Here is a 71101-nt window from a genome sequence, read left to right on the forward strand (position 1 = left end):
AAACTCTGTCACTAACCGAAAACACAGATCAAAGAAAACCCACCAGCCAGATCCGAGAGTCAGAAGACCGAGGAAAGAAATCCTTAAAGAGACTGTTAAATGACTTTCCAGTTTTCTGAAAGCCTTTTGGTCAAATTCTTGCACGCTGCAATCAGGGTCAGGAGAACTAAGCTCTTGCCATAACGTTATTACAGCTACTCACAGGTGAAGCTTTCTAAGAGCACAGCTAAACACAGAATAGCACATCTTTAAAGCATATTAGTTCTTTGAGGGGATGAAGTGTCACAACAACAAAAGTACACATGAAATAAAAAGGAAATCAGTTAATGATTTTTATTAAATTTCAGTGTTTCATAAAATAAATATGGTATATAATATCAAACAGTGAGAAATAAAGCACAAGCATGAAAAGCATGGTAACAAAAGTTACACTCATGACGGTGTTTAATACTTAGCACTTTAGAAACCATAAAGCCTTTAATTATTTACAAGCAGCAAACTATCTAACATAATTTACAAAGCTGCAGCAGCCTAGTCAAGGAGTACTGGAAGGGGGAAAAATGGAGGGACCGCAATGGAAGACCTTCACTTTGCTCTATCTAGTTAGCACTTTATTACGTACCCTATTTTCCCCTTATGTACATAACTCTGTAACTTCCATTATTCTCAAAGTTTAATAATTACACTGTACTGTACTTTAGAGCTCAGTTCATCTCTAGGATGGTGTAGTGCCTTTTGCACTTAACAGATACATATTCAAGTAACACTTCAAATAAAAGTAAACATGTGCAAACCAAAGTCATAAGCCTACACGACCCTCAGGCAGTAGTGTCAAACCAGATGTAGCAGGCGCACGTTAATAGATTAAATTAGGCAATAGCTACAGAAACCTACTCAGAAGTCTGGCCGGGGCCAAAACTGAGAAATGGGAATATTAAAAAAAAGGAACTGAACTGCAAATATACCCTGTTACCACAGACAAAAATTTAATCTGCTGAAACACAAAGACATTTAAGGTCGTAACTCAAGATTTAATATTTCAACATGAAAAGAAATCCAAGCCATTCGACTTATTTGGGCTTCTGAAACAAATGCAAATGTCTCGGTTTAAAAATTGCTTTTAAATGAGAAAAACAAATCAATATATATTAATATATCACCCAAAATAAAAAACCATAACACACTCTTCATTTTAGAGCATGCTGCTCATTCAGAATAAAGACAGGACAAAGAAAGTAGAATTACATTTCATGATGTAATAAAAACATTAAAATTTGTGATCATTAAGTGCACCATCGTACAGGAGTAGCGTGCTCAGAGTGGAAATGTTCTATACCTACCAGAATCCACCTTTATTAAAGCAAACGAATCTTTAGGACACTACCTGAAACTGAAATCAGTAATAACTGTGATCCATTCAGCTCGCCTTAAGTTTCAGTCAGGCATATTCCAGCTAGTAGCACCTGTATGCCTCTTCATGATTGTATTCCAGAAATCTTTAAATTTGCGAACAATTTTTTTAAAAAAAAGACTGGCTTTTGCAATCCTTGCAATGCTTATCCTAAACAGATACTGCAAGTAAACTCTGTTCTGAGCAGCACAAGTCGGGGCTTTTGTCAGAAATCTGAGAGCTGGACTTACGTTGGCAGTAGATACAGTACAACAATTTGATGTATTAAACAGTTCCTCAAAAAAGTCTGAAAGGAAGATTTCCCTAAAGACTGTTTAAAAAACCAAACCAAACCAAACCCAAAACACTTCACCCAAGATCTGTTCAATCCTTCTATTGAAGTTCGGAGCTTGCCAACTTTAAGAATGACAGGAAAAAGGAGGGAATGAGGCGGAGAGGAAACGGAACTGAATTATTCCCAATTTGTACCGATGAAAAGCTTCAAGTAAAAGGAAATCCACTTGTTAAAGATCTTGCTACATGCACAGTCCCTCATCAGTTGAAAGCCACAGTAGTTCGCATTGGGTGTAACAGCAGATTTATCATTCATAAAAAACACTGGCAATGTTCCTTCATTCTTAATAACTTGCATCCACGGTTTCTGTTTAGAAGCTTCTTAAAAAATGTTTATGGTTCTGCACATCTCATACCAAACTGGAGGAAAATGGTAAACATGTCTTCTTTCGACACAATCCCGTTCAGCAACCTTCTCCCCAAAAACTCAGTGTCATTTATGAGTCTGAGTCTTCTTTGGCACTGCGGGTCGCTTGGCTTGCCACAAGTGGTTATGAATAGTAAGAGCATCCACACTGACAGACATGGTTTTGGCTGGAATCACGTTAAACTGTTTTCTGTCCGAACTGTACTTATAAAGTTTGTCAATCATTTTCTTGGTGATGCTCTTTGGCCCTGTTCCAGTCAGCTTGTAGATCTCTTCAGTGTCAGGATAGTAGCAATAAAGTGCTCTAAACTGGCAGCCAGCGTCGCGGAACAAAATGATGTAGTGGTTGGCATCACATTTTTCTAGTTCCTGCATTAAAAAAACCAAACATATACATAGATTGTTCACAGTGAAAATTCCCATATTACGCCAAGCTTTAAGCTTTCACATATAGCTGAATAAGTGTTTAAAGTTTTTTGAAACACTAGATTGGTAACTATGATTTTTCAGTCCTTCTATACACTTAGGAGTTGAACTCCAATGCGGGATCGTTATCCGTAAGTCCACGCAGTCATGGGAAGTAACGGATTCTCAGTACAGGTGCATTTTAGGAAATGGCGTTCACTACAATGCATCAGTGGGATTATGAAGTGAGCATTACAGATACATTTTACTGTGAGTGCATTATTAATTTTGTATTTTAATGTTTACCTCTAATATTGAATTCTTATGTGGTTCGTTCACTTTTCCAGCAAGACAGCAATGAGATATAGCATTGTGAATAATAGGTTTGTTGGATTTGCTGCTGGGTTCCTTAAATAATTTTGGACCTAAGGAAAATAAATAAGTAACAATTATTTGCCCTACATTCATGAACATTAAGATTTTCATTCATCAAAGTGAACCCCTCCCCTTAAATATTTTTCTACATTAACTTACTTTTAGAGATACTAAAGAGAACCAAATACACCTGACAACTTCTTAAAAACAGCAATGTGCGACATCAAATATACCACAGCTTTTCATGACCTGCTATTCCTAACAAATGCTCAAACTGAAACAAAACAGTCACCTGTGTATTCCGCCACTGAAGCAATAGAAGATGCTGTTGAAGCGTTCTCCCAGTCTCTTTCTGTGTTTCTGCTCGGATTTCTGCTCAGTATTGGTAAGGACTCCATAGATTCAACTCTGTTGGGGGCGGGAAATAAAAAAAAAAAAAAAAGCCAAGAGTTTGTTTTTTTCCCCCTCCAATCTTAAATAAGTTCCCCAGTCACCGACCCTGAACAGAACAGGCTCTTGCACATTTTCCTCCCCCAAACCAGATTCTCCCTGCTAGATTATCAAAGCAAAATTCTGTTATTCCTTTGAGAGAAAACAAAACAAAATTGCAAGTTTGTACAGAACATCAGAGTTGGCAGCCACATAAAAATGAATTCACCAATTACTACTGTGCCTCTATGCCAGTGAACTGAAGCAAACAACACTGAATCCCAATGCTATTTCATAACACAGTAAAAAAATAAAAAAATAAAAAAATTAAGCCTATCTCTTTACCTCTGAGACGGCGTGCCACCAGAGTGAACACTTTCAGGTTCAGTTGTTGCTGCTGAGGCCAAAGAAAGACTGGAACCAGACTGAGCACTGCTCAAATTATCAGCTACAAAATAAAAGAGAAAACGTGAAGCACATTTTGTTGAAGCAGATTTGCAGACTCAGTGAGAGCAAACGAATCAAAGTTCTTACGTGTGGAAGAACACTTTGTCCCTGAATCACTGTAAGATTCTTCACGATGGACCGACTTTGGCCTGGGTTTCTTGGGCTTTGATTTGGGCTTTCCAAGCCCTTGCTCCTCCAAAATTTGCTGCTGTTTCTTCCTTAGATATTCTTGCTTGATAAGTTCTCTTCGAGCCTTCTCCTCTTCTTTCCGTATTCGGTCCTCCTCAGCTTTGCGACTGAAAAGCAAACCCAACATTATATTCAACACAATCATTTTCCTCATCTTAAAAAGAAGTAGTAACTCTTTTCCACACATTATTACCGAGCTTCATCTCTCTTTTGTTCAACTTCAGCCTCCAACTGCTGTTTCCGAATCCGAGCCTCCTCAGCTTTGCGCTGCTGTTTTAAAAGGAACGCTGCACGTTTTTTCGCGAGCTCATCTTCTGCTTTCTGTTCATCCTGCAAAATTCACGTGGATAGAGAGTTTTAAAGAATAGAAGAAAATATATTAAGCTGGACATCCCAAAGTTGCTGAGGATTCCAGGAAGATTTTAGGAAAACATAAGCTATTACTTTTGGAAATCTTTACATTTTTAGAATTGATGAGTGTAACTCAGAACTGTATTGAACTTTTTGTTGCTCAAGACTAATATAAGAGACAGTTTTAGTGTTCCCTTAAGTCTGTGAGGAGAGAAAAAAAAAAGGGGGGGGTCTCATCTTGGTCTAACTTGTTTTTAAGCATGCCTAATCAGCACAAAACCTTCTAGAACTGCAAAGTACAATGCAACTACTGTGCGGGCTAGGATGGACAGCACAAATAACCCCAGCATAATGATAAGCTTTGAGTCAATATTAATCATACTACACAAAAGCAGAAGTCAAATTCACTGAGACTGAGACAGCCTAGCTCGACTTTCTCAAAACAGAAATTTTAAAAAAGTATTGTCATGTCAGCACATTTGAGGTATTTACAATAATCACTGCGAAGCCCAAATGAAGATACTACATGTTCCGACAGCAGTTCTGAACTTCACTAGAAGGAGTAGACACGTATTTTTTACTTGCATCTACAGCCATTCCACTAAACTCTCCATTACAGCCCTTGACTTTTAGGCTGTCAGGCTGCTCAAAATCAGAGAAATTTGGGTGCAAATGCCAAAAAAAAACAGTTCAGACTCTCAGCTCCCTGACAAGTTTTAAAACCCGTTCAGCAGACTTTTACTAGACACCCGTGTTCCGTGGGAAATTTTTCTTTCAGTTGAAAAAGGTTCACAGAAAGCTGGGATTTCAAAACAGTAAATTCTTCCCATTGCATTCTGTGATTCTTTCGTGCTAAGTTATTTACATGTTTCTCTGTTTCTCAGATAGAAAAAAAAAAAACAAAGGGAAAGAGAAGAAAAGCAAGGTTAATCCTGGTTCCTAGTAAAGTTAACAAGAGCCAGGATTTCATACGTTAAGTCCAAAACTTTTTTCTCCACAAGCAATTCTTTTCTAATACAGTTTTTTACAATCCTAATATTGCAACCAGAATGTACTTCTTTCCACCAGAAGACTTGAAGCGGAGAAAAAGTTCTAATGCTGGGCAAATGTGTAACAATAACCAAATATACAAAGGTAACAGATTTACCTTGAAGAAAAAACCCACACCAGACTTCTGATCACCTTCGCTAATTATATCCGTAGAGCTATCCTGGTTTTCAAGCTCTCCTTCGTCTGGAGCTTTTAAGTCAGACAAGTCCACTTCAATGAGATTAGCCTTGCTTCTCAGTGGCTCATCCACCGGGACATTTTCTTTTCCCGAGCCATCAGAAGAATTCAACTCTGTTTCCTTGAAGCTGTTATTCACCTCTTTGCTCATTTCAGAAATAATATTTGCATCTTTGGAGGTGGAGAGAACAAGAGCCCGCTGATTGCTCTCATCATGAAGTCTATAGGTATCAAAGAAACACTTTTCTTGAGAACCACTTCCATGATCAGGACTATTTTCCAAGCCGATTTCTGTTGGTGTCTTTGACAAGCTATTGGATGGAAATGGTCTTAAATGTGGTAAGGTTTCTAGACTTTGTGTTGGGGTTTTAACACGTGCTGAATTTTGTGGTCTGTCTTTAGTGACTTTCAGATCAGCAGGTCTTCCTGATCGAGGACTCCTTCCTTGACCAAATCGAGGTGGTTTACGAAGATTGTTCATTCCAGTTGGAGACAGAGGCTCGACAAAATGAATTGACGGTTTCACCTTTTGGTCCTGAGAGTTACTTCTGGTTCCTGGCAATGGCACTGATGGAGATTTCATAAGTAGCTCTTGTTGCTGAGAAATCTTTAATATAGCCTGCTGCAGTGTACTGATGGTTTCATTGAGTTTTTCAATAGAAAGATCACATTCATTTATATCCACTTCAGTTACATTGTCTTCTAGGAGAGCAACAGAAATAATTTTACTTTTTTCCAAGTCATGTATAGCAGCAGAGTCTTTTGGTTTATGTTGCTCAGCAAAAGCTATGCTTTCTTGCATTTTTGCTTTTGTGACTTCTTGAGAATCATTAAGCATTTCTTCTCTTTCCTCCTCTTTCACAAGAAACTCCTCGGATTTGGAACCCAAGGAAACTTCATCTAAGTCTTCACCGTTGTGCCGAGAATATTCTTTTGCAAAATGTTCTGGTTTAAGTGGTTGTGGAACATCAGGAGATTTCCCTTTTTTAACAACATGCAAGAAAGCTGCCTTGCCCAATTTTAGTCGCTGCCTTGCTGATAAGGCTTCCATCTTCTTCTTCTGAGCCTCTATTGCCCTTCGTTTCTCTTCCAACTGCATATGAAGCTGCACCAATTCAGAAGCTAAAAGATTAACGTTATCTTTATTTTGTCTGTTGGGGCTTTGTTCTCGTTTTTGTTTCCATGTGGTCAGTGGTGCTGGGCAGCTTTCTGATCCATCTGGCGTGGTCTTTTGTGAACTGCTTGTGCTGGACTTTGTTTCATAGCTATTGAGTCTCTGAAGCTTTCGTTCTGCGAAATTGGTCATTCGGACACTCCCACTCGCCATTGACGCACTGCTGACTTGAGAAATTGTACTCAAACATGGGCTGGAACGTCCACTGGCATCATCCTTATCTTCATGTTCTTTTACCTTCATATCTTCTTGCAATTTTGCAGATTCTTCCTCACCAATGTATTTAGTGACTATAGGATGGTCATCTATGACTACCAAATCCTGTTCAGCATCTTCTAGGTCTAAGAGATCTGAATCAGAGTCCTGTCTCACCATAGTCCACGTAGTATCCGAAACATGCGAATTGAGACTTTTCACATAACTTACATTGACTTTACTTGCTAGGTCATCATCAGATTTAGCAGCATGAAGAAAAAATCCTCCAGTGGATAGCTCCTGAGTGGAAGGATCTAAACTGCTACTAGCTAAAGGTCTGGAAGCTTCTAACCCTGCCTCCACCAGTGCCACCGAGTCTGCAGTACTAGGATCTGCAACTGGAGTGAAATCAGAACTAGAAATTGGAGTAAAAGTCCTATTGAGGTCATGGTCACCATGACTGCTATTTGTTTTCTTGCGGATCAAAGGCAAGTGTCCCTCATTTAATCTCTTGGTTATAAAACCCCTTTGTTTCCCCTCCCCACATTCATCCTCTTTATTGATTATCTGTTTTTCCTTTGCTGGTTTTAGAACCGCAGGCATTAAAGGCTCCAGGTAAAAACTGTCTGGTTTGCTTTCTGAAGTCTCGCTATTTGTTTTTGGAGACCATGCAGTTGCAACTATGCTGGGCACCCTGGCTGATACATTCTGCAATTCAAGATCACCACGGTTTGGCCTTTCTTCAGATCTGATTATTGCAATAAGCTCTTCATCTTCATCCTCAATTTCAACGTTGTTCAGCAAGCTCTTCCCATTAGTTTTCATTGACGGAGGATGGGGCTGATTTTTTGGAGTTACATTAACAATGTTTGAAGCAAGACTGTCTTTGCTGATTGATCTAGCCAGGCTAATGCTGTCGCCAGACCCAGGGTCCACATCGCTACTGGCAGAATGATGAAGAGCAAATGGTGTTGGCTGAGACAGAGGCCTAGAAAAGACAAGAACAGTCTACTGATGCTTAAGCACAAAAAGTTACAATTTGTTGAACTAAGGGCCACGATATAGACAGCTAAAATTTTTGCTCCATTTGGAAAATGTATCCTGTATCAAAAGTGACCAGCAATACTAAGTAGCAACTTCAGATACTTAAATTTTCAACAGTGCTTACTGAAAATCACATTTAAAGTATTTTCAATTGCAACCTAAAATCAGTGAAGTCTGCAAATAAAAGACAACAAAATTAAGTGACTCTTGGTCCCGTTCTAAGGAGGTGATACCACATTACTACAATGAGATTGTCACAGTATCCTTTCATTACACAGTACTGTAATACTTAAACGCATCTGTTACCTGGGCTTCCTCTCTGGCCATGCAAGAACTGAACCTCGTGGCTGCCCGTCAACACGGGTCAGAGAATTAGAACGGTGCCGATGACCTGAAATATTTTTTTAATTGTTAACTGTTTAGAAATGGTCTTTAAACTAGCACTTCTACTTTATTTAACAGCAAACATACTAAAGTCTTTCACCAAAAGATGGCAGCAGAAAATAGATTTGCTGAAATATTAACCAAAGACAGACACAGTCAAAGCCTGAAAAAAGAAACAATGAAAAGTGACCACATATACATATCTGACTGCTGGATTTCCAAACATGAAACTGTTCTATTTGCCTTCCCCCATCAGCAACCCAACCTTAAAAAAAAAAAAAAAAAAAAAAAAAAAAAAAAAGAGAGAGAGAGAGAGAGAGAGAGAGAAGGGGGAAAAAAAAGTCCTCATTGCATGTTGTTAGAGCTTAAGCAGTTGGAACGTTTGGTTGGTACCTTAGCTGATAAAAGAAATTCTGAGCATCTGCGTGTAAGTATAAAACCTGGATTTTCAGTATTTAAAAAAATGTTTAGGCAAAACATGTCAAGTACTAGAGTGAGTTTGTCATTCTGGACGACAATCTTACTTCCTCAGACTTATGCTAGTCTTATGAACATTTGACAAGTGGCCTTTTCCTTTCTTTTCACAGAATTGACATTATTAGTCTTAATTTCTTGCACTTCAGATTCTGAGAAATAAGCTCATTTGTCAGAGAAAAGAAATTTTAAAAATCCAGTAACTTTCTTATAAAGATCTTTAAAATCTTTTAATGGAAACAAAGATGATTTACTCAAACTAAACATGGTTACCACTTGGCTGACTGCAGTTTAATTCAATTTTAGATCATTCACATATATGAACTTATATTTTTATTCATTACTGTATTGACATTGATGGTCATTGCCTGTTGAGATGCAAATTCAAGGTAGGCTTACCAGGGCTGTCTTCTCCCTGTAAAGATTTTTGTTGCTTTTGTCTCAAAGGGAGCAGTGGATGGGAAGGGCTGAAGGCAGGGCTTCCTCCTTTGCCACTATTTCAGAAAAGCAAAAATTCATTACTACAAGAATTTTTTTTCTATAATGAGAGAAATTATATTTCTGTTGCAAATTTGCAAAGTTATGCTGGTAATAGTTACCCCATCCTCTTTGAAACACAGTAATATATAATTAATTTTAATGCTGAAGAAGTTATTTCAAGAAAAGGTTTTCACATGTAACAACACAAAAGTAAACCTACTACCTGAAATTACACTGTTTAAGTTTCTAAATACAACAGATTTAAAATGTAGCTTATGTAAATAGTACATTAGAGACAAAGTAAAGGCTGGAATAACTTATTGGTTGCCATCAAACTTAGGTCAGCTGAAAAACCTTGTCATTAACCATCCTGTACATCAGATGCTATTTGTTTGTTTTCATATCACCATTTATAGAATATGGCTAGTAAAGATCGAGCTGCTTGAACTGTTTTCACGTTTCACATTTTTTTTCAAAGTAGAAGTTAGACTAACTTCTTCTGTCATGCAGCAGTGACATTTACTGGTGGGGCGTATTGGTATTTGCCAAACAAAGATCAAACACAACAGTGCAAAGTGTTCCTTTGAACTTGAGAACTGAGAATATTTTAGAGACCGACTGCACACAACTCAAATTCACTCAATTTGTAGCAAAGTCAGAACATTTAGCAGCAGAAATTCCTCGGTTATCCAAATGGAAACATATATTGAAGATTAGTCTAAACAACATGAAAACAGACTTACAGATAGTCGGGCTCCTCAGGGTGCAGGTAGTATCTACTGCAAGCTTCAGGGCCTGCCTGAGCCGAGGGCTGCAAGTCTGCTGGGCTGGTACTAGCAGGGCTAGCCATGAAACTTCGCTTAGTTGCATTGGAAATAGGAACAGGTGGACGACTGTTCTTCTGCTGCAACACTGTTTTAACTGTGCACATATTTATAACATTAACACAACTTACACTAGCCATTAAAATAACAAATTTTCAGATTGCAGTACATTAGAATGAAAATGTTCTGACACAACACTAAAATGAAACCTTAAGTACTAGCCTTTATTTAAAATATGTATCTTACGGTGACCTTAATGGAAAGGAAGTTACAAATAAATAATTAGTGGGTTTAGGGAAAAAATTACCTATCTCGCTCAAAAAATTAGAACCCAAGTGGATTTAGGACTAACTTTCCTTCCATTTTTGCTGCTTTCAAAGATCCCCAGCAAGCAGAAAGTTTGGGTAGAAACAAAACTCCAAAGGAAACACCGCTGTGCAACAGTTTCATTGTAATGTAAATATTTAAGTAACACGCAAGCATTTATTAGGAGTTAAAAACTTACCATCTTTTATTTCCTGAATATCTCTTGGTTGTACAAAGTCTGGTTTGACATTCTCAAACCACCAGAAGAGTTCCGCAATGTATACCATGACGTTAGGCTAAAACAGAAATAAAAGAAGAAAAAAGGAACCTCACAATAACAAAACACTTATGATTTACCCACATTTTATTTAAAAATATATCCTTCATGATATTTCTTACCTTTAAAACCAAAGGAGCATATAACATGTCCTCCAATGTGAGGTAAAAGCATTTGTTTAGGTATTCATTTGAGAATTCCCTCAAAAGTTGAATATTATAGAGGCTGTCTGCAATTGACGTTACCTCCTTCAAACAAATATCTAGAAAGGTGAGAAAGATGAGGAAGTTACGACACTATTCCAATGTATTAACCTGCCGTCCACCACTAACAGAAACACTACACACGGGAACGTCACAGACTGCTTATACACCATCAGTTAATATTTCTTGGCTACCAGTGACATTTCCCTACCTGTTAAATACCAGAGGGATAGGAAAAGGAGGAAGAAAAACACAGATAAAACAGTATCAATTTTGCATTCATCTTAGAACCCATATAGGATTCTGTCTATCGCAGCAACAGAAAAGGTAAGCAGGCTACAAAGAACACACATGATGACAAAATACAAAAGCAATTAAAAATGGACATCTTGATTCGCAAATAATAAAAGGTTACTCCTAGGATTCACAGTGCTGGTTCCTTCTGAAAACATTCAGGAGCTCTGCAAGGTACAACATATCTGAGAATTTAAAAACCAATACAAAATGTTGATTTGTAGAAGTTAAATGCAACGAGGACATTGAATTATGAAGAAAAACATTTTCTGGGAAAGAGAACTCACGTTTGCAACGCTGGAGTGACAATTGCTGAAGACTGGGAGAAACTATTTTAAAATCTAGGTTTTAAAACGTCAAATTATGTACTCCTACAGAAGAACATGAGAATTATTAGCTAACAGTAGTGGACACGTATTCCTTTTGGAATTTTCCTTTGGTCTATTGAAACCAAGTTCAGCTATTTGAACAAAGAAAGCCATATCATTCACATCTATAAAAGAAAGGATTATTTTGTACAGAGCAGAGCCTTCTAAATACAGTAAGTAAAAAAACAAAGAGAGGTTAATTTTAAATACCCTGATGCAGATTCCTTATGTGACCTGACTCTAACTTGCTGTTGTCCACTACCTAATTAGATGTGTTGCATTTTTATTTGATAATGTACTTCTAGGTCAACTTTCAAAGATTGAAGACATTTTCATTATTTTTTGTTTTTTTAGAAACCATTACTACATACCATCTAGTTTCATTTGCTCTGGACAATAATAGTGTATCACAGCTAGAAGAGCAGCACCATCGCTACCATCCTTCATCAAATCTTCAAGCAAAGGAAAGTAAGGCAATTGCCTGCTTGACAGATGGTCTCTTCGGTAACGCACCTAACAAAAGAAAACAAGTGTTCATATGATGCTAAGGGGGAAAAAAAAAAAAGGGCATTTTTGTTAAGCACTGAAAACTCTTTACGGTGGATCCTTTATAGCATTCTGCTCTAAGTCAAAAACAATTTCCAAGGTTATATTTTTCTCTCAATGGAAGCCAATTCTGAAGAATACGGTGCTTCCCTTTTAATCATTCTCCTCATATCTGGAAGCAAACCATGCTGCTGAGTTCCTAGCTTCATTCACACATTTTAACTTATTACAAGCAATTTAAGTCAAAATCCTTCCACACAGATGCATGAATGCAACAGATCCAAAGAAAGAGACACAGATAACTACACGAAAACACTTAAAAGCTTGGGGGAACAAAAAAAAAAAAAAAACACCAACAAAAACAAAACCACAGACAGCAAAAAATAATTCAGATGAGCTAGCGATTTCTCATACGTTACCTACACCCACAGACCTGCCACCCTGTCCACAGACAGCACAGTTCTCTCAGAGAGATTCAGACCATTGTATGTCGGGCAAGCAGTCATACAATACAACAATGTCGTGCAAAAGAAAAAACATGGACTTTTCCAAAAATGGTCAGCAAGAGGAGCAAGTAGGCCTTTTAAATCAACAGCAAAAAACTCTCCTTGATTTCAGTACAGATCAATATCAAACTCTTCTGCAAGCCACCCCCTGGCCCCATACGCTTGGGAGCGTAGCTGAAGAGTAGCTAAAGCCAGTCAACTACAGAACAAATCTTGGCATTGCTTCTTGCAATTTTTGCAAGAAACGTTTTAGTGCTGATAGTTACTAAGCGTCCACACGCTAGCTAGACTCGAAGGCTGTATCTATGTTTGAGCAGCAAAGCGATCGGGCAAGCAAGAGAACAATACGCTACAGAACCCAGCAGAAATACCTTTCAGTGTTGGAAAAAGATTCCTTTTACACTTTAGTGCCTTAATATCACTTAGCATCTAACTATCTTGGCTGATGTGCTGGCCTAACATGCAGGTATACAGAGAATGTATTTAATCATCAGAGGAAAGCTGGATTTTACCAATGGTATCATACACTTTCCAAGACAAGCTGGGAAAGCTCTCTACACAAACACACACATACTCCTATGTGTCAATTTAGGATGGCACAGGCTGAGAAAAAAATAAATCTGTTCAAAGGAACTAGGATCACTTATAATCAGAGTAATAAGAACCTGTTTCATTTATTTATTTTGCACAAATATAAACGTGCTACGTTACGTTTCCCTGGCTAAGGCAAGTAACTCTAAAAGCTATCTCTATACGCTAATGCTATTTTTCCCCTCTCCTTTTACCAGGTGCAAATTAGTTTTTTTCCCCAGCCTGGAGCACTCCACAAGTATGTAATGGAATGTGAATCATACTGTACCACACGAGCATATTCCACTGGTTCCAGCATGCAGTGCGATATGGCATGCATCAGATCAGGCTTACGCAAAAAGAAATAGTGAGATATACGACGGTGATTATTCAAACACGAAACAAATCAAATGCATTAGCAACATCCATTATGCACTGGGAATGTGGTCATTAAGGCTGATAAAATAAGTATGCACACTAAGGTGAACTGGTTAGCTTAAAAGGTTGGTCATTTATCCACTTAGTCGAACTAAGCATATTAAAGACAAACTTTAGAAATTTATTTTTAAACTTTAATTCCTCCTGTATTTAAAGTAGATGCAAATATTTCCTTTCCAATAGGCTTACATGGAATTTAAACCAACTACAGTCAATACTGAGAACTAAAATCCGTAAGAATTCCTTGTTTATTTTAGCTTTGGTGAAAAAACACAGATTTATCAAGGAGGTTTTTTTAATACACTTAATTTAATTCCTTATTTTTGCTCAAATGTTATTCTCTTCACTATTCAAGTCTTTTATACTGAAAATTCGGAATTCTTTCTTATATTCTAAGCCGAGTTTTGTGGCTTGTTTCCCTCCCCCATCCATACAATTAATGACATTTGTATGCATTAAAGTGCAGAAATGGGTGCTACTGAAATAGAGGTAACTCCATATTAAAAAAAAAAAAAATCACGAAAGAAAAAAGAAATACAGAAGTGAGACAGTGTGACAACTATTATGGAGGCTGCAAAATCTGTCAGTAAACCAGTGTAACCTAAGTGGTACTGGACTAGCAGTGAGATAACCCCTATTTACTCCTTCCTTTACCACCAACTTGCTCAATGCTATCCTGCAAGTCAATGTCATTCCTGTAGTTTCCTCTCCTCCAAGCTGTCTCGTTAAACAAAACATGAAGCTACTCAACTTCCTGGAAAGGCTATCGAATGTATGCCTCAAATACAGACGGGATCTTTAACACTAGAATGTAAGCGATAAGCACTGCGTCAATACGTCCTCACGTATGGTGCAGGTCATTAAATGAGGCTGGAAGACAGGGCTCTGTCACAGATTTTATTAGCCTGCAGGTCCCCACTTCAATTTCCTTTCTTTCAGATATTTAAAGTTTTTACTGTGGTTCTTACATTTGGTTCAAATAAAGGATTACGAGGCAGAGGAGTGGGACTGACTCTGTGGGAAGGCGGAGAGATTGCGGGGACAGGTGACTGCCTGATCACGCCTGCCTTTTCCCAGTGCACCGCCCTTTGGAATTTGCAACCGAGACAACAGCTCTCATCTTCCCAGAGAGAAAATGAAGAACACCATATCCACCAAGTGCTGGAGAAAGGGTGTCAAGGCTAAGGAAAGCAAAGGAACCAGGAAAAATCTCTGCAAGATGAAATAAAACCAGGAAACTCAGCCAAAAGCACGCAGGCTTGCACACGAGAAGTACCATTTTGTTATTTTTTTATATATAGTGGAATTGATATTCCATTTTCACACTTCACTATAAAAAAAAAAAAGTATTCTGTTCTGCTACGTAAAATGTTAATTCTGTCTTTCCTCCCACTATGCCAGCTTCAGCCTCATTAATTTACCATACAATTCCAACAACTGTCATAACCGGTCCAAACTGGTTTGTCAAATCTTCTCACCCCATCTCACTGAATAACGGTGTTCTGGTTTTGACAGATTTACAAACCTGTGCAAGAGCATTACTTAGTGAACATCTGGGTATCTTAACTACGGATTCAAAGATGAAGCAACCATTTAAACCGACCAGCTTTTGTATCACCTTAGTGCTGTGATCAATTGCCTACTTACAACAAAAATAGTAAATGCAACCATTTCAACTGTTGTTAATTTTCTAGTTTTTTGCTGCTACTCCATATCCCTCACTCCTGCACTGGGGAAACGATTTTGAAATGCTGTGAAGTGATTATGCTATATGCTGTACAGTATGCAAACATCATGTTATGAAAACTAAGCCTGATGACCCAAACGCTTATACAGTTTTTTTCCAAAGACCATCTAAGAAGCATTGTAATGGAAGCAAACACTCTGAAGAAATTTAAAAAGCCATGATTTTGTGGATGACAACTGGTGTAAAAGTAGTTCACTTACAGGTACTAATTTCCAATACCATTTGGAAGGAGACTGCTCAGGAAGCAAGGAAGGGGACGTAGGAATAGGAAAGGAACATCAGCAATGCAAGTTAAAAGCAGTAATACTTAAATGCACTTCAGCAATAAACACTTTCATATTTTAGAGGGGTTGTAGCCTAGAAATTTAGATTTAAAAATATTAAAATGTGACCCAAAAATCAATAGAGAGCCAAATAGTTAAAGGGATCCTTCGGACCACACATTAACTTGTAAATTAAACAGCTCTTTATCCCCTTATCATTGAAGGATATTATTTTACATAAAAAGCACGTAAAAAACCCTTTGCCACTAACACGAAAGTTAAACAATTGTGCCTTGTTCATATGTCACACTTTTACCCCCTTTGCACAGCAATGCCAATTTGAGGAAAGAACATAGCAGTTTTTCTTAGGGCTTCATCAAATCATAAATTGGGAGCTCAGATAGCTGATACACGTTACATTCTCCAGAAATGAAAGTGTACTATATTTTGCAACGTTAGTGCATTGTGATCTAATTTCAAGGGGAAAAGGTGGAAAAAACTACACACACACACGTATAACGTTTGAATGCCAAGAGTATGCTTACCAGATAGAACCTGAATAAGCCTCTGAATATACATTAGACAATTAACCCATGCAAAATGAATATGCCCCAAGAGCTTCAAAATATATAATATATATTTTGTGCTGTGAAAGCTGAGTCATATTTAAAGTTGATCCAAGTCACGTAAAGTTGGTACAAGTTATTTTAAGTTGAAACAAGTTATTTTAGTCCAACTGAAACATGCAGGAAAGTGAGAAGATACCAGTGGGCTTGAAAGGTAAGGGAGGGCGCTGACGAGAGACACAAAGCAAACTGCATGCACAAAATCTCAGGAGTTTTGAGGACTGGATGTCTCGCATTTCTCTGACAAACAAAATACTGAGATGTTTATATTTAAATCCATTAATCATCAATACACAAAATCACAACTGAAGACAAATTTGTTTTACCTTTTGGTGCCCTGGACTTTCCATTAGTTGCTGTTTTAATTTAATCTCTTTCTCCGTTATCTCTCTCATTTTAAGGTTCACCTAAAAGGGCATAGCATAGAAAAGATACTAAAATACATCTGAATACATGTTTCCACAAGTCAAGTTTTCTTCTTCCTCCCCTTACTTAACGGTCAATTCATTCTACAAACATAAAACGTTCATAGAATAATGTGTTACAACAGTTTTCAAGACCAACTCTCTTATTAGCAGTAGCTATAATCACAACAAGGGAATCTTGGGTTTGTAAAGGAGACATCCTCTTTGTAGCTGACTCCGTTGTCACTCGAAAGGGTTTAAGTAACTTAACCTCTACCCTTTGAAAAGTTTCTGTATTTCTGTTAAAGGTATTCAAGCTAGTCAGAATTAAGTCTGTCCTGTTATTTAACATGAAATGATGCTTCATCTAAAAAGAAAACCTCATAGCAGCTCGTCTGAAAGTAAAGAACCCAATTTCTACAGTTTTCCTAATTTAGTTCTTAATTATCTTCTTTATTTTAAAATTTGCCTTGAAAAATTTACCAGCTTTATTACAGCAACCCTAAGAAAAAGAAATTGTATTTCCCTGCTAGTCTGATTCTCTTTCCCAATGCATATGGAAACCTTGGGAAGCCAAGCAAGAAGATGAAATTAGAATACGTTGCAGTAATAAGGGAATCAAATACCATTAATAATAACGTGTATTAGGAGGATATTATACTCAACTACCATGGGACTGGAGGTAACAAGTAACAACACAGTAACTAAAGCAGTTCTCTTCATCTGAAGTGGAAAAGACGACAGAAACGCACAGGTAAGAAAGATAGAAGGAAGACATCAGAACCTTTTTAAAAATCTGAAAAGTCCCAATAAGAAACAGGTACACTTTTCTCTAAGTAAATTTTACCTTGTTAATCCAGAAAACCATTGCATCCTCCAAATCATAGGGCAGTTCTTTTGAGGCACTGAATGTAGAGAAACGCTTGACACTAGCAACCACCTTTTCAATGCTGATCATTTCTACAGTGTAGGCCATCATAAGAGCATCAATCATTGCCATATGAGAACTCTAAGAGAAGAAAACAATGAGTATTGAAAAATAAAATCCTTTAAGAGAAATTATATATTCTAACTGTATTTAAAATTAAAAATTCCTGAGGTTAGTGACCTAGAAATTAAGAGCTCTTCATTCCATTAACTATTTTAAATAGTGTTAAATAATAAGAAGATCATTAGGTGGATTTAATTAAGCTAACCATTTTGATTGGTGCACAGCCCAGATCAGATTCAGACACAGGTGTATCATCACTCTCCATGACGTAAATCCCTTTTCGAGACAGAGCCTGGATCACTGACTGGTGTCCCTGCAGAGCAGCCACCTGATCCCCCTTCAGAATGAGGCTACAGACGCGACAGTACAGCTCGCTGGACAGCAGCAGCTTGATGACGGGCGGTTTAATATGTTCTTGCTCATATTGATCTATGTAAAACGGGTCCTTCAGCTCCTCTGGGACATTATCTGAAACAACGAAGAAAAGTTTCAACAAGTGGCACTAGTAAGCGGCATCAGTTATAAACAAAAGTAAACGTTTTTACTTTCATTCAAAGACAGCATATGAAAGAACAAAAAAAAAATCAAGCACAAAAAATACCGAATGTAATTAAGTCTGCAGTTTCATATGGCAAATGGTTTTCAATAGGTCTTTGTGCTTAAATTTTAGTTAAGTAAAGCATATATAATCGGCTCCTGCCATTCCCATACTTCAGTAAAAATCCTATACGTTACCAGTTAGCTTTCTCAAGATATTAGAGTCGCTTTCAAGAGAGCACTTCAACACGGACAAAAGTCCCACTGTCTTCTACGCATCTCTAGCCGTTTCCTTGAATAAGACCCGGCTTGATCAGAATGATACACTACCACCTCTACTGATCAGTGCCTATTATTAGCATTTTAATTTTATTTGGAATTATGAATCATTCACTTAGATCACAGGCTAAAATGCTCTGTCTATCAGATGGGAAAAGTATATATATAATCTTCAAAGCAAAATCTACAGCTGCTTCAAGCAATATCCCAAAACATCTGTGCACAGCAATTAAATAACTGCAACGCTCAGTCACTAAGAGGGGCCGGCCAAACATTCTCAAATTGAAAAAGAAAACTAAGCCACCTATTTCTTGGTTCTAAACTGCCAAAGTTCACAGCAAGACCGAAATATCTGACTAAAACCTTGAGCATTTTACAAACTGTTCACAAAACAACTGAGTCTCCAGTGAGCTGATTGTCTATGTTTTTGAAGACAAGAGTATTGAAGCCAACTATTGCAGCTTTTCAGCCTTGATATAAAAACTAAAGCCTATGAAACAAAGCCATTCCACCTGGATTTGGATTCAACATGAATTTCAAACCAAGTCCAAAATTAACTTATTTTCAAATGGCACAATTTCCACAAGTTGTCTTAGGATTTTATCAAACGGAACACAGATCCTGAGCGTAGCAACTTACACGCAAGTTAAAATTATCAACGCAGAAGACTTCATCCTTGCACACCACCTCTTCCCCACCCGTTCCCAACCCTCATAAAGACTTACGCTTTTGCTACGGATCAGCACAGCTTCTAACTAACACCACTAATACCCTGACCACACTAAACTCGTCTAAGGCATTTCGAATCCATACGTTGCTAGCTGAAGTACCGCCGGTGTTAAAGGCTGTAACACTACAACACAAGGCAAATGTCAGCTGATTACAACAGTTGAAAGTGGAAGGAAACACTGCTGTAAGCCCTAGTTTCTTGATATTATTGAAAAGACATAAAACAAGTTAAAAATAGATGTATCCCCAAATAAATACTTCTACTCATATTCAGTAATCAGACTAGAAGCTATTGATCTTTATAAGAGCCTTGCAGCAATAATGAGAGTCTTCAACTCCAGGAAAAATACTTTCTAGCCTCAAGTGTGTTGTCTTCATAGAAGCCTGACATTTCACAATTTTCAAACATAAAATTCTATCTTACGCTATCCAGCCACTCTGAAGATCTTCCCCCAAAGTCACTTCAACAATTCATTTTAAATATGTACATCTACAGTTAAAAGAATTATTAATTTGGCAGCATACTTACTTTTCCTTCAGCTCATTTCCAGAATAATTAAATTTCCCCATTCAAAAAATCTCCTACCCATAGCATATCTTTGAGCTGCAAAATAAGCCGCACAGTATTTGTATACTTCAGAGCACTTCATGTTCATAAAGAAGAGAAACTGAGACAGAATGTTATCAATTACACGAGCCAGAAGTCCACGTCACTTAGATAAAAATATGTAGTAAACCAGTGTTGTCCCAACAGCTCTAACAGCTACTGAGTTAGTCACACAGTACTATCCCTGTTTTTCAAAATGGAAAGCTTTTTGAAGTTTTTAAAAATTAAGGTCACTATTTTTCCTTTATGTGACATTGAATGCTGTGATATACAGACTATATACTGAAGACGGTTGGAAGAGACACAATAAAACCCCACTGGCCCTGCGTAAGTAGCATTTGTTACCATGGGCGTCCATTTTCAGTGAAATGGATAATAAATTCAAATATTTTTAATCTTCTTAACATTAGTCAACCTGACCTAAAATCAAAGGCAGTTGAAAGCTAATTCCATTTAATAGTCATTGCCATTTCCAGAAAGAGAACTAGAGCTTCCATTTCTAAAGACTGGGGAAAGATCCAAAAATCAAAATGTAAAGCAGCTCATATAATTCAACATTTTAGCTTCATTACAAGCACCTAGACCTTTAACAACCAAAGATACATTGCTTTTTACTAAAGTTATTTGTGAAAGGAAATAATAGAATACTAGCTCATAAAATACCCGTGAAGAAGTACATTTCTGGTAAAAGCATTAGCACCACTCCAAGTTTTGAAGGCTTTTCTAAAAACAAAAAAAAATGCAAATTCAAAATGTCTGAAATCTGAAGTACTTAGCTGAGGGTTTTAGTATGAACATCTGCCCTCCACCAGCCCCAGGGACCCCCGCCGAGCCGGGTAACCGAGGTGACGGTCTGAAACTGCGCTGGCAGCAGTGGCTGGACAAAGAAAACCCCAACTTCCCCCAGCGCAGCAGCTGCCCAGCAGCCGGGCAGCTCGCTTCGGATCTTCTTCAGGTCCCTTTTCCACACGGCAGACCGCCATTATTTTATAGACTGTAACTACAGAAAGCAAAAAGCATTCTCTTCAACACCAACATAGCCACAAGGGATGCAATCAATTGGATGGGGATCTTTACACGAGTTATTAAAACAGAAGTGACTATTGGAACGTGATGCTCAGCTTCCTGCGTGACAGGGGCAGTAAGGCCTCCCACATTAATTTTCGTTTAAGCTAGCAGCATTTTAATGATTTTTAAAAGCCTTTTCTAGCAATAAATGGATCTCCTTCTTAGTGAAGAGAGTCCATGTCACAGAAATCAATATATTAAAAAAACCCCCACAAACCACACCTTGTACCGTGGCTACTGTTCTTTAGTCTGAACGTCCAGTCGAGAGATCTGAAATCTTTTTCTTCTGTACTGAAGAACCCTCTAACTTCATGTTTCTGATCTCCATATAATTGCTTAAGGACTGAATGGATTTGGATTGACCAGGATTAAAGATACAAGGCAGGGGGATAACTTCTAGTACCAGGATTAATAAATTGAATACTATCGTAAGAAGTTATTCATAAACATTAACCTCCCTATAACTGCAACTTATTTCACTGTAAACACTTGCCCAGTTTTATGTTCTACATTAGCGTATACAACACTTCTGCCAGCTGCATTTGCCTGTGACAGAAAGGAACAGTTTCATAACTAATCTGATGTCCTGACTAAAAGCCCACAGAAATTTTAAGATATAAAAACCACATCAAAGCTCAAGAGTGGTAATATTAACTTCACTATTTAATTCAAATTTATTTCATACTGGACATAATAATAATATTCACATGGCAAGCATAAATAAATGAGAAATAAATGGCAGGAAAAACCGTAATGCAAAAAGGATGCTATGGAAGTATGCAACTCTGAGCTGAGAAACTTCCAAATATCGTAGTTGCGGACGTCCTGTACGCAATGCAATTATCTCGAACGGGGTAACACAGCCTTCCCAGCCAGCCACAGACACAAAAAGTGCTCTAATCGTGAGATATCGTCAATATTTGAAATCCGCATCTGAAAGTGCAACGTAAGAGCCCTATGTTATCTTTCACACCTCTGCTAATTGTTCTTATCTGTGGTATAATGCCACATAAACCACTTGCAGCACCCAGGTCTGCTCATTCTCCAAAACCTCCTTAAAAGTGTCAAAATTGCCACACTGCTAAAAATCCCAGAAATATGTCGTCAGCCTTAGAACAATTAAACGCCATCAGAGCCAACCTAACGCTAATTTAAATAACACACTATGGATACAGAGGTAGCCACTGGATTATGTATTATGGATAGCTTTTCTCCCCCGTTTTTATGGATCGGGCAAACTCCAAACGTGTCATACGCTTTCTGCTTGCCTCACTACCGAATGTGTCAATGTTCTTCTTGAAGAAAATGTCCCAGTCTTTCCAAGTCCCAGTTTCTATAAGCATCTTTTTCCAACACCTTACTTTCATGGCCTATAACCGAACTTAGATGTTAGAAAAATTCAGTTCATTGAAACTTGTATTTTTTACACATTTATGCTTTGGAATTCAGAAAAATCAACATGAAAAATTAACTTCTGAGCAACTAACTTCTAAGCTATAGCTACAAAAATTTCTGCTTGAGCAGTTTAACAAATCCTACCAAAGCAAACCAAAAAACAATTAAACCATGTCCTTTTTTTTCCCCTTATAAAAAGGTCTCTGATACGATCTTAATTCCAAAAGGAAGTCACTTTTATGTTACCATTGCATGTTATCAAAAACACTGCAAACACCTTCTGTTTTTCCTAATGTGCTTTCTGAGTTGTGACCCCAGGAAAATGTTAGCGTCAACTGCAACGCAAGCTTTACAGTTGCCAGTTTTAGACAAACCGAGGTGTTCAAAAGGCATAAAGCTTAAAAACTACCAGTGTTTTTATAGTAACTTAAAAACAATAGCACGTAACCTGATAATCAGATCTGTGACGGCATACATCATTAATTCCATCTGTCCTAAGCTTTCTACCAAGAATTGTTGAAGAATTTATCACGCCACACTCAATGTCTGAGTTGACTGGATCTCTTTCACACATGGATTTTATGTGAATTTTATACCATGTTACTTAGTTGCATGAAGTCATCTTGTTGTAGAGCAAAAACGCTCATTTTTGCTGTTTCCCTCACTTATAAAAACAAAGTAATAACGTATTTTTCCAAGTTTCAGCAGCATAAACTCTTAAGTGTTCTTGCCCCACCGAGCCTACTGGAGAGATAGCTCTACCAGCTATTTTTATAAGAGATGCAGGACTCAGAAATAAACCACCATAATTTCTCATGAAGCAATTCTTTTGATCTGTTCCATCATATCAATGAGTTCTAATCTCTCAAAAAACTGTCAGTTCCAAGTATAAATCATTGTGTACAACACAGTTTACAGGATTACAAAAATAACTTCACTTCACCATCAGAGACAATTAGTGCCAGACTCTCCTCTCCTCGCGTTAGGGTAGGGACCATTTCTTTACCATCAAACTTACAAAACCTGTTCAAAGAGGACCACCTGATTATGATTTGATAAAGAAAAATACAGCAATCTGAACAAATTTGACTTATCCCTTGAACTGGAGGAGTGGATACACCCCAGATCTTATTTTACCTCCAGAAGCATGAAGAACTGGTTTCACATGGAAAGAAAGCCAAAGCATCACGGTAAACAGAACGAAGCTTATTCAAATTCTGAGTAGGATTTCACTGGTATCAGTAGCTGTTCACAGAATTATTTACTACTGCATGAATGTCCCCTAAGCTGCAGATCATGAGCAGAAGCTACACAGTCTCAGCAACTAAGACCACCTGCATTATAATAAAAACACTCTTTGTTGGTTCTCATTACAGAACTGTATTATAAACTCCGTAAGTGATCTAGAATATTACACATGAAAATTTACATACAACAGGCAGAAAAAAAACACAAGCTAAAGACTTCGTTATGCTGCTGGTGAGAGTGACCGAACTCTCATTATCATATCTTTTGATCAAGCACAAAGCCACAAACCTGGAGGAAGCAGAAGAGACAAAATAATAATTATGGGATTCTTCACCCCTGTAAACTTCACACAAGTAATATTCAGTGTTTATGAAACAGGCATTACTACACAAACAAATGTTTAACTATTGAATATTTACAAAACACAACAGCTTTCTTTAAAATATTTTTACTATGGAGCTGAGAAGAAAGCTGACAAAGAACAGAAGCAGGGAACCCAGGGATTTAGGCAATTCAGCCCAGGAAACTTGCTCACACTGCCTCTACCAACCGGTAACTGTGGGTAGCTATTACGGTACTGTAAAACCTTCTTTAACAGGTAAGTATTAAGTACTTCAAAGACCAAAAAGAGCCACAACTTGCATTTCCCCTACAATGCATTACATTAGTCCTTGGCTTTCCTGCCTGCCTCTTGCCAAAGGTCTCAGGCTAACGTTAGCGTGAAGTCTGGAAGCCATGCAAAGCTCCTAGCCCTAATAACGAAGTGAAGCCCACCAAGTTCGCTTTGAAAAATCCAAATTTTACAAGCTGTTTTAAAGAAGCAACAACTTTTGTTATGGAAAGGGTTGCAAACAACCCACTTGCTCACAGCAACTGAAAAACTCCCATATATTCCTTCCATATCTAAATTTTAACATTATAACCGTGATGATGGAAAACATAATTTCTACACATAAATTAATGCTGTACTAACTAAACCTGCTGAGAAATCAAATTTTTGCGTTGTCATTGTCTGTTTTCCCAAGGTGTACCAAATGAAAACGGACTAGTTGTGTTCGTTCTGCCCGCTGCTGCTCGGAGCCCGCGGGGACAGCGGTGCTGGAGGACCGGGGCCGTTTCCCTCTGCTCGGCTTTGTGCAGCACGTGGCCCTGTCGCTGCTTGGCAATCTGGTTCGTGCCACGGACCGCGAATCCCACGGACGGCTTGCCAAGCCTCTGTAAACCTCCCACGCTTGCCTCCTGTGAACTACAGTTCCACAAACTCAGCAGCACCCTTGCTCCTTGGCCACTTACATGTTATGAACTGTATTTTCACGCTGCGAGTAGAATTCCTTAAAGTGCACATTTGGTTGTAATCAAAGTTTGCTGATGAAAAAGATAATTCTGTTCTAAACAAATTCCATTCCCTAAACTACTGTCTCAGCTAAACGGACTTTATAATCCCTCAAGTGTGTAGAAGGTTTCCAGATGTTTGTGTACAGACTTTTAGAGCGATCCGTGACAGTACTCCCAGATTTATTTGGGGAGAGGGAGGGGGGTGACACCAAATGGGGAAACACCTTCCTTCACAGCATCCTTCCCCTCCGTCTTCTGGCATTCGGACAAACAGTTTGTCGTGGTTTAACCCCAGCCAGCAACCAAGCCCCAGGCAGCTGCTCACTCACTCCCCCCGCAGCGGGATGGGGAAGAGAATCGGAAGAGTATAAGTGAGAAAACTCGTGGGTTGAGATAAAGACAGTTTAATAGGTAAAGCAAAAGCTGCACACACAAGCAAAGCAAAATAAGGAATCCATTCCCTCCTTCCCACGGGCAGGCAGGTGCTCAGCCATCCCCACGAAAGCAGGGCTCCATCACGCGTAACGGTGACTTGGGAAGGCAAACGCCATCGCTCCCAACGTCCCCCCTTCCTCCTTCCCCAGCTTTACACGCCGAGCGTGATGCCATACGGTGTGGGACAGCCCTAGGGGCAGCTGGGGGCAGCTGTCCCGGCCATGTCCCCTCCCAGCGTCTTGTGCCCCCAGCCTGCTCGCTGCTGGGGTGGGTGAGGAGCAGAGAAGGCCTGACTCGGTGTCAGCACTGCTCAGCAGGGACCAGAACATCCCTGGGTTATCAACACTGTTTTCCGCACAAATCCAAACCACAGCCCCATACCAGCAACTGTGAAGAAAATTAACTCTGTCCCAGCCAAACCCAGCACACGGTTTTAAGATCTCCCTCTGAGTCCATCTGTGACAACCAGGGAGCCACCACAGACGGACAGGAGGAGCTATGGGCTTCCAGAAACAACCCATTCAGCCCAATTCCTGTGCAAGACGCGGGGTTGTCTCTCTAGCAGCATTTGTGTTGAAGAGAGAAGGTAGCTGTGCTCAGTTGTTTGGCTACCAGAATTCTCTTTTCATGGCCAGAAGGGAAAAAAGGAGGAATGCATCATCAAATGAAACAAAGTCCAAACTAGGACTTCAACTCCAAATTATGTGTCATGCATGCTCTCAGCAATTTGTTCTTGAGAAGAAAAAAGAAAGGATGAAGAATTTTTCTACTTACATGCCAGCTTAGATGTGGAGAATTCAAATATCCCGTAACAGTAAATAGGAAATACAGGTTTCGGGTAAAACCTGCAGTGATGAATGACTTTTAGTGACAGCCTACACTAGAATCAAATTCCTGTTTTTCACCATTCCCACACTTCAGCATGAGCTTAGCCTTACTCAGATGAAAATGAAATCCAGGATACGCACCAGCATTTGAAAGATTAAGGCACAAAATTATGTCAATTCATATATGTCAATTCCAAATCTATCATTTCAGAAAAAACACTCTTAGCCTCTTGAAGGCAGTTATGGAAACCCTCTGTCAGATAAGAATTACTTCAGGACATAAGACAGTGTTTTAGTATTATAAACAAAGAAACATTTTTTTTCTCTCCACCAAATTGACCGGAACTAAAGCTAAAATAACAAAAAAGCTCCCAAAAACTTTCATCTGCCTAGTAAGATTTCATATCACAAATTCACAGTTGCTTGGTAGCTGCCCAAGACCCACTGAACAACATCCAATATCTTAACACAAAAAGAAAACCCTGAGAGACGACAAGTAATGTATTAAGTTCAAATATTATTCAAAATGATAATCACATAGGAAACCTTTTTAAACCCATCTCTCTATGAATTAAAGAGGCTTAGAAATGTCTAAGTATTTTGCAATGCTATTCCAGAGGTAATGGTTACTACATGACAACGCCTTGCAGGAGCCATTTAAAAAAAAAAAAATCAAACTAAATTTCCACAGGCCATGGTGCAGCAAAGATACACACACAACACCCCCAAAAAACCTTACTCACTGGAGCTAACCAACACCGCAAAACCAAAAGCCCCAGCAAAAACATATTTTCCTACTGTTCATGGCATCTAACTTCTATTAAAATAAATCTGAGCAAGCCTAAATGTAAGTGAAAAAACTGGCAAATGCTGCTACAGCCTTCTCTACGCTAGGGATCACACCACTGTCGTTATGAAAGGTGGGTTTCTTTTCCAAAATTTTTAGTCAAAGGAAAGCCAAATGCTTATTCAAAATAAGTCCGCGTTGTCAAGTGCATAAACAGACTTGCTGTTAACCAGTTAACTGGTCCAAAACGTACAGACACAACCCTGAGTTCTGGAGCCCCAGAAGATGCTACCAAGAACCAGGGGGCCACAAAGCTTCTCTGCAGCGTAGGATCCATGCCAGTCAATTCTAATTTAGGATTAGCTTTCTTTCGAAACAAAGTCATAACATAAATAGTGCGTCTCCATGTCTGGAATACCCATTTTATCTCTGATCACTAAAAAGTCTTCAGGAAACATTACAAACAATTCCAGCAACTGAAAAATATTTACATGAGGAAATGCCTGTTCAGTTCTTTTAAGTTATCAACGTTTTACTAACACCCTCCCAAAATTCCCACATTTTTTAAACGTCATCTGATAAATGGGGTTTTTTTGGTCTCTTATTGCTTGTAATGAAATACCTACACTAATATTAAACATTATATAAAACCGTGATTTTCTATTTTCCCCACAACCTTTAAGATGATGAGAACACTGACAGAGCTGGAAATATTAAAAAGAAGAAATATTTTAGAAAAATATTCCAACAAAGATTCATATTTAACTGCAGGAATGGACTGCTTTTCTTCAGCCTTGTCACAAAGTAAGCTACTGCTAATCCATTAAGCATATTATGAGTTTGGCGAATTAGACTTAGATTAACAGGGCTACCTCATTTTCCAAAACAAGATTTTGCACATGCTTTTATTATATGTTTTGTTCTGGATAAACAACAACCCACAAGTATTCTACCATATTTCTTCATAATGAAGCTACTTAAACTCAAGATGTATCTAGCAGCAAAAATTCAGAATAGACAGATAGATCTAGTGCAAAACAAAAAAGCTAATTTCAATAGGTGCCAGGAAAATACTGTACAAATGATACTCCAAGAATCCTTCTTTTTCCATGTCTGACTGTAAAGGTTTATGACAACATAAAGGAAAGAACTCCTCTATCACCTGCAACTTGCTGTTTAATGTCACAGAACACAGACAAACTGTATCTGTTCATTCAACATTTCTTTTATATACAAGAATGTTGCTGATCATAAATGGATTGCTTTTTAGTTCATTTGAAACCAAAACCACAATCTGACAAAAAAAAAAAAAAAAGTCCTAACTGAGCACACAAAGGGTACGAAGGTCCGAGCATCCGCTGGCCAAGATGACTAGACAAGGAAGCACACTAAAGCCTTCCCGGCCTGGAGGGACGCGGGGCCTGCAAGCAGGGACACACAGTTCTGCGGAGGAAAGGCCGCTTAGCTAAAATGAGGATTTACACGTTTTGAGGTATGCATTCTTCACAAGAACAATCTGCAAGTGTTCACCACTTGGTTTGCTGACTGGACAGTGTTAGGTTAACAGTTGGACTTGATGATCTTAAGGGTCTTTTCCAACCTAAATGATTCTATGATCTCACATATTTCCATTATTCCTGTCGAAGGTACCAGGAAACATACAATATTACAAGAGAACAGAATGTCATATTCTTGATATTTAAAACAAAGGTGATTAAAGCCCAATTTAATTACTCCTGGAATGGCAGGGGAGACAGAAAAAGCAAGAACAAAACCAAGCATGACTTCCCGATAAAAGTGATCTTACCTATTCCGTAGGCTTTAGCACAGATCCATTGTAGATTAGCAGCTATTTTTGCTCTGGCTGAATCATAGAGCTCCAAAGGGACAATCTCCACCGCACTATCTGTCAGGGCATCCATTTTTCTTCTAGTACTATCTCCACCCGCACAAACATCAACATCCACCATCTAAAACACAAACAAAAGGCAGCGGAGTTTTACACAATCGCATTTTTAAAACCGCACAGGAGAGGAGCTGGCTGAACGGCTCGCCAGCGCGCGTTATACCCGGCACAATACGGCGGGCTGAACGCCACAGGCCCGGCATCCTTCGGGATTGTCATCGGAAGGGCTTATTTAGCGACTGAAAATCCACTCGGAAATCAAAGGACATCCGAGCCCAGAGCGAGCATCCCTTTCTTTGCAAGCCGCGGATGTGCTGACGGAAAGCCCTCCGCGGCGGCTCGCCTTCGCCGAAGAAGAAAGGCGCAGCCCATCACCTGCCCGACCGCTGGAATAAAGAAAGGCCGGGGCGCTCCCCCGCCGCCCCCGCCCCGCCGCCCCCCCGGCCCCGCACAACGCGCCCAGGTACGGCGGGGCCGCGCCGGGGGCAGGGGCCGGCCGCGGGGGCAGCACCTGGGGCTCCTTCCCTCGCCTCGCCCGGGAGAAGCAGCAGAGGTTTCTCGCCCGCACCCCCATGCCCGCGCCGCCCCGCCCCGCTCCGCTCGCCCCGCCGGGCGGCGGGAAGCCGCGCCGCGCCGCGCCGGAGGAGGGCAGGGGGGACGGCGGCTCCCCCTCCCCGCCGCGGCCCAGCCCGCATCCCCGCCCCCACCCGGCAGGAGGAGGAGGAGGAGAGGGAGGAGGAGGAGGAGGAGGGAGAGGGGCGCAGCCCACCCGGCGCCGGGAGGCTGCTCCGCACACGGGAGCGGCCGAGCCCCCGCCGCCGCTCCCCCCCCCCCGCCGCGGCCTACAGGCCCCGCCGCCTCACCTTTCCGCGCTACCGCTGCCTCATCCCCGGGGCGGGAGGGGCGGCCAACCGCCCGCGGCCCCGGCGGCGCTGCCGAGAGGCGGGGGGGAGGCCCGGCGGGCCGGGGCCGGCGCCGGTGCAGGAGGGCGGCCGGGAGGGAGGGAGGGACGGGGAGGGAGCCGCTGCCGCCGCCGCCGCCGCCGCCGCCGCCGGGCCGGGGCTGCCAACGCTCGGGACCGCGCGCATGCGCCCGCCTCACGCGCGCGCCCTCTCTCCCCCCCGCCCTTCTCCTCCTCCGCCTCTCCCGGGCCCGGGCCGGCGGGGAGAGCGGCACCGCGCAGGCGCGGGGCCCGGCCGCCCGCGGCCCTCGCTAGGCAACCGTTGCCGGGGGAACGGGGACCGGCCCGGGGCTGTGGTAGCCCGGCCCCGGCCCGTCTGGTGGCCAGCTCCCGGGGGCCGGGGTGAGCCCGCCTGAGCCCCAGGCCCGCTCAGGCCGCGGTCTTCCCCCTCCTGAGGGAGGGAGTCCAGCCGCCTCCCCGGGTGGCGGCCCCCAGCTGTGGCTTCCAGGCCCTGGCTACTGTTTCCGAGCACCGGGGTCCACCATGGGCGAGTGGTGATGGAGAAGGAGCCGCTCTGGTTAAACTGGGGTGAGCGGCGAGGGTGGCTTGAGCCGCTTCCCCAGCCCTGGTGCGCAGCAGCCCTGCCCGCAGGCCCTGCTCCCGTAACGGGTTGAGGGAACCAGCTCGCCTGCGGGACCGCGGGGTTTGCTCCCCTCCTCGCCCCGTTGCTCCCCTCCTCGCCCCGTTGCTCCCCTCCTCGCCCCGTTGCTCCCCTCCTCGCCCCGGCAGCCTGGCGTGGCTCTGCACAGCGGAGTCACAGCCTGCCGTCTTCTTCACTTGCGCTTCTGTGTTACCGCAGGGAAGCACAGAAATGCCAAAAAACTTTGTCTTTTGGTTGTAAATCACTAGCTGCGGAAACCCTCAGGTACACAATAAAGTCCACTGTAGTAAAATCAGACGCTTGCTTCATCGCGTGAAGGACTGAGATCTCTCTCTGCTGCCAACCACACTTGACGAAACACTGGTTGATAATCAGCGATACTTTTCTTCAGGTTATTACCAATAATTTCCCCCAAGACTCGATGTATCTGCTCGTGATCAAAGGATGTCACAGACGGTTTTCAGGCAGAAGCCTGGCTTACGCAGCCTGTGTGTTTCTGAGCAAACAGAGAATTTCTTCACCTATTTTACGTTGTGATCCATAGATAACAGCAAGAAGCGTTTGACAGGTATAATACGTTGATTATTGTTCTTTGCCGGGTGCAGTTAGGCTATCGAAACCACCTGAGGGCCACTCGGCTGGGTGCCGTTGGGCACTTGTCTGCCACCCTCCGCGCAGCGGCCGGTGTCCTCCGCCCGCAGGGAGAGCCCCAGCTCATCCCACCCTCTGCTGCGCACCGCGCTCGCTCGCGCGCCGAACCAGATCCTGCAGATTGACTCCCTCGACAAGCCAGTTTCAGGGCTCATCTGAAAAGCGAAGCTACACGATCAAGTGAGTAGAGGTTCGAGCCTTTAACGCCCGCACTGGGTAGATGAATTATCTCAATATCCAGGTACTGAAAACGTGTTCGTAAGTTTATCTGCACAACAGTGATAGCAGACTGACCTTATTCTACCTAATTTTCTTTGTTATGATTGTCATAAATTATTTTTTGCTGCATGTAACTGGTAGATTACATAACTGTTTCAAAATCATTAAAGATTAATTTGGGTCTGTCTTAAGATTCAACATTTATTTCCCTGTATCTTTTCAAAGTGCAAGTTCTGCTGTGTGTCATCAGGAAACACAACCTGGCGTTCAAAGGTTGTCCCAGCCTCTGTCACTCTTGCATATTGCAAGATTGCATGCAATTAAAGTCGACGTCCTTTGCAAACAACTTGCTACTTGTTTTATAATCTCCATTCAAAGAGTTTGGTTTTCAATACAGTTTTTACAGGCTGTTGCTTTGTGACATTGCCATTATAACAAGCTGCTCTTGTTTTTAGATTAAGCATTAAGGCCCAATCCAAATCGCCTTAAATTCAAGAAGAATGTTTTCATTTACGTGGTGGATCAGGCATTAAATGGAGGGCAGAAACAGAACGGCCCTTTGCCTCTTAGAGCAGGTGACTGGTATGCGAGGGTGAAGGTGCGACCGGGAGAAAACTGACCTCCTTCTTCCTCTGACGTATTTTTGCTAGAGGTAAAGAATGGATCCAGTTGTTAAACTTCTCAGGATCACTTAGGAACAAAATAGGTTTTAAGAGGGTGGCAGGCTACCCCCGCCAAACCAAGCCGGTATTACCGGGACTCCTGAAACTCTCAGAATAAAAAAGTGGAAAAGTTTGGCTCAAGAAAATGAACGTTGTGGAGAAAAAGCTGAGGGGGGAGTGTAGTGGGAAGGAGAACGCTCTCCTTTTACAGGCTTCTGCTGTGCTTGGGATCCTGGCCTGGGAGTTCCCTCTTGTTCTACCCCTTTCACTCACGCAGCGCTGTGCTCCAGATCTGCGTTTCTGTATCGCCGCCTGCCACTCCGACGTGAAATGAGCTGCCGCTTCTTCCTCTGCGGCAAAACCCTGAAACCCTGTTAACTTCGGGCGTTTGCGTGTCCTGAAGTGGAACCTGAAATGGACGTCTGGGGAGACGCTGCAGCTGATGATGAAGCGGTTTGTCAAGAACTCGGCACCATCCCACACCAGCGTCCTCAAAATTGTCCTGGAGATAAAAAGCCTGCATTTAAAATGGGAGGGTCATCAGTGGATTGCTAAACATGTTTGCTTTTTCCATGAGAAAATAAATGGCTCTCCCTTATTCAATAGCTGCAAATTCATCTTTCCTTTGCGTGCCACTCGTTTCTTTCCTGTACTCCACTGTAAACACGCTCCAAGGCTTTTCTTCTGGAAAATGTTAATACATTGCTTTTCTGTATGAAATCATTTTCCTATTAGTCTCCCAGATTCCTTAACCATTCAGAGCGGGTGTACACGTGAACTGACAATTGCTGCGCAACTTGTCTTCCAGCAGAACTCTGAGATTCGTTACTAGCACGTAATACCTTTGAGAAATTACCATATTCAAACACGACACCCATGACGTGTAACAAAGCTAAGCCCACGTGCTTGTTTTCTGCCCGACTGGAAGAATGCCTGGGACTTCGGTTTCCTCCACCATGTTTCATTTATCAGTGTGCGAGACCACATGTAGAATAAGAATATCAGTCCCTTCTCGTCCCAAGGACATCAGAGCTAAATTTATGTTGTAAAAAAATATATGGTCTGTAGAAATAGAAACGTGCTGTGCACTGGGATCGTATAGATACTTCCCAGGTGTGTAGCGAAAGCGAGGGCTGACCCATCCGTGGCACTCATCAGCACCGCCAGTTAGAAGGGCCGGCAGGAATCGGGATCCTCCCTCAGGATTACAAAAAGCACCTTCAGATGAAGGAAAATGCGTATCTGCCGGAGATTGCATGAAAGCCTGTGCTTCACTCTCTCCCTGTAGCTATTTATGGAGAGGGAGGACTCCATGCCATCTCTCTACCCATCACATAACGCTCTTCGAGCTAAAATCAGGAGAAAGAAGCAGAGCAAGGGGCTATGGCTTGGGAATTTTGGCGTGCTGGGTACCCTGATTTCTGCATCGTTTTTTGGCGTGCTGGGGACCCTGATTTCTGCATCGTTTTTTGGTGCGCTGGGGACCCTGATTTCTGCATCGTTTTTTGGTGCGCTGGGGACCCTGATTTCTGCATCGTTTTTTGGCGCGCTGGGGACCCTGATTTCTGCGTCGTGTTTTGGTGCGCTGGGTACCCTGATTTCTGCGTCGTGTTTTGGTGCGCTGGGTACCCTGATTTCTGCGTCGTGTTTTGGTGCTCTGGGGACCCTGATTTCTGCGTCGTTTGCTTTCCTCCATTAAGACTCACCACACTTTCCAAAGTGGTGATTTCCCATCTTTCACCTCCTTCCTTCCTCTCCCCGGGAAAAGAACAGTTATTAGCAGAAGAGAGAGACATTCCTTCCGCCAACTCCTCAAACGCTGCCCGCGACCAGGGAAGGTTCGCCATACCCCAGTCCCGCAGCGTAAACGCTGTTCGGACGGGTTTGCTCCAGGCAGCACCGCCACGGAGCAAACAAGAAGCAACCCCTCTGGGCGGGCGCACGCGGCGCTCCGCTTCCCTCCGGCTGGTTTGTAACCCACGTCCTTGGGGACCCAGCCGCCTGCTGCCAGCGCCGCTCGCCGGCGTTGCTGGGGGAGCGCTTGCTAATCCACCCCTCCTCTTCGGCAGCGCCTAAAGGCAGGTGGCTCTAGCTGGGACGAGGTTCTTTGCCTTCGGTCTTGCTCGACAGCTCCTGCCTGTGCTCTCAGGAGCAGCAACAGTGGCGAGTCAAATGAATCAACAGGATTTTTTCCTCTTCTCCTTGCAAAATTCCCGTGATGGTCAAAAGTGCTGAGGACAGCCTCGGTAGAGCAGCGAGGAGCAGCTCGTGCCCGCTTGCAGCCCAGCCTGCCTGCCGCCCTCTCCTTACGGCTCCGTTTTCAACCCTGGGCTAATTTTGAACCCCGCTGCATCTGCTTCCCTGCGCTTAGCTCTGCAGGGCCTCGTTTGCCCTGGTGCTGAGCACTTAATACCCCCGGCTGGGATCGACTTGGAGCCTGGGCGCTTCTAGAGGTCACTGCATGGGGTGAACGCTGGCAGCACCACTGCAGGCCATCGGGGAGGAGGAGAAGTCTGCCTTCTCTATGCCGGTGGGCTTTAGCATCCCCCAGCACACGCTACAGAGTTCAAAAAAAGTTAGGTCTTACTAGAAATTCACTAGGGAAAAAGAGACGTGGTCAGAAAGACATTGAAAATATCGCCTGAATGAATGGAGCCGGGGTACCGTAACATGGGGGCGAAAGGGGGGGCTGGCAGAGTCCTCCTTCAGTTGCTGCTCTGACAGCTTCAAAATGTCTTTTTCTCCCTTGTACAAAATAGTTTCCTATGGCAGTTCATCATATAGCCAGCCTTAAGGAGGAGAGAGCAGTATATTATTCTTGGTAATAGAACAGCCACTTTAGTGCGATTTCCAACACCACGGGACCAGTTTCTACAGCATAATGCCGTTGCCAGTAATTACCTCTATCCAGTTCTGTAACTCGTGAGGAATATGCAGTAGCATGGCCTCGTGCATCGAGGAACCGCATGCAACAAGCAATATTTTTCATGTAAATAAAGAAAACAAATTAAGTACAGATAGTAGGACTCTATTTCATTCATGCACTCATGTTATTTTAAAGGTAATGTGCATGCAACTCAGCTATTATGCTGATGAGTGCAACAAGTTATTCAGATTTCTTTCTTTTCCCCTTGCTTAAAATGTTTGATGTGTATCAAATGATGGCAGGGGAAGTGCCGCTTCACACCTCCGCCGGCCGTTTGGCCTTGCCCGGGCTTCCCCCGGCAGCCGCAGGGCTGCTCCTGCCCCTCCGAACCCGGGGCCCATCCTGCTCCGGGGGCAGAGGAGCCGGGCAGGGGCCGCTGGCGTGGCCCTTGCAGAGCGGGGCTCCCCCCCGCTGGCGTGCACGGCGTGAGGACCAGCCCCATCGCGCCTAAAATCATACTTCCATTCGGCACTTATCTCCAAGCGCTGTACGAACGTTAATTAACGACGCTGGTACTGCCGGGGGCAGAGCTGGCAGAGGCAGGGCTGACAGCTCGCCCTGCCTGCCTGCCTCGCTGGCGGCCAGCCCTTCCCTTGCCGGCTGCGAGGAGCGGGATGCTCCCTCGGAGCGGGATGCTCCCTCGCCGGGCTCGCGGTCCTCTGCAGCAGTTACAGCTCTGGAGGTGCTGGCGGTGGGTTGTAAGTGCCCGCATTAATAACAGGAGGGGTTTTCGCATGTAAGATATTTTTATCTCTAAGATTATTTAAAGTCCCTGGACTATGTTTAGGAGGATGACGGGTCAATAGCAGTTACAGCCCGCCAGGTTTTCCAGAGAGACTTCTGTACCCAGAGGTTTGCTCCCAGCCTCTTCCCTGTGCCTTGTCCTTCCTTGGGCAACCCCAACCGGAGAGACCCCGGGGACCAGCTGGGTGAGCGCTGGAAGGTTTTTGAGTGTTGCCATGATCTAATTAACGAGCAAATGAGATTTTTCTATATTTCCATGTATCTTTATATTCATTAAAGCCTTTTTAGCAGTCATATTTGGGTAGCGTTCAGACAGAAACCAATTTCAATGGGAACTGTTGATTTGCTTTACCCAGATGATTTCTTTTTAAAATGCGCTTTTTTCCTAAGGACACTTTGGAAAGTAAAACTGTATTTACCACAAACGTATAACTATGCAAAGAAAGAATGACTTATCTCCAACTTTTTCACCGCTATTTAAACATTATTGGAAAGCAATGAATAATTGAAAGGCAGCAGAAATTAATAAGAAAAAAAATCTAATTGAATTCCAAAACGCAACATCTGCCCCCTGCTCCTGGCCGAGAGCACGCCTGGACGTACTCGGCATCCTCAGCCCAAGAAATGACGCTGGGTTTGTGGCCGGAGCAGTACAGAGCCTCGGCACGCCGATAACCTGGCGTCCAGCAAACCCACAGGTAACCCTCCTCTCCCCCGTGCGCCGGTGCCTGCGTATTCTCAAAAACAACATCCCGAACCGCCGCTAAGCGTTACCTTCGGGAACTCACAGCAGGCTCCAGCCAACCTCTTTCCAAAACCGTGTTGCAACGTCGTTCTTTCACCGCAACGTTTGACATGCGTTGCACAGAGGGAGGTGTTCGCGTGGGAACAAAACCGGGGCCGCCTTGTTCCAGGCCCCTGGGGGCTGCGCAAAGGCAAAGGCTGCCTGCCAGGTCCTGGAAAATCACCTCCTCCATCCCAGGCGCAGGAGGGATGTACCTGACCCGGGCATTTCCCTTCTCCTGTGGCAGCTTTGCGTTGCGGCCTCGAGATACAGGGGGTGTTTTGAGGAAAAGGCTGTCATTTCTGGATTTTAAGGCTGTCCCCTCCATAAACGTAAACCACGCGGCCCTGGGCCGAGGGGACAGCACCGCAACTCACTCCAGGCGATTTTGATGCGCAAGGCTTCAGCCCAGAGAGCTTCTAAAGAGCAGAAACTGCCTCAAAAGCAAACGAAAGCTCCTCTAATTCCACGGCAGCAGGGTCTGGCGGGGAGTGGGCAGTGCCTTCCCACTGCGTTACCACTCATTCCCGTTCAGTATTTTTAGCTCCTGCTGTTCTGGTGGGACAGAGTTCCTGGTTCACCTTGCTGCCGGCTCTGTGCCCGAGCCCTTCACCTGGCAGCCCTGTCCCCGCTCGCCCTGCCGCTAGAGCGGTGCCAAGACAAACACCACCTTCCTCGCCCCTTGGGCCCCTGCCAGCTTGCACACGCTGCGCGTGAACGCTCTTAAATTTGTAGCCAGAGAAATATGTTAATGTACAAATTAGTCAGAGTAATTGAAACGCCTCAATCCTGCTTGTCCGGATCCTATTTACAGCAAGAACTTGACTGTAAAACTCAGACACCGAGCAGGAAACCAAGCCACGCCAGCACCTCCGAGCCACCGGGCAGCAACGTCTGGCGGATGGACCTCAGAGCAGATGCCTCCGGCGGGCAGGAGCAGGCAGGAGCGGGCAGGGGCCGGCCTGGTCCCCACGCTCCCGGCAACGGATGCTCGTGCCCTGGGGCGCACCTCCCGTCCCTCCCTGCCGCAGGGCTTGGCACGCAGGGGCTCCCTGCGCGCCCCGGGGTGCCCAGAGCAGGGTATCGCCTGGAATCCCTTCCAAAGGCTTCGGCACACACCAGGGTTGGCAGAGGCAGCCTGCGGCTCTGCGCGGGCAGGACGCAGCCCTGCGCCAGGACGGGTCCGAGCGAGGAGAGAGGCCGCGACGCCGCGAGCAGCAGCCGGGGCTGAAACGCAACGCGGCTCGCGAGGGTCCCATCCCGCTGAGACAGGCGTGACCCCACCGTCCCAGTGGAAGCGGGCACGGTGCCGGTGGCTCAGGCCACCAGGCGTGGATGCTACCCACGCGCGTGGGGCTGTACGGCCCTGGTCCCCCACGTGCAGTGCCGTCCCACCCCGGTCCCCACGCGGGCTGAGGCTGATGCCTGCCCCGCACCGCTCTGCCCTGGGCTCCCCTCGCTCACCAGGGCTCAGAGCCGGCTGGGAGCAGCCCGTACCCCCCCGGCTGACCCTGGGAACTGGGGCGACGAGACCCCTGGGGCTGCCAGGGGCACACAGAGAAGGGGATGCTGCAAAGGACACCCATATCCCTGGGGCTGGGGCACTGGGTGCCGCTGCCTGTCCTGCTGGGCAAGACACACGGATGCTATAAGACTCCCAGCAGAAGCCCCCCGGACGGGTAAATCCCTGACGGCGCTGACTTACCGGTGGCAGCCGCCGGCATCTTCGCAGCCTCGGGGGTCGCGGGGGGCTCTGGGCAACAGCCCGTGGCCTGGGAGCCCATGGCACGTCCCGGGGGCTCAGCACCGAAGGGCTCGGTCCCCTCTGCTCCCCAGGAAGGGCCGGGGCGAGCGGGGCAGCGCTGCGCTCCCCAGCATCGCTGGCGTCACCACGGCAACTGCCGAATGACTCACGCTCATTTATGAGTGACATCAGAGATGTGGAGGAGGGGGCCGGGGGCTGGAGGGGCTGAGGGCGATGCCGGGAGTGGATACCGATGGAGCTGCTCGGGGCTGGGGCAGAGCAGGACGGACGCCCCGGGCAGACGGGGCCCCGCTCCCACGCACTGCCCTTGGGCCTCGACTCTGTTCAAAACACCACCAGATTAAGGAAACCACTTCAGAAATCACTTGCTTTGACTGGCTTCGCCTTCGTGCTGGGCACACGAACAGTGGGAGGTCGCCTTCGGGGCTCCTCTTTGGCGATGCTGAGCCCGTGCATCGTCCCCGCGGGACCATGCCCACACCGGGGAGGCACTCGCAGCTCCCCAGCGCTGGCGGCCTGGCACGGTCACACCGTGGGAGCTGAGAACTGGCCTCACTTGGAAACCGGTCAAGAAGAGGGAGAAGCATTAGCTGGGCACAGGCGCAGGGGGGTTTAGGCACCACCACGTGCAAACGCTCCACATCCAGACATTTGTCAGGGCGTTTTGGTAGCGCCTGTGCTCACAGCTGTGCGGTGCGGGCTGCGCTACGCACCGCCCGCTAACCACAGCCAGCAGCGCGGACGCTCCCTCCCCTCTCGCTCACAGGCTCTGTTAGATCGAGCCCGATGAGACAGAATGAAATATTTTTAGTAGGATGAGAGTCCTGCACGAGGCTCCGTACTTAGCAAGCGCAGCGCAGGGTCGGGCAGCGATGCAGCAGCTACGCGATCTCCAAGAAATAAACTCTTCTCAGCCCTCTGCGGGAGCAGCCCCAGGGGCATCACTCAGCCCCCCCACCTCTCGGGGGCTTCTGGGCATCCCTCCTTACGTGAGGCCGGGATCGGGGAACCCAACACTCGAGGCTTTTATTTTTAGCACAGCAAGCTATAAATACGGCCCACGGTAACCCACGGAAATCTGAGCGATGGCTCGGCCCGGGAAGTGACAGCACCGGGGAAATCCGTGGCGGCCAGAGCTGCCCGGCCAGCACCGCGCTGCCGGCTCCCCTGCGGGGAAAGGCACCGTCCCGCTTCCAGACACCCGGGCTGGACGAAAATACAAGGCACTTCAAACCGCTTACGGGCTCGGCTGTGCCGGGCACGATGCTCCTGCAAGGGGGAAGAGGGGCCTGGCAGGAGGAGTGGGCTGCTGCCGTCTCCTGCCTGCGCCAGCGGGAGCAGGGAGGGAAGGGATGGGGAAGGATCGCTCGGGGGCCGGAGCGCTGGTTTCACGGAGGATTGTGCATTTTTTCTTTCCTTGGTGAGCGTTGCGTGGGGGAGCAGGGGAGGAAGGCGCCCGTCTGCGAGGAAGCCAGGCGTACGGGGGTAAAGGCAGAGAGCGCCCCGTGATTCATCGCATGCAGCCTGGCAACGAGCTCCTGTGTAGGGGAAAACACAGATGGAAGAGGGCTGCTGCCATGCTGAGCCAACAGCACGGAAATAGCCGGCTGGTGTCCTTTTAAGGATGATTTAGAAGGGTCCGAACTATTTTCTTGCATGCTTCACGGAGGAGCCGTGCGGGGCGTGGGGGTCCAGCAGCCCACGCTGCCAGGCTGGCCCCGGCTGGGGCTGCGCCGCTGCCCGGCTGCGGGGACCGCACGGGAACAGCGCAAAAATCTAATCCCACGTGCCAAGAAACGCAGAGGGATGTCCCAGACCCCCCCGGCCCTCGCACGAGGGGAAGGGGTCGCGGCGGCTGCGTGGCTGGAAGCAGCAGGTTCAGCGCGGCACCGGGGGCTGCCCTGCCGCAGCGGCGAGGAGCCAAAGAATTCAGCCAGACTCTGGGCGCGTGGGAACTGCCGCGGGTACGGGACTCCCGGGCACAGATTTCCTGCGGAGCAGCCCTTCCTCAGAGGACAAAGAGAGGTTCATTGCAACATAAATGTGGTTTATGCCCAAGCTATGGCTCATAAAAGCCAAGTAACCACATCAGGCATAAGTACTACAAGTCTTCCATGAATAATTCTTTTTTCAGGGTGCACCAGCCGCCGCTCACACCTGCACGGCCCCGAGAGGCTCAGGCAGCCCTCGCCAAGAATTAAGCGCGAAGCCTCCGCAGCCGTCGCTTGCACGGTGCACGCAGGGTCCTGCCGTGCAACCAGCTCAACCGGCTCAGCGCTGCGGGCACCGCGCTTCCCGGAGTGGGAGAGCTCGTTATGCAACTGCTGATGGCATCGTTAAGGAAACCTGTTTGAGAGTCACAACTCTTCCCTCCGCCAGCAGCGGGGAAGCGGCAGTGCTGCACCCTGGGGTGCAGGACCCCAAGACACGGGGTTTGCATGCTCCCGGCTGCCGCATTAACGGCCTGCAGCCACGCAGCCGGCACAGGGGAGGCGGCGGCGCCCGGAGCCACGGTGACTCCCCCGAGCCCCGGGCACCCACAGGCTCTGAACTCAGGCCTTTTATCTGGGCACCAGCTCCTCGCCCAGGCATCTCATTTACACCCACGGGTTTGAGAGAGCTGGTCACCTCTCCAGGTTTATTTTGGTCCGGCGTGGTCTGGTCCAGGACATCTCGAGTTACCGATGTCCCTCCCCCAGCTCCACCAGTGACCGGATTCCTGATGACACTGGATACACGGGGCTCGGGCACCGCAGTCCCTTCTCAGGTCACGCTCGCTGGCAGTCGCACCAACGCTGTTCGCACTCGCGCGCTGCAGACCGGCTCGCTTTCAGGCCATTTTCCAGGCCCAAACCACCGCAGCGACAGTCCAGCGTGCAAGTGCAAGGCTCGGCTTTTGAGTAGTGAGAGAAAAGAATTCGCCCCGTTCGTTCTGCCCCAAACCCACCTCCCCTACAGCAAAGCATCCCCAGCAGCTTCCCGAGCTGCTGCTTCCTTTGGCTCATTCCCCTCTTAGAGTAAAATCACCGTTAAAAAAAAAAAAGCGCGATCAAGCGCAGAGCAAATGACTGGATTGGCACCGAGGGGACCGCAGCCCCGACCCGAGCGCGTGGGGCTGCCGGGGCGCGGGAGCTCCCCGGGGCAGCACCGGCCGCTGCCTCCCCGTTCTGCTGGACCCCACCCCGGGCAGCCCCGCTGGAGGAGCCGGCCAGGCGATCGTGCCACGTTCTACTCCTTTTTATGGGTTAGCGCGACGAGCGACGGCCGATCAAGAGCGAGCGCGGGGAGGGAGAAAGCCCGACGGCCGCCCAGCCTGCCGGGGAGGCGACGCGAAACCCCCGCCGACGGACCGGGGAGGGCTCCCTTGCCGCGCCACGTGCGTCGTTAGCAACGGCGCACCGCGCCGACGCCAAGCTGCATTTGCACGGCCAAGCGCAGCCCGTACTCACCGTCCCCACCCTCTGCGGCACGGGCTCGGGCTGCGCCGGAGGCAGCGCCCGGGCTGAAGCAGCAGCGAGCCTCTCCCCTTATCGCTGCCCAACAACGCCAGCAACGCATCTCCGTGCCGAAAGCGCGCTTCTCGTCTCCAGAGCCGACAAACACCACGCCAATTACAGCCCCTCCTGTCCCTGAGATGGCAGCACTTTTTAATTTTTAAGGTGTGGATTTCTGCCCGGACCTGCTGTACCAGTTTAGGTTCAGAAGTGCCATTATCTAATGATACACCACGAGCTGCTTTAAGGGGTTTTTTTTTTTGGTTTTGCTTTAAATTACTGGAGAGCTGGACCTTTGAACTGTCCTGCAGCCAGCTGCGAGTCCGTGCATTGCAGGAAACCCGAGTCAAGGGCCAGCTGGCACCAAGAGAATACCTGCATTTAACACCACCACGCTTAAAAACCTGCACCGAACAACAAGCATTTGGATGCCACGTACGCTAATCCTCCGTCTTTCACGGGATGCAGTGAAAATTGCGCTGAACTCCTCAGCAGCGGCTGTAACGCGGCTAAATAAACAGGCCGCTGGCAGGTGCTCCTTGCCCTGAACTTCGGGGGAAAATGCCAATAACCTCACCTCTTCTTTAGAGAAATAACCTCAGGCATTCACGCTCTCCATCGGTTGCCTCCAAGGCAACCCCGCACCCCTGGGCAAGGCTCGCAGGCGCTTCCCAGCTCCTCGCCACCGAGCCGGCAGCAGCGAGAAGAGCACTTTGGCTTCGGCACGGGCAGGCCGCTGCGTCCCACCCCGCCACGCTGCTCTTTGCTCCAGCTGGTTTCCTCAGCGAGGCTTCTCCTGTTGTGGGAGAAAAGGCTTCCCGTTTACCAGTCACCCACCATCAAGATAAATCCCTCTTAAATGGCACCAGTCCAGCACAGGGCATCACCACATCTTGTTTCACATAGCCCTTGCAACCAATCTTACCCACGCAACGTCTGGAAAATGGAGAAATAACTTCCAGGTGCAAAAGCAGCTACCGAACCAGGATCTTCTGCCCAGGTTTTGTTATAGGTTTGTTGACCAACTATCAAAATATCTTAATTTTCTGAGAAACAATTCTAGCAGCCTGCAGATAGAAGGAACATTCATAGAATCACACGAATCACAGAATCATCGAATCCCAGGTTGGAAGGGACCTCGAGGATCATCTGGTCCCCCCTTTCTTGGCAAAAGCACGGTCTAGACAATGCCGTTGAACGATGTGGATTCCTAAACCTTCGCTGCTCCTGAAAATGATGGTTCAGAACACCTCGTAATAAATCAAAAAACTTTATTTTTAAGATATATTATAAATTTACAACACACATAACATCAGTGTCTTCAGTGCGTATGTGCGAGCAGGTTTAAAGACTCAGCGTCCATTCTGGTCTCGCTCGTGGGTACGACTTCTCCACAGGCTCAAGGTACGCGGTTGTTCCAGCCTGGACAGGTCCGGCTTTGCCAACAACCTCGCCAACTTCCAGGAATATATTTCAGTCGACAACAGCAACTGCTTAACAGGACAAGAGATCAGTAGCCTTTCTTGCCTGCTTGCCTGGAGGGCTGCTGCAGGGAAGCAAAGCCCGCTGGTTTTCCCACGCGGGGAGAGGTCGGCGACCCACGCGAGCGCGTCCAGAACGAACCCTGAATTCCACAGGCTCGGTGACGGCCGCCCCAGTTAAGCTTCATAAAAGTAATGTTACATCTGAGAAGCAGCTGTGCATGCCACACATCAGCGTCAGTGCCATATAAAATTCATCATATGCTGTACCTAATTATTTTATACACAGGTGAAATGAAAAATGTTAACTCAGTACCTTGCAATATCATTTTACCGGTGCTGCTTTGTGGCAAGTGCTGGATAGCAAATCACATTCTTGTACAGTTCATTAAACTACGATAAAAATATGCAAATGAAGACCCTCTACAGGCCTCTGTTACCTGCTGCAACAAAGACACTTTGTTTTGTGGGGCTTGGTTTAAAACGTGATCCCATTTCTTCCCTCTCCCCAGAGCATGATATAAAACTATACCCAAATTCAGTAAGAATTTAATGCATTTACATTTATGGAAGTTCACGTGCTGCAAACAGGATCCGCATTAAAGATCTTCAAATCTAGGGCAAGAGGTCCTTAAAAAAAAGAAAACCCAAACCCTTTCGTTAGGCCTAGATGTCAGGGTGCAGGCGGGAACCGCCACCGCGACAGCACGTTCACGTAGCCGCAACGCTTGCCGTTTCCTCCGCGGGAACGCGGGCATCGCCACGCTGGCCGCGCTCGCTGACTGCCCTGCCCCCGGCCACAGCCGGCACAAACCCTGCAGGAGAACCGGCCCGGAGAGGGGGATGCAGGCGGTGGTTTGCTCATGCCTCAGAGCACAAGGACGTGTGATCGGAGGAAAACACCCAGCTGCAAGCGCCGCTATTCTGCTAGTTAATAAAAATGTTATTTATTAAAAGTAGAAAACCGGGGTATTTACTTTGGATGAAACCCTCGCTATCTTGTGCGCACTACTTTTGTAAAATTGCCACTGAAGCAGAGATCACCGGTCACCTCTGTACCCCTTCCACAGGCAATATCTGCTGACAGTGTTACTATACATTCGTTTGGTGCAATGCTTATTTAAACGACTTCCAAAATATATTAAAAGATCCTCAGCCCATGAATCACAATGCCTAAAAAAAAAAAAAAAAAAAAAAAGGTAACAGTCCCAACTAAAAAGGATTTCAATACCCACTTAAGTGTTTCTTGGATATGAAGATCAATCTCCAAAAGACAAGTTTGGTTCCAGGAGAGCGAGGAAAGAAAGGGGGGGTCAAGGTTCTGGGCCACATCTGCGAGAGAGGCTGCGAGCAGCCAAAAAGCAGCAACGAGCTGGAGGTTTCAGAGCTCTTGCAGGAGCGAACCTTGCACCATCCCAGAGGAGCAGGAGCGCACCGATGACCGCTTTAGAAACCGCGCAAGTTAATTTTCCAGCTGCATGGAGAACAGAAGCGTCCTTGAAACGGTGTAAAGATCAGCGAACCGTGAAGCAGCTGGGTAATCTCGTGTGACCATTTCCACAGAGCGATGCAGCAATCTTAAAGGAAGCCTCAGGCCACTGCTCGCGAGGAGAGAAAGCCTGGCAGGCTCTTCGGACCCGGCCAGACACGAGAGGTTTATCAGGAGAGTTACACTAGCTCACTCTCACAGGTCAAGACAATCAAGGCCCACATTGTAAAGCGGCCACTGGCATTTTTTTCCAAATACATCCCTTTAAATGCAGCTCCTATAAAGAGAGTATAAATATGAAGCCCTGAGAACAAACTTCCATATAGTACATTTCTATTAAAAATATCACTGTTTTGATGACAAAATTATATCTGTTTAAATAAATAGCTAGCTAGCTTTCAAGAGTCATGTAATATCAAAAGATAGAAGATTGTCTGCATCAACTGATGGGGCAAAGAGCTAGAACTGTGAGACAGTCACTGCATCGCACGAGCCACCTACCGCCCTGTTTCCTTACTTCCAAATATTCCCTTGACCACGTTATGAGACGCTTGAATATGACGCCTTTGCCGGTTATAACTTGAACACCAGAGATGCAAGCACAGGACTTGAAGCTGTAAATCCTTACTCCTGTGAGTAGTTCTTCCTCGCAAAACCTTTTTTTTTTTTTTTTTTTTTTTCCTTAAACAAAACCTCCTGTTCCCACGTGCTTAGGGACCTCTCGCTGGCCTACAGCCCAGATCCACCAGTCCTCTGCCCTTCAGCCACAGAAGAGGCTGGTTTATCACCAGGCAAAGCTCTTGCCACGCACACTCCTCCTGCCTGGAGACCCACCTGCACAATAGCTGTGATCTTTCAGGTTTTCTTGCAGGTTTTGTAAGAACTGGGATAATCAAGGCCTTTGCGGGCACAGCGGACTTAACTCCCCCCTCCGGTTAGTGTGCTGAAGCAGCAGCACACCCAGGTGTGACGGGGGCACGCAGCTCCCTCGTCTGCCACTAATTCATACCCTAACACCACCACTGATGTCCTGATCGATTCCTCAAGTGTCTGTTTAAGCACAAGGGTAGTTTTTGTTTGTTTTAAATCACCTCCTATGCCTCGCTGCAAACATCACACCTCCGAAGTTCTGGCCTCAGCTACTGGCCACTGGAAACTGAAGTTCTTGAAAGACAAGCAGGACTATGTTAAAGCCATACCAAGCGCAACGACTGTTTGGCAGATCAGGAAGAACACAGCCTCCAACACTTCAGCTGTGTAACTGTTGAGCTCTGGAATAATGAAATCTAGAGCTAACCACACATTCTCAAGCCTTCAAGCATTTTAAAGATGCAGTATTCCTTTATCCCAAGAGCTCTAACTGCTGCGGCAACACCAGGTTGTGTTGTTGAACCTGGGCATTCTTACCTTCTTCTAATACATAAGCACGACTTGCTTTACTGATGCTTTTTTCCCTCGCTTTATAAAAGGTTCAGTGGCACTGCTTCTGTTCTGGCACACCAAGGGAGGCAGCTCTGGTAACTTTTATCACCCTGATCAAACTGACACCGAAGCACCCGCGCAGTTCAGCAGCAGGTCCTGGCAGTATCGCGCTCCGATCCCGCTGCTGTGGGGCTGACGCAGAGATACACAAGCAGCAGAACCCTTAGGACGTGCACGACTGCTCCTCCGAAGCAGGTCAGACACCGTGTATCAGGAAGGCACCCAGCTTCAACCCCCTCAAAGTCAGGGAGCTGCTTCAAGCCCCTCATCCACATTGCCCTGGCAGCAGCGGCAGCCAGTTCTGGGGGCCGCTCCTCCCACGCCAGCAGAGGCAAGATGGGTTGCTCGCTCTTGCCATATGGCTAGTCCCCTAGGTTCTGCCAGCAAACCAGATGCCAAACTTTTAGATGACTCTAAAGGTGCCAGATGATCCTTGTCTGGTCTGTCTAGAAGCTCTACAGCCACTCCAGAGTCTGATCATGTACCATGGAAGTCAAAAGAAGCATTTCAACAAGCCTTCGTGTTCTTCAAAGACCAAGACCGCTACCGACGTATCTGTTCGGTAAGTCTGAACCTGTACTTATTCATTCAGAAGCCAACCCCCCCAAACTACAGGGTAGCTTTTCCCAGCTTTGTCTTCTAAGAACATTCATTAAAAGGCATATTTAGAAGAATCCTGATTGGTAGAGAAGGACATGTACCTCTAAACATCAAGAGCTTCAAGTAGTAGAGTCTTCTGGTAGTATTACGGGCAAAAAGCTTCAGGGAGTAAGGAAAAAATGGACAAAATAATCAAAACCTTTCATAACACTACAACATTCAGTCACAACTACTCACGAGTAGTTGTGCTGAACTCAGTGGGTTGCAGGATCAGGTTCCTAGCTTTTACAGTTCTAGGACGAGGTTACAATTTCATGTCATGCTGTCGATCCGTTCTTAGCAAAAGTCCAGGAAAATGGTTTTACCATCCAATTTGAACAGAAGAAGCACCTCTATAAAGCTTGGAATTTCTAAATGTAGAAGTAAATATTTCAGCAGTCATGAACTGTAAAGCTTCATATGAACTTACAAATAACAAAAAAAAAAGTTATCCTGGGATAGTAAGTCAAGATAAAATCTCATGCTGTTTGATTTCCCCACCCTTCATATTAATGATGTGAAACTGGCAACTTCAGTGCCTTGACTGCATAACAGCGTAGATTAGATGCCAAGTTCAGGCCAAAACTTGTTGTAGGGTTTCGGGTTGCATCTTGTTGCGTTTTTGTTTAATAAACCCAACTGCACAAGAAAACCACCCACACTTAAAGAGGGGACTTGCAGAGCTCTTGGGGACCTCTCTGTTCGACAGGACACCTTTGTGCTATTTAAGGACAGGGTCTCCATCTGGTTACTCTGCATTTTGGAGAGGCAGATCTTGCCTAGCCTGCCTTCCCAAAAAGGGCTGTGAAACGTAAGACGTGGCAGGGATTATGACAGATGTCAATCACGTTTCACTAACTTAAAAACAAAACCCATTTTTTTTCAGCCCATTAAAAAAGTAACACCTGCAGAGCCCAATGATAACAAAAACTAGCTGGAGAGCCAGCGGTGAGTTCTGCTCTTAAAAGCTCCCAACTCCCGCCTGAAATCTCAAGTCAGTCTTCTAACAAAATAGGAAAGACACAGCCTGACATTCTTGGGATTTCCAAGGTAAAAATAAGTGTCAAGAAAACACACTTCTATCTCAAAGAAGATGATAATTTCAAGCGTGCTTTTAAATACATTAAACAAGATAAAAACCTAAGCGGTTCTGCTTCGTTACAGATCACCAATGAAAACCCCATGCAGATTAGTTGCTTTTTTGTAAACCGTTTGAAACAAAGTCAAAAAACACAAGTCTCCCTTTCCAAAACTGTGCACATAAAAATGGAAGAAACCCACTACGTGAATATATCCCTCCTTGCACTAGGAGATGGCAGAGCATGAACTTATGAACTGCAGCCTACTTGAGAATCCAAGCCTTGGTGTAGTGAGTTCTGTCGTGAAAGAGATACTGCATCTTTAACGTAGCTGACGGAGAATCTCCTACAAGTATAACCACTGTGGGACTGCAACAACACTAACGCAGAAAATAAATAGGAAAAAGTAATGCTATTTATTAAAAGAATTCCATCTCTGAATTATTCTGTTTAAATTATAATGCAAGATAAACAAGTTTGGATAGAAATGTGCTTGCTCTCCCAATATTTGGACTTTTAAAAAACATTTCCTAAGAATCAATTTAAAAAAAGCATTTCATAATTTGATATAGCCATAAATTAATACTGTATGGAGATGATTAATATCCTACGCTAGTGGTCAGTGACCTTTTGTAAACACTAGCCAGATGCTAGCAAAACTGGCTAGAAAACTACTGCCACAGGCCTTTTTAACAAGCATTATCATATTTCTTTCTGACAATCAGATTCTTAATTGTTTTCACAAAACCTTTTCCTATTTTTTGATATACTTTATTTTAAACCTAATACCTGAAAACATAAACAAGTCTTCAAACCTCTTCCACTAACACTAAATCCACAAGGCAATTAACTTCGGTTGGCCATAACTACATAAGCTCTCGTGCGAGAGACCCATTCAGGCAGGATCTCCCCCACCCCCTTCCATCCGCCCCCCTCCCCAAACAACCCGTGCACCCTCCCGGTGAGGAGAAGGTGAAGCGAGGGACAGTAGGAAGCGGCAGTCCCCTCTACGTGCGATTCAGCGTCTGGAAGATTCGAGAGATCTGTAGCATGACGGGCCCAGTTTCTGGATCGTTCATCCACTGAGTGCTGTTCAAGGGGTTTTCAAGCATATCCTCGAAGGCTGCCAAGAGATGGAGATTGCAACACTCAATCCTTTAGTCAAAGGCTTCAATGTTTGGGATGCTTCAACAACAGGACAGTTAGAAATAGCTGCAACTCAAAGGCAGTGGGCAAGCATCACCCCAAAATGGTGGGAATACACATCATACATTTACCGTTTGCCCTCCTAAGTCTCCACAGACCAGGATGCTACAGGCTGTTAGGCTTTCCCCATTGCTCAGCATTACATTCACTGCAGACAGAGGGTGATTAAATACTCAGCCTGGATTACAGTCCATCTTACAAAACGTCAAGGACATAGGTTTGAAGAGCTAAAGCCTTAGCAAATGTCTACACGCAGGGAACATGCTATGCAATTCATCCATTTATAAGAGCCCATCTTAGAACTGGGTCATTTGCTGCCAACATTCCTATGGGAAGACTCTTCTGTAACTCCAGTCATCTGATCAAAGATTTTCCCCATCCCAGCCTAAATTTCTTAATGGCTAGTTCTTGCACCAGTATCTTTTTTCCCCCCGGTACCTAACCAAGCCAGTTCACAGAAAGCACTCTTACCCCCTTCCCTCTGTTACCTTTGCTTTCCTGTGCTGCGCTTTGGCTGTCCTATGGCTACTCTCTCGTAACATTCTCTGAGAAAACCAAGCCAGCAAAATAAGAAGCAGGTATGCCAAAGGCTACCCAGGAATAAGCAGCAGAGCCAGCGAAAGTGTAGCCCCTTAAGCCCCCAAATCTCAGATCTCTCTTTTCACAGATGCCCCTGGAGCCAGAAGGGAAGCAGCATCTTCCCCCCGCGCAGCACGTGCTTTCTCCTTCCTGGTGTTCGGAGAGCAGAGGATGTCGGGGCGGCAGCCAGTTCCACCTGCCCCGACACAGGCAGAAGGGGAAAGGCTGTCTGTGAAGAACCATCACCTCCATTTCTGAACAGTGACAGCGATCCAAATATTTAAGAGCGTTCTTTTCTTTCTATATACACCTGTGTTTACAATAAGCTTTTTTTTTTTTTTAATATGCTCATTTTCACTCTCTACTTATATTGAAGGAACCAGACAGCTACTGCAAGAGCTAAGCTGCAAATTTGGCAGAAGAATGGCCCAGGCAATAATTTATAAGCCTTATGACAGACACTCAGCTGGCCTACTGGACATAGGGAGCAGTCATTATGGAACAGGACAAAAAAAGCAGTTGCACATCTGACCTATTCAGAAGTCACCAAAATGTCAGTGTTGTAAGAGTCTGGCAGACCGGCACCAAGGTCAGCGTCTTAATTTTCGCAGGAGCGTTAGTGTACAAAGCTCCAACTGACATTAGCGGGAGCTGTAAGCACCCAGCACCTCCGAAAGGCTCATCATTAATACCTTGCTCAAGGTCATGCAGCATGCCTACAGAAAAGCCCAGAGTAAAGTACAGATCTCACTTTTCACCACTTTAACTATGTTCTTTTACAAAGACTCCAGAGCTTAAAACTAAAGCTTTATCAACATTCTGTAAGTATCTAATTAAATGCAAACATTCATTATTAAAATCTGTGATATAAGCAATTTGCAGATGTATCATTAGGAATATATTCTCTGATGTTCATCCAAGCTTTACAAGCGCATATAATGGCATTTCGTTTTCTATTTATATTCTGAGCTGCAGTGTGGAACCCTCATTGGAAATGAAGAGACCATTTGTTCAGAAATCAGGGTGGGAAGGTTCTGCTCTTGAATTATTTAAAGGCTTGCAAACTCTCCTAATTACATTTAAAGCAGTATTTTTAAAAGCTCTCTTGAAAGAGCTGCACATACCCCCTTTACTTAAAAGCAAGCCTTCAAACAAATTTTGAAGCCAAAGACTAAATGCAAAACTTTCTATATACATCACAGAGCCAATGTCATTCTTTTGTATCGTCCTCCAGCGTCAGAGAGACCAATTCGGCAGAGATTTACGTTTCCCTGTCAGGCTCATCAGCTGGGTACTTGCTGTGCTCACAGCCTTTCTGACCACGAACACACAGACTTCGCCACAGAGCTGAAAGCCAAGTAGGGGGAAGTGTATTTTCACATACGTTATCTCAACTTTGATAGGCAAGGCCTTAGCTCAGACTTCTCGTTCGGTTACTCTTCCACAAGTTATCTTCCATCTCAATGATTAGGCCTCAGCACACAGCAAGCTGTACAGCAGGAGACAGCCTTGTTTTTTCTGTCACATAATCAGAGTTCAGACAGACATTCCTGATTTTTCCCCTTGTGGCCAAAGGGAGCACACAAAAGGTCTCCTAAATCCACAAAAGCGTTGCAGCCAGCAGCTATTAAAGTTCTGAGTTCAGCAAGTGTAATCCGGTAGCCTGGGGAATTGGTATCATTTCTGGGACAGCCCCAAGTTCTGTTCTGGGTTTCGCTGAGTTGCAGTGTGAAGCAAACAAACAATACAGCTGCTGAAAGTGAGGAAAAGGGTACGGAGCTGCACCTATCCTACAAAGCACGCTGTCATCATCCAGGCTCAGCTCTTATTTGCTAGCAGCTACAGAGACAGTGTGTATATATATACAGTGTGTGTGTGTGTGTGTATATATATATTTATCTATATATATCAAGAACCCATGCAGCACTTACCTAGTAGAGTTTTAGGGTTGGTTAGCCCTAACTGTACCACTGGGTTTTCTAAGATGGCTTGGAAGAGAGGGCTATTGGTGTCAATTCCCTTATCTAAGTCCTCTGGGGAAGGCTTTCTGTCTCCCAGCAGCCATTCACACTGAAAGAAATCACCAGGCACAACAGATTTTGTGATCGGTTCCATCAGAATGAAAGTGTCTCAAAAGTTTTGACAATGTCTCACATGAAAAATATTTTTTCCTCTCACAGTAAAGACAGAGCTATACATTTCATGCCAGATTGCTATTCATTTGCGCCTTGCTCCCAAACCTTTACTTCAATGGGAACAGTAGCAGTGCTTGGTTTGGTAATAAAATTATACCAACTTTGGATGTTTCAAAGCTCAAGTAGGATAACGCACGTCTTCCCTATGTAGTGCCTCAAAGGAACCCCGTCAACATGGTTACAACCCGTCAGCCTGAAGTACCATCCAGCCCAATAGCCTCTGACAGTAGCCAGCACTGGATGCTTAAGAAGAGAAGATTCCTTGGCTATCAGCTGTGTCCACATAATTTTCCTTAACATATCATCCACTAGCAGGGGACTAATCAATCTTTAAAAACTTTCATATTTTTTGATTCCATGAACTGTGGAATACATTGCTGCGAAATGGTACTTTACATACTGCACGGCTTGACTCTCTTGCTTGATCATTTATTCCTGTCCTTTCATCAGTTATTAATTATTGGGAATACCTTCTCCTTCTCATGATAGCATAATCTCTTTTGCAGACTCTGGTGAGGGAGTTTCTCAAAAGCTTTTTGAAAATCCACATATGCTATCCCAACCAGCTCAGCCTCAACCTCAGGCACGGTGAGTTCCTCTAAGAAGGCTAAGCCCTTTGTTTTCCTGTTGTATATCTAATTTGAAAGAGGCACAGAATATATAGTGCTCATTTCATCTCCAGTAACAGTTGGGCTTTCTGATAGATCAAAACATCAACCAATTCAATGATGAAAAGAATCAGTTGAGCAGACTATTACAGCAATAAGGAACAGAAATGACATTGTACTCACAGCTGCATTTTGCTGGTTGTTGTTTACTCTGAGTGCATCTACCACTTCTTTTTCATCAAATCCCATCTCCATCAGGGCAATGACAGCCTGTATTAGATTTGCACAACTTAATAAATGTAACATTTAAAACAGCAATGAGAACAATCACATCCTTTCACCTTCTGTGCAGGAGCTTTTTGTGGGGTAAAAAACTCCATTGTTTCCATTTGTAGACCACTAAGTAATCTAATCCACAAAGTCTTCAAATACTCTATATCAAAAGTGCCTTTATTGTGGAAGAAAAAGTCTTAAGAGCAAAGGTAGTTCCTATCCTCAGCCCTGAAAGCTGAACGCAAGGCAAAGAGCAAGTGTACCTGGGGTAGAAAGGAGAAGTGCAGGACAGAAACACCTTATTTTAGAACTTCTCTCATGTCACAAAGCTTTTGTTCACATCTCACTGACAGATCAAGCTCCACGTTCATTTGCAGTTCCATTCACTCAATTTAATTTTACTTCCTGGATTATTATATTGCTAGTGAGGGTTATGTATTTAGACAGGCATACCTAGATATTGTTATGAGAATGTTTAATCATTTAGAAATTGTAGCCAGCTCATCAAATACATTTGCAGCTTTTGACCGAAATCACAAGAAACAGCTAGCTGCAAAAGCAAAGCGTTGGATTCTAAAGAGCACCTCCTGGTGAATTTACAGCGTGATAACACCACGTATTTTCACTTCAGCTAACACTGTGTTCTGAAAAAAGGCTGACTTCTGAATTTGCTGCAAGACTTAAATCTGCTGGTGATACTTTTGCTTGCTCCCTACATACAATAATGCTCTTCTGTCCTTTTCTACAGCAAAAGGACATATTCCTCTGCTGCAACCCTTCCTTCCCAGGCAGCAGTCATAAAAAGCAATGCCAGGAGTCTGGCAGCTCATTTCAGTCCCATCAGTTAATTTTCAGGTGCAGAAGTAACAGTGTGAGTAATTTAGATACTGTTCTCTGAGACAGCGATGCATTAATTAGGTAATATCCCTTTCAGCAACCAGAATTTAAGCAGTCCCTAAAGACTTCCACTAAAATACTGTCAAGCCAGCAAAACATACATCTTCCCAGATGTCCCATTTCATTTATTAACTAAACATTTATTTTGATTACACGGTGCCCACACAGTCCCTTCCAATCCTAACAGTTACATAAATAGCGAGATAAACAGCCCGTACCCGTGGGTCTGGACGAAACTCTCTTTTCCTCCGGATCTTCTTGAATATTTCTGTCAGCTCATCCTTGGCCTCTTCCCCACCTGCTTCTGAACTAGGACCCGCAGTCGCTTCAGCGGAGGATGCACCAGCTTCAGCGGGGGATGCACCAGCTTCAGCTGTGGCTTCTGATGGAGTCTGACCTGGAAGCGGAGCATCCACCGTAGGGTCATCTGCGTGTTCTATCAACCACTCCATGGCCTGCGTCACTGACATACTGAAAAGCAAATTAAAACACGAGGATGAGAAACACTCCAGACGTACAGTAGTGTTCCACACACATTTGCCTTTGCGTTTATTCCCGTGGTATACTGACTTGCAGGTTAACTCGTATCTGAAAAATCATAAATAAAGTTTTGGAACAAATCTCAGAGCACCTTAATTCTCTGTGCACACAGGCCACTACCATCTTCTCTGAAGCCAGGAAGACAGAGGAATGAAGTTCAACTTGGACAGCTGCAACCCAGATTTAAAAAGGCATTTCTGAGGCAGTTGCCTTATTCTCCACATCACCTGCTCTATTTCATAGAATCGTTTAGGTTGGAAAAGACCTTTAAGATCATCAGGTCCAACCGCTACCCAGCACTGCCAAGCCCACCGCTAAACCATGTCCCTAAGCACCACATCTACGTGTCTTAAATCGCTCCAGGGATGGGGACTCAACCCCTTCCCTGGGCAGCCTGGGCCAGGGCCTGACAGCCCTTTCGCAACAAACACTGACTATTTGCAACTGTCGACAAAACGGCAAACAAAGCACTTTCCAAATTTACATGGAACCGCCTCTCAGATGCAAGCTGCTTTGTTGCTTCTTAAGGAGATCTCTCTCGGACATCCATCCATCCAGTGGTCAAGGAATGCCATCAACCACGCAAGAGGGCGAGAAACATTACATGCGCGCCACAGGCCTTGAGCGAGAGCAAAATTCAACACTGGCAATTGCACTTGGACACGTACCACTCTGACGTAAGAGGAAATCTGTGATGGCTCAAAGGAGCGGCCAGGGAACAGAACACCATGACCATAACACGGCCACTCGCTATCCACTGCAAGTGCTCAAGCTAAGGGATCTCCCCAATGAATACAGGGGAAGGAAGAAGAACGATAGGGCAACTGAACATGTCATTTCGTTTGACGCACGGGAATTATGACATGTTCATAGAAAGGAGAGGGAAGCCTTTGCCCATTTGGCTTTTCAGTTACAACGTGAAAGATGGAAGACATCGGGAGAGAGCGTCTTTTTGAGCCCAAAGGGAGAGAGGCTGGAAAAAAGTGACTGGAATATGTTGTGGATTCTCTATCGTTAGAAATTTTCGAGCATGGACTAACAAACTCCTCTCAGGAGCGAGGCAGTACAGCTGATTCTTCTTAGGACATGAGAAGAACTCCATTACCTCCTGTTTTCCTACAGTTGCTGTCTGGACTTTACAATATTCTTGGAATGGTTTTAAAAGATCAGCTTAAAGTATTTTTCTACAGCTGAAAGACCAGTGTGGATGGGCTAGGTTTGCTTTTTTCTCCGTAAAATCTGAATTCTAAAGCGGAAGAAAATGCGAGTTTAATACTTGGAAATAGCGCCAGCCTGGCAGCCTCGCGAACCACCGACCAGCTATTCTTTCCAGAGCAAGTACAGCACTGTTCCCCCTTCCCTGTGCCATGTGCACCTGCGCGCTGCCTGAGGCAGCGCTGTTCTCTGAGTTAATGCTTTTTCCAACCTAGTTTCAGGTGACCCACATAAGGATACTTTAGGAAAAAATGCAATTTCTTTTTTTTTAACCACATCAAGTAATTTACAGGCAGTGTGCTGAGTACACTTACTGATTTAATCGAAGGGCTTTGACAGCTCTGCTTTCTGGAAACCCCATTTCTGTAAGCTGTCGCAGAGCTATCTCATCCACTCTGTCTTCCTCATCCTCATCCAGCATGGCTACACATACACAAACAAAACAATGTTCAGATTGACTTCAAGCTAAAATAAAACCCTTTCTCAATGGAATGGCATGTGTTAAGTTCAAACCCCATTCTTCTCTTCCATCCCTGCTTTTGTTTCTGCCCCGAATTTGCTATCTCATCATTTAATTTGCTGCACTCAGCTTGGTCAGGCTCAGATAGATTCTTCCAGGACAAAGACTTTGTCCAGATGTGTTCAAGATCTCAAACAAAAGACAGCTAACTCTCACATTACCATGGTATTTCCACGTAAGTAAATATATAGGAGATTCATTGAAGATCTATTTATCATTTATCTAGAAACAAAGTTGGATCTGGTTGTAGCAGATCAAGGGCAAGCATTTCCCACAAACCGAATCAACAGCTGCACTTTCTCCTCATTTTACTATCTCCTTGTGCATTTTCAACTATTCTCTACCACCCCTGAAGTGCAACTTGTGAAGTTTTCCAATTTTTTCAGTACTAATGATTTTTTTTTAAATGCAACTTCTCATCCATCCCTAAGGGACCTTATAAATTCACAAGTTTTATACAACCCATCCCCACGAGGTGAAATCTTTGCCACAAAGTTTGTAGTAGCTTTGCTATTACATTAAGGTCTGGACTTCACCCTGCAAGCCCACTCTTCTGCTCTAGAAACAACCAAGTTCCCAGGATTGAACTAGTAACCATAAAGACACGTTCATACCATTTGCCTTCTTAAACAGTTCAACTGCATCTGGGTTCAGTGCTAGCAATTTCTGTGCAACTTCTATGAGAGACACTAATATCTTCCGGAGCTCTGTCTGGAACTGCAAGAAAGGAAACTGTCAAAACATTTAGACAGGAAGTTACCAGACAGCATTAAATCTTAATATATCTGTTGTTAGTATCTCAGCAGTAGTCTGGCCCCCTGTACAGAAGGCTGCTTTATTAGGGCTTTATTTTCATTGTTTAGTCTCCCAAGAAGCACTGAGCCTCTCCTGTGAAATGCTACATGTCAGTAAAAGCTACTGGCAGAAAGTTCCTTTTCTTTCTACCCCAGCTTGCCGCCCAGTACCACCACACAACGTGCAGTGTCCAAGAAAACTCATTGCTTCACAGAAACACTTTGACTCCCACCTTGCAGAAGCGTTGTAAGACGACAGAGTAGCTCCGTACCAGTGCTACCTGCTTTCTGTGAACCAGTGAGCCTTCCCGGTCTACCATTTGCTTTCTAGCAATCTCAATTTGAACAACAGAGATCAAAGTTGTTTTCTAAACTGGAGCATCACAAATTCCTTTCAGTTGGACATTTGTTTTTAAAAATGCCACGCTCAGTAGGTCATGTGGGCCATTAAACAGCTTAAATGCCAACCGTCCCCTTTAGGTTACCAGGGCACTCTGACAGCATGCAACTTGTAGGCACATTCGCTGCTTCATACCCCTACTAGTGCAGAAGGGTAAAAGTAGCCCCCACACTGCTGAAGACACAGTTAGAAGCATTACAGACTATCAGCATTCAATTACTGAAGTCAAAATTTATGCCTAATTTCTCCTTTCAAAGCCATGGAAGAGGAAAAAACCCACTGCAAACACCTGAACTATTTAAGACTGAAGAAATAAACCCCCTAGCTTCACATTTGCCAGATCCTGAATATGTTTACTGAGGCTTTTCCATGGACAAATAAAACATCCAAAATAATAATTCACAACAGAGTGTTTTATTATCACTAAATAGTATGACCTGCATCTAAATCTTAAGCTATCTACTTTAACATACATTATATGCATCTGAATTTCTCTTACAGAGAAGAGAATCACATTTGCATGTAAGAGAAAAGGTTATACATGATAAAAGCCTGTTTGGATGTTAGCGTGCGAGTCAAAAAAGTCAAGTCTAATACTTACATCCCTCATGTTGTGATGGGCCACAGTGCGATCTACATTGCGGGAGGGCAGATTTGCAGTTGCCTTGAGAATAGCATCCTTATCAGGAGCTTTCTGCTCTTGTTTCCTCTGAAGGATAGGAAACATGATCAGGTTTCATAACGCATTATCCACAGAACAGAGAACACGGCACAGCGGAGAGCAGTTTCATGTTCTTCACCAGGGCATCAAGCAGTGCTCGTTAACTTGCAACTAAGAGAAATAGCAGCCTAGCAACACAATGCATTAATAGCACCAGTATCATTTGCAGTTATACAGCAAAACTGGACCTGTTGGGTTGCCCCACTTTCAGTCCTTCTACTTATTTCTGTTACCTGAACACACAGGGAAATTCCAGCATAAAGAGGGAAAGTGATGTATCAAACACGGAGAGAACTCAGAGGCCTCAGTGCCCAGGACCATATTTTGCTCCCCGTGGTCTGCTCACAGCACGCTCTCTTCAAACCCAGGGGTTGTCAAGAGATGTACCAATACTGGGCACAGACTAACACTTAACTGCTTAAGACTGGAAGTGCTTCGCCGCTTGCAAGTATCACGCGGAGATATATGGTGCTTTGGATTTTCAGTACGTGCTTATAGCCCAGGACAAAACATAGCAGGGTACAAACTATAAATATTTCCCAGTCTCATAACTTGTGCTCTTACAGTGACGTTCTGCACAGCAAGACCATACTGAAGAGAGAGAGACATACACCAATACCTACAGGAAGGGATACAGAGACATACACCAATACCTACAGGAAGGGATACAGAGACATACACCAATACCTACAGGAAGGGATACAGAGAAATACACCAATACCTACAGGAAGCAAGAAGAAACAAAGCTGTGCAAGGACAAAGTAGAGAGACCTAGGAATTCACAATGTCAAGCACAAGCATTGCTCAAAGTGTTTACGCGATAACGTCAACCGCAGTACCACTCGTGCGTAAGCATCATGCTAGGTGCCGCCGACCCTCGGTAACAATTACATTTCAATAAAATAAAATAAAAAAAGAATAGTAAGGGCCCAACACTCCAGCTCTGAAGACCTGGTTAGAGGGTGACAAGCCACACATAGCTAAAGACAGAAGACAGCCTGACAGCAAGTCAACATATTTCTATCGGGTTTTCAAACAGAGACAAAGCAAGGCACTTGCTGAGCTACGCTTATACGGTTATTAGACATTTGTGCCAAGATCAAATCTATACCACTTCCACAGAGTGTATCTGCACGTCTTATTGTAAGGCAAATGTTCTCACAATCAAGGCTAAAAATGTAAAATCAGCTTCTTCAAAGTTTGGAAGAAACATGAAGCGATTTCCCTAGAATTTAATTGGCAGCATTTGCCTCGACAAGCAAAAAGAGTACACCACGGTAATCCTTCCCCGTATCATTAATAAAGCAGTTAATCAAAACGGCCAAGTCGAGAAGTCTGTCAAACTCACCTTCTCCTCTGCTGACACATCTGCCATTTTGGGGAGCGGAGGTGGCGCACGCTTCTTTATCAAAAGCAAGACATCTAGAAAGACAATGATACTGAAATACATTAGAAAGTAATGTGAAAACAGGTTGTGTAAGATACTTCAAACTTAGTTTTTCCTGGAGATGAATTTTGTATTAGTTCTACTGTAGCATCAGACCTTTTTCACACTTTAAAACCTGCATGGCTTTACACACTCCCCTTCAGTGTTTGCAATTCCTTGGTGCACAGTGAATTCAAAACGTGGTGCATTAGTTACGCTTTGCCTGTTACTGGTTTCTCCTCCACACACAACACTGTTAAGGAAAGGGTATTACAGGCTCCAGTTGTCTTGTACGTTAATAGTACGGCAACTGGCTCATGATAATAAGAAAGCATCAACACTTTCAGTGCTTCCACTGAGAAGGAAGCAGTAGAGACAGGCCATGGACCGTTTTTGGTCTAAGCTGGGGCCTTCCAACTGCAGCAAGGCAAGCACCAAGCTTCAACAAGAACTTCCAGTATCAGGCTTCAGCTCACCTTTGTGTGAGAACAGCAGTAGAGCGATTCACAGGGCAAGTCTCGAGGGCAAATAAGTCTTCAGTCTCAGATATCCCGCCTGGCATGAGCTTGCTTTGGACTTTTAAGACTAATACTTCCCCCTTACAAGGCACCCTTTTTCTAGAGATCGTGTAATGCTTTACAAGTTTCTAGCACCTCAGTTACTACCACATACATTCTAAGGGTGGAAAGATGCAGACACACTGATTGGAGCCCAAAACGGGCCTGCACAGCATCTGCAGTCCTTCAGCCAGATATGGCCTGACACATTGTATTAAGCAGGTAAAAAGCAAACAAAGCACGCTTTGCACAAAAAGTTTCCTTGGTCTGGCTCGACACATAACAGCCAAGAGCAACAGCTGGTGAAGGCTGGTAACCCTCATTTGTCCAGCTGATCAGAACGCGAAAGGATCCACACGCTGACTCTTGGCTGCCCTGTGCAGTCAGCCGGTGGCAACCGGCTGTTGGCTGCGATCTTGTCTCCCTGACAAGCACGGCACATGGAAGGTAGAGCACATTGCAGAGGGAAAAGCAGCGAAGAAGCATTTGCCTGACAGCTTACTATGACTACACAGTTAATACTGCTTAGCTGCTGCAAACTGCAATTCAAAACTCTGTAGGAGCCGGCACCTCGCCTAGAAATAATACACCACCCATCAGCAAAAATGCTGTCCCTCACCTTTGCCTAAGATGGCACTTCTCAGCTCCTGCTCGGCTCTAAAGGTGATAGGTGACACTGCCTTGGAAGAGAGACCAAACTGCTCATGTTCATAGCAGCAGTCCTCCAGCCTGCATGAACTCAGGCAAAACCCAGGAACTCTACTCGGGCTGAGCTTCTGGTTCAGACAACATTTCAGTCTACAGCAGTCCTGCTTCTCTCACTTTCTGCACCACTGCCCTCTATCTCCAGAAGGTGCCACTAAGCTGTCTGGTAAAAACTGACTCCAGCTATCATCTTTAGATCTTCTTTTGGTTCACATTAATCCTTTACACTTTTCAAGTTCAAGAACAAATACATACCTTACATACTCTACCGTAGTCAGTGATACTACAGTGTGATGGATTCTGACCTCCATCTGCAGAGGACAGAACGAGATCTAAACTGCAGACACTCGGATACGCTTCAGCAACGTCCTTCTGCCTGACCTGGAGGCCTCAAGACCGACCCCAAAAGCACTGGGTTGTCTTCTTGGAATACTCAAACGTGATAACTATTTCTGAATGATAAATGCTGCCCTGGAGGTTTAAAAAAGTCCTTTAAAAGGCAACAAAGTAATCTATTAAGCTTATCAACTTAATGAACACTCCTAATTCCTTTTCAACTCATAAAAGGAAGAGTGGAGAGAAGCAAACTGCTCAATCTGCTTTCTCTGGGGGTGAGAGAAAAAAAAAGTCTTTTTCCTCTTCCTTTTTTGCCACCTTATTAGTTTCCTATGTAAAAGCAGAGAGTAGATATTAAAAAGGTTACTGTTTGGAACTCGCCAAATAGTTAAACACAATCTCATGTTTCCAGGCTGATAGGATTAAAAACCAGACAGTCTTACCTCTGTCTTGAATGTTTTCCTCCAACACTGTTTTTGTGTCTGTCAGCACCTTCTCAGAAGTAGCGTGTATCAACTTATGATGTGTCACAGTTTTTGGATCCTCCAAGCTCCCAGGTACACACTGCAGAAGATAATAAATATTGAAGATCAGAAGACAGAAATAAGCCTACTGCATCAATCACTGCACTTTGCGCTTAAGATTCTCCACGTACAAACCGTGCCATCACTTACTAGCTTCCTAATACCTTAAGTAACAGCACAATACACTAGAGGCCAGTGCACAGGATATATTTTTTGAAAGAAACTGTGGCTCGAATTGTGCCGTAAGGATATTGACTGCCGTAGGTTTCTACCTGCATATCCAAGCTCCTGGCTGGGACGAATAGTCAACAACAGGAAGGATTCTAGTGTCTTCCTTGATGCTGTTAAATTAATAGCTACATCAGGGAGCTGGACTCGATGATCCTTATGGGTCTCTTCCACCTTGAGATATTCTGTGATTTAAGTTCCAACTGATTATGATGCTCTAAAAAACTTCTTTAAATAGCCAGTTTCAAATATCTAACGTTACAGCCCAACTGCCCCAAATGAGCCCGTCAAGGGCACCAGCCTGTGTGAGTGGATTTATACTTCTGTAGTACAGTACAACTCTACCACACTTAATTCCGAGTACTTGGTCCTATACTCAGGCCTAAGGGATCTGGAGCAAAGCAAGGATGCTCTAGGACCCACAGCTACATTAATGCTCCAACAGACCGCTAAGGTCACTCGCCCTTAGTGAGAAGTCTGGGGGTAGCAATTAGTATCATGAACGAAGAATGCAAATCTACAAAGAGCATCCAGTGTTTTTACAGAAGGGAAGGCCATAATAACGCAGTATATTTCTCATTCGTAACTAGGGTCAAAATAGAGGAGAGACTGCTTCATCTAATACTTATTATTAACACACAGTCAGACTAAACAAGCAACTGCCAGCAGTGATTTTGGTATACTTGACCTTTAACTGGGAAGGGAACAGCAGTTTCTGCACCTTGTTTCAAGCTGAAATCAACGGATTTGGCTGCTGGAGCCCTAACCTGGGTTCCTGCGGAAAGCGCTGAACAAAAGTTACATTCACAACTTTTCTTCCCAACCATACATAATCAGCATACAGTAGATTTTTTCATATATGAATGTTGTGCTCAATTCCTCATTACAATTCTAAATGGTATGTCAATTAATTCACTAGAAAATCAAGTTCAAATCCTGAAAAAAGAGCGCATGCACACACCGGCCTTGAGCTGACTCATCTTCACACCAGAGTGGCTCCCAGATCCACAGTGATAGATTTCAAGAACATTACATCAGTACATCTAGAGGCTTCTAATTTGTTTGAGTGGAAAAAGAAAGCATAGTGGTTGCAATTCCAGAAAGGCAGAATTAAAAATAACAACCTACCAAACCCACAAAATTGATGCTGCTGTTCTCGCCACAATAGGACACTTAATACTGACCTCACCTGCTCTGCCCACAGAAAACAGCTTTTAATGACACTTCTTTCAATACGTGTTTCTACCAAGCACTTTTACCGCGTCTGCAGAAGACCGCGTTCAGGCTTCACGTAACAGAGCCATTTCCAGAAACCCCACTGAAATCGCTGCTTCACTTTGATGTAGCCTTTAGTCCTGTTCATCATCACATGTATCACCAGCCTCCCTCAAAGGAATCCTTTTAGTCCATCATCACCTTTGCTGCTGCGACTGCAACCGATGAAAAACTCAGCTACCCGCTCCTTTTCCAAACATAACACATTTTCAACGCGGATCTTCAGTTCCTCACCTGAACTTCTGTACAGTTCTGATGCCTCAATAAGATTGAGGCGAGAATGTTTTAGTCCTGCTTTGTATAGCAGTAACTTCTTACTAATCCTTCAGCATATTAACTGCTGAACAAAAGCCAAAGAATGCATTAAAGCCTAGAATCAGCTGGGAGTACCTCCTGTAATTGATCTGATAAGTTATCCAAAACACATAAGAGTACATCAGTGGAACATCTCCTCTCCGAACAAGCTCAAAACATTACTGTTACAGATCCTGAGAGTCAGATCCCAAAAGGAAGAACTTGAAAATGGGAGCTGGAAGGTGTATGTTTGGGGCGGGATGGGATGGGACACAACACAGACCTATTACCCATTTTTTCCCCTAGCACATATGGGGGGGTGCGTGTGTGCGCAATCATAATACTTACTAATAAGGTGAAAGAGTAAGTGAAAAAATAAAAGTTGCTGTTTTAAAAGAAAAGTCCTGTGGACACCTATTCTTACCTCCCGTTCCTCTAACCACTCTGTTACCAACTGCATAAAAGAGTAAGGCATATATAGACAGTGCATATATCAAAAAGACCGCCCAGTGAAATACTTAGCTTATCTTACCATTTTAACATGCCCTAGAAATAAAAAGGCCATCTTAACAGGCAATGCCTCTACTAGCTCTCAACAGCCCACCAGGGAACTACCACCACTAAACGTCAGATCTCACTGGAATCTTGCTTCATGAGAACCATATCTGCCAAAACGCAGTATTTTTGTATTAAATACAATGCTTTAAAGCATAACAGAAAACATCTTCCTGCCCAGAGAGAGAAGAGCACTGGTAACGCATAGGAAAAGCAGTGAGGGGGAGAGGAATTCCCTGCGCAGTGCAGAGGAAGCATCTGTCATACAAGCGAAAGGCAGCAGAGAAATCAGGGTGCACCTTGAAGCCGAGAAATCGGGGTGCGCCTCGCTGCCCCGAGGCACAGCTGGGGTTAAGGAGCACTGCTCCCCCGGCAATCAGAGGTGCAGCACGCTGGGGAAGACGAGCTCTCTCTCATCTTCTTGTACAAAAGGATTGTAAGGAGGGGATCTGCTGTTTCATCATTTTGCTTCCAGCATAAATATTTGCATTTCTTTTTAACACGAGTTTAGGGCAGGCTGCTTTGCCAGGCAGGTGAGAAACCTTTGTTCACAGGTGCCTGAGCAACTGCTGAGACTGTAAGCCCTGGCGATGCTAAATACTATTTGCAGAGCCTGGAATCCTGATAAACCACAAGGCTTTCTGTTTGTTTTTAAAATAAGAAAAAGCCTTTTTTGTTTGCTTTTATTAACAGAAATGTTTGAAAATAGTACTGACACTCCCTACTACTAAGCTTGGGTGGCTTAAACCACCTGCGTCCCTCACAAAGTATACAAAACATGCCTGGGGCATGAACCTACCTTATCTTTGTACTCTGAGAACTAGCACCTTGCATCTCTGTTCTACAGATACTCCTTATCATATCTGAAAAGCTGGACAAGTATCACTGAAGCAGCTTAAGAAAAAGGGGAACAGAAGCACAGAAGCATTAAAAGCTTGCCCCACGCTGCCAGGAAAATTACAGGTAGAGCTTACATCCACATACAGCCCACGTTTGTGCATCCAGGGTGCGTGAGCACAACTTACATCAGTATTTCAGAAACACTGCTGAGCCTCAGCAAGAAGCAATGGTCTCTTGTGATTAGAGTATCAGAAGCAGGACTGGCGACAGCACCTGCACCTTATGGTGTGAATTTTGGGGCTGTCCTGTGCAGGGACAGCAGCTGGACTCGATGATCCTTGTGGGTCCCTTCCAACTCAGGATGTTTACGATTCTATGACCCCTGGCCAATGCAGCGCTGTCCTTGGACTGTCAACGCTGGGCACAAGAATTATGGATCATAAAAATATTTAAGTTAAGCTTGAGTTTCTGTGGTTAAGCTGACCCTTCTCAATTCTGGTCCTGAAATGAACAGCTGCTTTTTAAGGAAACCACAGGAGAGCGCAGGGCCTGCTCCCGCTAAGGTGGTGGGGCCTTGTGCAGGGACAAGTGAACGCTTTGAGGGTGAAACTTGAGTTAAAAAATACCTAGGAAGGGAAACAACTTATTATCGGTATTTGTTCATAGACCACATAGACAGCATTACTGAAGGCAGCAGTTTAACAACGTGTAATCACTACTAAATTGTTAGAGGTCAAGAGATAAAACCAGTGGGAGGTTTTTTTTTTTTCATTCATCTGTAACAAAAAAAAACCATCAAAAGTGACACATCAGAGATCAGTAAGCATTTGAATGTTACAGAGGGAAAAGTGGCGACCTTCCCAGTTCAAATCTCTTACAAGTATTATCTTCCTCTGCTTCCCGAAAGAATAATTTCAAAGACTTTAGGGAACATAATCAGCATCTTACAAGAGCTGACTGCATAAATTATCTCAAGGTGCTACCAAGATTCATTGCAACATACCCATGATCAGGAGTCATGATTTTTCCATTTCTAGTTTGCCCTTCCATAAAACTATATATTATCCATAATGATTATGCAAATCCACACCATTAGCACAAAGCAGCAAGGAGAATGAAATCAAACATCATGCCAAGTTATCAATTGTCTCTGCCCTGACTCGCACTGCAATGTGAGCATCTATTCAATTAAGCTTCCTGATAATTAAAGGCCTTTCAGCTCTGCACATATGCACGTAATCATTACCCCACCCTGTTCTGGCAGTCTTTGCACCACTCTTCTGCTTAATCCCTCAGCTGTGCTGCAGGGAGACAGGAGGGGAGCACGAGACTTCTGGCAGGAATGTGAAGTGTGGGGAGCCCTGCACCCCGCTGCTTTCAGCAAGGCACCCTCGTTTTCCCTCAAGAAGGATCGCACCCACCTCAGGTGAAGCAAAGCCAAATGCAGCCCTGCTCATCCCTAAATCAAACAGCACTTACCAAAGGCTACGGGACAAGAAAAACTGTGAGCTGTCACCTGCAGTTTCCAGGGGTTCTAGCCGAGGGCAACCAAGCAGCAGGCCCGAGGCAGAGGGCACCTGGGTGCCTGGCCGCCCTTACTTCACCATGTGCTCATTCAGAGAATAAAACCTTTTACCCCTCAAATGGGGGTTAAGTAATGACATATTACAGGTATGTTCTATCGCAACTGTGTTTTATGCAAAAAAAAAAGTCTTTGCAAGAGTTCAAAGACAAAAAAGCCACTAGTAAATGCAGTTTAGTAAATCACACTCCCAGAGATGGGAGTAGAGGCTCTTGCTTTTGCCACTCAAGACTTACACGTCTCTCAGCAAGAAATTCAGCAGGTTATGACTCAAGCTGCCAGACCACGCTGTGTTGGTTCCAGAACGACAGACTTTGGGACAGTCCTGGGCATGGGTCACACAACCTTACACGCTGCTGTTGTCAATCATGGGTTTGCTTCAAAGTAAAACGCTGTCATGGCAGATATTCAAAATTCAGTCCAAGAGTTTTGAAACCACTGGTTTTAACATTTAACACCCACAAACAAATACACCAGTGGTAATTGAGCATGTGAGTACAAAGAGCCTGTGTTTTCCAGCTCAGCTTCTACAGACGGTGCATTTTTGCACGTTTTCTCTTCCAGACAGTGATTAGTAATTTACCCTTTGGACACCTCCATTAAGACCTTACTGCTTAGAGCACAGGGAGAGCATCAGAAGAGCCTATTACCTCCCCACCGAATATCCCACTAGCTATCGTGCCAACAGAGGGTAAGGCTGTACTAAGTTTTTCAAAAAGGAGAAGTTCTCCACCAGTTACTACTTTCCTCTTTTGTTCTTAAATAGAAACAGCAAACAAACCAGGCCATAATTTCTGAAGGGAAAGCATCAGAAGCCAGTTCACCAGTCTCTTGCAACGCATGATCACCAGTTCATAAAGCGCACGCAGGGGCTGGTGATCCCTAACGCTACCCCAAAACACACGTGCCAAGTTCTGTAACTAAAGGTGGCAAAGTTATTTCCCCCCAAATCCTCCTCTTCCAACACACGTTTTCTTTCTATATAGAACAGTTTCACGTAATTCGGGGGGGTGGCAGACACGGCAAACCGGGAGACCACAACACAGAAACGCTTGTTTACTTGAGCTACTTTAAAAAAAAAAGACGTTTACAGGGCGTTGGAAAAATCTGTCCTCCTCACACGGGGGCCCGCCTGCCCTACCCCCGGCCGTAATTCCAGCCCCGGCGCACCGCACGACCCAGCGCACCCGAGGGCTTCCCGGGGGCACCGGGCAGCGCCGGGGGAGCCACGGGCCCCGGGGAGGGGACGGCCCCCCCCGTCCTTACGTGCTTCAGGCATCGCTCCTTCAGCTTCTCCACCGTGGTGTCCTCGGGGACCTCCTCCAGCCACTCGGCGCCCTCCATGGTGCAGACATGGAGCCTCAGCACCTTCCCCGCGAAGATCTTCTCCTCCTGCACGAACATCGTCCCGGGCCCCGCCGCCGCCGCTCCCGGCCGCCGCTCTGCCCCGGCGACGCCTCACCAGGCCCCGGGCACCGCCGTGCGCCGGGCCCCGCGCTACCGCCCGCCCATGAAGGTGACCCCGCCAGGCCCGAGGGGAGCGGCGAGCCCGGCCGGGCCGCGCTGGGAGAGGGGGAGCTCGGTGGGCCGCTGGCGGCCTGGCCTCGCCCGGCCCGCCGCGCTGCCCGGCCCCGCCGCCGCTCCTGTCAGCGCCCGGGCCCGGCGCTCCCTCCGAGGGGACGGGGGCGCTCCCGCGGCGGCCGGAACCGGAAGGGCGCGGTACCGCGGTGCATGCTGGGAAATGTAGTTTTTCCTGCGGCGGCGACGGAAGTGAGGGCCGCGACGGCCCCGGGCGGGAATAAAGACCCCGCCCCCGGGTGCGCGGGGGAGGCTTTTCGACGTTTATTAACGTCGCTCCGCGACGGGCGGGGCGGCGCGGCTTAAAACAATAAAAATAATTTATTTTTTAAAAAGTGTTTTCCCAGTGCACTCTGGGAACCGCAGTCTCTCCCTCCGCCCCGGAGCACTGTGGGAGGTGTAGTCCTCCGCTCCCGGTGCACGCTGGGAGCTGTAGTCCGGGGCGCCGTGGCGTCGGGGCCCCCCCAGCCTCGGCCAGGCGGCTGCGGCCGGCCCGGGCAGCGCTGGGGCAGCCCCGGGGGCAGCCCCGGGGGGCGGCGGCGGGGGGGCCCGGCGGGAGCCCGCCCCCCGCGCCCGAGCGCTGCGGAGCTCTCCCTTCCGCCGTTAGAGGGGGACGGCGAGCTGCCTGCCGGGCCCTGCGGCCGCGGCCCGGCTGCCGGCCTGGGGGCGCCTCCCCGCCGCGGCGGCCCGGGCCCAGCCCCGCCGAGGGGAGGCCCTGGGGACGGAGAGAGGCTAAAGCCGCCCTCGGGGCCCTGCCGAGCGGGGCGGGCCCGCGGCCACCGACGAGCGGCCGCTGACGGCCGGGCAGAGGATGGGCAGCTGTGCCGGGGCCTGGCCGTCTGTCCGGGGCCTGTCTGTCTGTCCAGGCCTGGCCGTCTGTCCGGGCCTGGCCATCCGGGCTTGTCTGTCTGTCCCGGGCCTGGCCATCTGTCTGGGCCTGGCCGTCTGTCCAGGGCCTGTCTGTCTGTCCAGGCCTGGCCGTCTGTCCGGGCCTGGCCTCTGTCTGTCTGGGGCCTGGGTCGCTGGCTGGGCCTGTCCGTCTGTCCAGGGCCTGGCCATCTGTCTGGGCCTGTCTGTCTGTCCAGGGCCTGTCTGTCTGTCCAGGCCTGGCCGTCTGTCCGGGCCTGGCCATCTGAGCTTGTCTGTCTCTCTGGGACCTGCCTGGCTGGCTGGGCCTGGGTGGCTGTCCGGGCCTGTCTGTCTGTCCAGGGCCTGTCTCTCTGTCTTGGGCCTGTCTGTCTGTCCAGGGCCTGTCCGTCTGTCTGGGGCCTGGCCGTCCAGGCCTGGCCAGCTCTGAAATGAGCTGCCTGTCTCCCATCCTTTCCACATCCCCGTGGGTGCTGCAGGGTGCGGCCATTCATTTCCCAGGGAACGAGAGATCTTTAAGGCTGATCCATAGCGGAGCGCTGGGCGCAGGCTTTCGACGCTCTCAATATGCTTTGACCTGTTTTCCCTTCCCGGATTATTGCCTGCAGCCTGACAAGCAATGGGGTTTTTTTGGCGTTAAATACGCTATTAAAGGGAGCTTGAAATGAAAAAAAGGCCACTGCAGCTATAGCTGGATTTTTATGTATGTATTAAATGGAGCTGTACTTGTCTAGAAAATACGAGGAATATGTCATCGTTTCATCCCCGAGAGTGAGCGCTGTAATATTCATGTTACACACTCAGTCTGGAGTTGGTTGAACGGCAGCTAAAGCTCTCTGGAAGAAATAAATCCAGGCAGAGTTAGCAGACCCAGAGACAATAAAGGCGATAAAGCGTTATGTGAGAAGGAGCTGAGAGCTGCGGAGAGCCAAAATTCGATCCCATCAAAAAGCAGATTCAGTTTCGGGTTGCCAAAAGCAGTCGGTACTGCCGAAGCCGTGACCCAGGAGTGCGTCTCTGGGGCTCTCTGTGCTAATATCGCGCTGGGCCAGCAGCTCCCGGGGGTCAAATGGGAAATTTCCTTCCCTGTTTTCCAAGATGTGAAGGAATCCCATCCCTTTCCGCAACCATTGCTGGCCTGCCGGGCTCAGACACCAGCTCCCAGAGCCCACGAGAGGGAGCAAATTCCCCCTCAGCAAATTCCCTGCCAGCAGCAGCTCCCTTTGGGGACAACCTGCGCGAGTTTCTCCCCCAAGAAGTGTGGCCCTGGAGCCGTGGGGCGTCCAGCGGGGCCGACGCGAAGGGAGGGCGCAGGTCCCGGGGGCAGCAGTGGGGGAACCCCAGGTCCTGCCCTTGCGAAGGGCCGAGGGGGAAGCCCTGGCTCCAGCCAGCCGCTGCTCGAGGCCGAGCGCCGGCTGCCCGACACGGCCCAGCCACCGAAGCCACCCTGCGTGGGCGCAGGGGCTGGCGCGGTGCTGGGCGCCCTGCCCAGCGAGAACCGCTCTGCTCTTCTGGTTACCGGCGTTATTTCCTCGCTGCAACTTTTCCTGCTTCATGGGGGGAGCTGGAAGTCTGGACGCCGGCTCGGGAAGGCGACACCGACTCGGGAAGGCGATGCCGACTCGGGAAGGTGACGCTCCGTGACCCCGGCAGCCGCTCGCGCTGTGGGGGAGAGCAAGGATAACGTTTTGCTAGGAGATATTTTAAAACAGCAAAGAAACATGGGGTAATTTCACGGCAGGCTAAATTCAGTCGTGAGCTCTCAGTGCGGGGAGGATGCGTGGATGTTACGCAGCCATAAAGGGGGCTCTTAGCAGTCGCGACTGCAAGCAGAAGCAATATTTGGAGATGAATCTGGAGCTGAGGCAGAAAAAAAGGAGATTTCTGCTTTCTGGCCATATCTTGCGTCGAAACAGTGCTTGCCTAACACAAGTGGAATACTTTATTTTCATGCTTCAAATGCAGCTCCTGTGTGCTTGATAAAATGTACCCATAAAATTGCAAATACAAGGCAATTTGACTACTGATGGCTAATGCATCATAACGGCTAAGGAAATGCGAGCATTTAAAAATACCCCATTTAAACGTCGGGCATTACCTCCGTTACTTGCACTACGGCAGAATAAATAAACAATATGTGTGTATTGTGTTAATATTGTCCAAAGCCAAAAGAATGAGTGCACAATGCGTTACTTGCTTTTTATAACTGATCCATTATGCCCAGAGACCAACGTGTGAATGAGAAAACGGGGAAATCAACAGCTCTTTTCCTTTGAGAAATGGCTCCTTTTGTTTTACGTCTCCAGGTGAATTATTTGCCGTGATTGCATCTAGCAGCAGGAGCCTCCCGCGTTACCGAGGGTGACAGGCGTTCCCGGGGAGCCGGCTGCAAAACGCCGTTGATTTGATGACTGCAGGCGTTGGGCTGGGGGCTGCCCCGCGCTATGGGGGGGAGCAGGCCGGGGGAGGGGGACGGAGCCCACCGCTGTCGAACACCCCGTGCTCGGGCTGCACTGGGGGAGCAGCGTCACGTTGGCGTTGACTCCTGCGAGAACCAAAGCGAGGGGTGTGGGAGCAGGCGCTGCTGCCCAGGGTCTCCTTTGGTACA

At 45.6% G+C, this 71101-nt stretch overlaps 2 protein-coding genes across 10 annotated transcripts; both read right to left on the reverse strand.

Annotated features, from left to right (window-relative positions):
- Positions 1-319: 319 nt before the first annotated feature.
- On the reverse strand, positions 320-29748 carry CAMSAP1 (calmodulin regulated spectrin associated protein 1). Of its 3 annotated transcripts, none has more exons than XM_082327520.1 (18): positions 29665-29748; positions 28703-28865; positions 17854-18116; positions 17505-17666; positions 16580-16660; positions 11929-12070; positions 10815-10954; positions 10615-10711; positions 10029-10206; positions 9205-9299; positions 8254-8338; positions 5455-7891; positions 4150-4286; positions 3855-4063; positions 3666-3768; positions 3184-3299; positions 2823-2941; positions 320-2480 (listed from the first exon to the last, which is right to left on the reverse strand). In XM_082327520.1, the coding sequence occupies exons 2-18, from the start codon at positions 28863-28865 to the stop codon at positions 2178-2180; spliced, it is 4830 nt and encodes a 1609-aa protein (XP_082183646.1). In that variant the 5' UTR covers positions 29665-29748; the 3' UTR covers positions 320-2177. The 3 variants fall into 3 exon arrangements, with proteins under 3 accessions (XP_082183646.1, XP_082183647.1, XP_082183648.1); XM_082327521.1 differs by lacking the exon at positions 29665-29748 and adding an exon at positions 28965-28999; XM_082327522.1 differs by lacking the exon at positions 16580-16660.
- Positions 29749-42862: 13114 nt separating this feature from the next.
- Positions 42863-67737, reverse strand: UBAC1 (UBA domain containing 1). 7 transcript variants are annotated; one of them, XR_014229824.1, is made up of 12 exons: positions 67315-67737; positions 61194-61314; positions 59075-59148; positions 57607-57714; positions 56426-56543; positions 55606-55714; positions 53755-54007; positions 52550-52636; positions 51495-51633; positions 50096-50279; positions 45986-48901; positions 42863-44855 (listed from the first exon to the last, which is right to left on the reverse strand). XR_014229824.1 is itself a non-coding variant. In XM_082327391.1 (12 exons), the coding sequence occupies exons 4-11, from the start codon at positions 59099-59101 to the stop codon at positions 50107-50109; spliced, it is 1014 nt and encodes a 337-aa protein (XP_082183517.1). In that variant the 5' UTR covers positions 59102-59148; positions 61194-61314; positions 66285-66440; positions 67315-67403; the 3' UTR covers positions 42863-48901; positions 50096-50106. The 7 variants fall into 7 exon arrangements, 6 of the variants coding, with proteins under 6 accessions (XP_082183517.1, XP_082183512.1, XP_082183513.1 ...); XM_082327391.1 differs by adding an exon at positions 66285-66440 and having other exon boundaries at positions 42863-48901; positions 67315-67403; XM_082327386.1 differs by having other exon boundaries at positions 42863-48901.
- Between the last annotated feature and the right edge of the window lie 3364 nt (positions 67738-71101).

This window comes from Platalea leucorodia (genome assembly GCF_965183815.1).
Source record: "Platalea leucorodia genome assembly, chromosome: 15".
NCBI lineage: Eukaryota > Metazoa > Chordata > Aves > Pelecaniformes > Threskiornithidae > Platalea > Platalea leucorodia.

Coding starts and splice junctions, on each gene's coding strand:
- CAMSAP1 (XM_082327520.1), bottom strand. CDS start 28,865: ATGGTGGATGTTGATGTTTGTGCGGGTGGAGATAGTACTAGAAGAAAA. Junction 17,667..17,853: donor GCTGTGCACCAATCAAAATG/GTTAGCTTAATT, acceptor TTCTTCTCTTAG/AGTTCTCATATGGCAATGAT. Junction 10,207..10,614: donor TATTCAGGAAATAAAAGATG/GTAAGTTTTTAA, acceptor ATATGTGCACAG/TTAAAACAGTGTTGCAGCAG.
- UBAC1 (XM_082327386.1), bottom strand. CDS start 67,452: ATGTTCGTGCAGGAGGAGAAGATCTTCGCGGGGAAGGTGCTGAGGCTC. Junction 52,637..53,754: donor AGTTTCGTCCAGACCCACGG/GTACGGGCTGTT, acceptor AATCTAATACAG/GCTGTCATTGCCCTGATGGA. Junction 51,634..52,549: donor ACAACCAGCAAAATGCAGCT/GTGAGTACAATG, acceptor GATTTCTTTCAG/TGTGAATGGCTGCTGGGAGA.